This window comes from Ochlerotatus camptorhynchus, unplaced genomic scaffold, assembly GCF_037179485.1.
Source record: "Ochlerotatus camptorhynchus isolate MF236.1 unplaced genomic scaffold, CSIRO-AGI_Acam_v1.1 ptg000043l, whole genome shotgun sequence".
Lineage (NCBI taxonomy): Eukaryota > Metazoa > Arthropoda > Insecta > Diptera > Culicidae > Ochlerotatus > Ochlerotatus camptorhynchus.
The window spans coordinates 1,377,346-1,439,571 of NW_027040534.1; the positions used below are offsets into that span (position 1 = coordinate 1,377,346).

At 39.2% G+C, this 62,226-nt stretch overlaps 3 protein-coding genes across 7 annotated transcripts; 1 reads left to right on the forward strand and 2 right to left on the reverse strand.

Annotated features, from left to right (window-relative positions):
• The first annotated feature begins 5,107 nt into the window (after positions 1-5,107).
• Positions 5,108-39,594, forward strand: Rbcn-3B (WD repeat-containing protein Rbcn-3B). Of its 4 annotated transcripts, none has more exons than XM_065237490.1 (15): positions 5,108-5,610; positions 5,683-6,659; positions 6,723-6,968; positions 7,020-7,240; positions 7,302-7,521; positions 7,584-7,698; positions 9,955-10,115; positions 10,176-10,270; positions 10,324-10,390; positions 10,594-10,662; positions 16,461-16,559; positions 28,979-29,133; positions 29,195-30,586; positions 38,164-38,290; positions 38,347-39,594. In XM_065237490.1, the coding sequence occupies exons 1-15, from the start codon at positions 5,474-5,476 to the stop codon at positions 38,688-38,690; spliced, it is 4,425 nt and encodes a 1,474-aa protein (XP_065093562.1). In that variant the 5' UTR covers positions 5,108-5,473; the 3' UTR covers positions 38,691-39,594. The 4 variants fall into 4 exon arrangements, with proteins under 4 accessions (XP_065093562.1, XP_065093571.1, XP_065093580.1 ...); XM_065237499.1 differs by having other exon boundaries at positions 16,461-16,553; XM_065237508.1 differs by lacking the exon at positions 10,594-10,662.
• Positions 16,568-25,201, reverse strand: LOC135714265 (uncharacterized). 2 transcript variants are annotated; one of them, XM_065237598.1, is made up of 7 exons: positions 24,951-25,201; positions 24,832-24,876; positions 23,749-23,802; positions 23,646-23,687; positions 23,525-23,581; positions 16,936-17,276; positions 16,568-16,875 (listed from the first exon to the last, which is right to left on the reverse strand). In XM_065237598.1, exons 1-7 carry the CDS (start codon positions 25,063-25,065, stop codon positions 16,687-16,689), a joined length of 843 nt encoding a protein of 280 aa, XP_065093670.1. In that variant the 5' UTR covers positions 25,066-25,201; the 3' UTR covers positions 16,568-16,686. The 2 variants fall into 2 exon arrangements, with proteins under 2 accessions (XP_065093670.1, XP_065093677.1); XM_065237605.1 differs by having other exon boundaries at positions 23,749-23,825; positions 24,951-24,975.
• An 11,072-nt stretch (positions 39,595-50,666) lies between the features above and the next one.
• Positions 50,667-52,683, reverse strand: Rad60. The gene is made up of 5 exons (XM_065237342.1): positions 52,491-52,683; positions 51,990-52,280; positions 51,596-51,933; positions 51,260-51,536; positions 50,667-51,194 (listed from the first exon to the last, which is right to left on the reverse strand). Exons 1-5 carry the CDS (start codon positions 52,537-52,539, stop codon positions 50,869-50,871), a joined length of 1,281 nt encoding a protein of 426 aa, XP_065093414.1. The 5' UTR covers positions 52,540-52,683; the 3' UTR covers positions 50,667-50,868.
• Positions 52,684-62,226: the final 9,543 nt, after the last annotated feature.

Sequence of the window (62,226 nt, forward strand, 5' to 3'; positions counted from 1 at the left end):
TGTAGGGGAGGACTGGATGGCAGTTGGGTTTATGGTTCCATCAGTGGATCCTGACTGCCCCGCATATCATCATCAGACGAGACTGTGAAGTACATGGATGCTGATGGGGAGTCAGTGATATCTTCGTGGTTTTCTTCTGAGTCTGAGATGGTCGGAGTAGAGTTATTTCCCTTGATTTGTTTGGTTACGAGGTCGATGCTATGCTATTTTCTGATTGATTTCTTTTTGGCTCCTGTATTCTGAGAGAGTTTTGTGTTTTGTTTTGAGTCCAGTTTTGGCTGATCCGGAGTTGTTTGCGTGGATTCTAGCTGATGCGGTTTTGTTGTTGCTGGGTTTTTCGGTAACTGTTGTTGCTTATCATCTCTGCTTTGTGTTTGTGCGTAAGCCGACTTCCCTGCGTTGCTCATTTACGAAGTTCCAGAAGGATTTTGGGTGTGATTTTAGCCGCCGTTGAATCCTCCTTTGATAGCGTTGAAAACAGAGACGACTTAACCGCTTATACTCGTGGTTGAGTATGACATAGTAGCATTTCAGTGGCAGTGTGCGGAGTTTAGTAAATCTTCTGAGAGCAGCCTTCTTAGTTCTTTTCAACGAGCGAAGATCTTTCGTCATCCACGGGACGCGAGAGTCGATATGGATGATCTTTTTGGAAACGTGTCTGTCAATGACATATGCCAAGACGTGAGAAAAGGTTTGTGCAGCAATGTTGACGTCTACAGGATCTAGAATATGCTCCCAATCTAGATTAGACAGCACATGGACGATACTGCAATGGTCAGCTCTACGGAAGTCATATGACACAGCGTTTGGAGTGCTGGTGAAATCATGGACAATATTATTTTCGATCACGATAACTAAAGCAGGGTGATGATGCACTACCTTGACTAAAGGTTCGGGTGCCGTGGAGAGGAAAGGAGCTGTATCACGAGCACTCACAAAGCAGAGATCCAGGGTGCGGTTGTTTTCATTCAACAGGCCATTGATTTGTGACAGAATTGCGGTACTATAACTGTCCAGGAGCTGGATGGTTCCTACGTGGAAAGATGAACGCTCGTGATCAGGACAAAAGAAACCACTATGGGTTGGAGTCCATGCAATGTCCGGTAGGTTAAAATCGCCAAGAACAATAACTTCGTCGGAAGGGCCTGCTTTGTCTGAAGCGGCCAAGACGGATCGACAATGTGCGTCAATAAGCTCCAAGTCACGGGTTCGATCTGGAGGAATGTACACTGCACAGAGAAGCAATTGACGATCACCAAGTTGAATAGCCACCCACATTTGTTCAACCCTGTTCCAGGAATCGTCCTCGATAACTTCTGCTTTCAGCTTGGAATTAACTGCGATAAGGACGCCTCCCCCAGTAGTTTTCCTACTATTATTCGTGTTTCGATCGCAGCGAAATATTTCGTAGCCAGCACCAAAGACATAGTTTGAAATGGTTCGATAATTAAGCCATGTTTCGGTCAAAACTAAAATGTCGTAGCAGTGATCCATGACGGCCAGATGATAATCTTCCACGAGGCCGTTCATACCGAGGGGCGATTCACTTGTGTATTTTCGATTCAGGCCGACGTATTGATGAACGTATTGAAGTATTTTTTATCGAATAATCGTGTATTTTGTGTAATAATGTATTTTTTTGTATTTTTTGAATATATGTATTTTTTTGTGTATTCGAAAAATAAAAGTGTATTTTTATGCATTAATGTATTGGAAATCAGTTATAAGTGTATTCTGTCATTTCAGTGTTTATGTTTACCACTCGAACCGAGGATCAAACGGATCAAACTCACAATGTTGACGTTTTGTTTGACAAATGCACAACACACGCTAACTTTAAAATACCCACTGATGAGTAGAATTTCACCCATTTTAAAGAAAAGAGGCTTAACTCATTAACTCATTAGGGACTGTTCATTAACTACGTAGACAGTTTTTTTGGTTTCCTCGCCCTCCCCCCTTATAACCCTGCGTAGACAATTGTCCAGACAAAATTTTTAAAATTTGTATAGGCCGCGGATAATTGCCACCCCCCGCCTAAATTGTCTACGTAGTTTATGAACAGCCCCTTACCTCGCTCATTACGCATTAATAAGCATCTGTTACGCATTAATGAATAATCGTTACTTATTTGTGGCTCACAACTACTCAAAATGTTTTTTTTTATTTAATAAATGATTTAAGGCACTTTTCTTAAAAATGGGCGAAATTCTACTCATTAATGCATTGTTTTGTGATTCGAGCTCGGATTAAAATACAAAATAATAAATTTACGCATTTTGTTCGAATTCAGCATTTTGATTGTACATATTTTTGATTTTTTCGTCCAAATGACGAATTATCGTGTATTTTTATTATTCGTCGAATATTTTTGTATTTTTTTCCGAATTTTGTATTTTTTTGCATTTTTTTGAGTAATGACGAGTAATGATGAATTTTTGTGTATTTTTTTCATAAACGTATTTTCGATTCATTCTCGAGAGCAGTGAATTGCCCCTCGGTTCATACCACCAACGTTCTGATAGTAAATCGTTATGTCCGACCTCCGCTGTTCGGGAACAACGGAAGGTTCAGCGTGTAGTTGCATTTGGGAGCTGGTAGATGTCACTTGACGGAGGAAGAATGTTCGAGTAGGGCCGCTGGAAACCAAGATATTTTCAGGCGATAATATATTCGTCGGTTGATCATACTTGCCAATAACAGGAATGTGGAAGACCCCTTCTCCCATCTCAAACGCAGGACCGGGACGACTGCTGGTTGCTGGCAGGAGGGGCTCGACTGCGATGAGTGGAATAGGGGCTTCCTCAGGGCGGACGGCAAGAATGCGTCCCGGAGTGCAGTTGACTGTGGTGGCTCCATGTTGCCGACTGGCAGATGTTTGAGGTGAGTTGAAGGCACTGGAATTATGATCATCATCAGGCAGTGAAAGTTCGCTAGTAAGTGTGTACTTGCCTAATATAGCAAGCTGGGAGACCCTCAATCCACATCTAAACTCAGGGCCAGGACGACTTGGATGAACGCTGGCAGCAATAGGCGCGACTGATTTAGAGGAACTGGGGACTCCCAAAATGCTTTCTACGTTGCGTCCTGGTTGAGAAGTAATTTGCCTCAATAGATTTTCAGAGGGCATCACCGAAAATTCGCTTTGGACCGGGGTCAGAATAACCTGAGTATGGGAGAACTCATCACGCAACGATATGAATTATATGTTATACAGCTATTAGAAAACAGTAAGGCTTCCGAGGTTAGTGGGTTTAGTTTGCTCACCCTTTGCATCAGGCTTGCAATTGCTCATTACAGCGTATATATGATTTAAAAATTATGGTATTAAAAAAAAACATGTCATTTGGCTAACGATGTTCATTTAACGATTTAAAATTTCCAAATAAATAGAGCTGTACATTTATCTACAACAAAAATACGGGATATAGTCCGTTCCGGTATATGATTTCCTGGGAAATGTCATACAACCCCGTAGTTTAAAAAAAAATCAATATTTTCATGCAATAAGAACACAGCGCGCATGGGTTTTTTTTTTTCTGCCTACGTTGGGAACATAATACCTAAGAGCATAATACAAGCATAGAGGTAACTCTAAGACCTCTGGGTAGCCCCGTAACGTGGGTAGATCACCTTTTCGTGGTACGTTACGGGATGTAAGATCTACCACCGAATCTTAGTCTTGACTACTTCAAACTAGGGGTACAGGATTTTTCAGTAATCAAAGGAACACATCTTAGTCCTTGTTACTTTTTATGCCTTGTTGATAGTGATAAGTCCTCGGGTTGCCTGTACCAAGGATGATCTTGAAACAAGGAAAAAATGAGTTAGTTAGTCTTCATCTATGTGATTCCTAATCTTCTATTCATTGTTCTCTAGTTTGAAGTGGTTAAGACTAGGGTTCTGATGCATGGTCATTATCGGTGTCATTGCTTATTTTTATTGCTAAGGAATCCCATTTCGACTGACAAAGGGGCGCGCCTTTGGAGGGTATTCCAACACTCCGAAGGGTATAAATAGCGGGACCTTTCATTTAGAATCGATTCCTTGAAATGAAGGCAAGAATGACAACTGTATCAACACCGAATACTTCATCATTTCTCAATAGTGATGGAGTAATACGACATGCACTAAACTAAGGACACGGGCTATACTACAATAGATCAAATTACTGGTCGCAGTAGTGTTATGTCCCGAACAAAGGTAAAAAAAAAGACCTCTGGGTCCCGAAGAAAATCATTATTATTTTTGGCTCACTCAGTACCAGAACAACGGTCCCAAGCAGTCCCAAGCTATTTCACTCACCCCTGCATGTTCTGCATGAATCCACACACCCCTGATGTTATCTGTCAAACTTTCATAGCTAATCAAAACAAACATAGTGTAGTAATAGAATTTCAACTAGAATGGGGTACGCCATAGAAGCAACAATCAATACGAAACTAACGATTTTAAATTGGCTCACCACTTTAGTAGCCTATTGGTCCCAAGCAAACGATTAACGTACCCTATTCTAGTTGAAATTCTATTACTACACTATGTTTGTTTTGATTCGCTATGAAAGTTTGACAGATAACATCAGGAGTGTGTGGATTCATGCAGAACATGCAGGGGTGAGTGAAATAGCTTGGGACTGCTTGGGACCGTTGTTCTGGTACTGAGTGAGCCAAAAATAATAATGATTTTCTTCGGGACCCAGTGGTCTTAGAGTTACCTCTATGATAGAAGTACTTGGGACCAATAGGCTACTCAAAGCAGTGAATCAATTTAAAATCGTTAGTTTCCACCCCCTGGTATTAGCGTAACTTTCAATCTATTCAGATTTCAATGGGGGTATTCACTATGCGTATCGTAAACATATACACTATCGCAAAAATACCAGGGACCATTGGAGTGTAATGGAAGTTTATGCATTTACGAGGATGTATACGTTTACGATGCGCTCTGTGAATACCCCTAATATCTTTTCAGTGCAGATTGTGCAGATTAATGGAACTGTGTTTTTCTACGATGCTGCATGGGCCCCGCTGGAAGTTGTTTACATTCCTCATCGCCTGTGAATTCAACCCTGGCAAGTTATTTAGCTGTCAAAATTGAAAAATCTTATCAGTGCTCCGATTGAAAATTTTACACTTTCTGATTACTTCGCAAATTTCCGCAGATTCTACGTCTTGTAGATGTAAAAAATAGTTTACTTTTTAAGTGATCTACCGTGCGAGCTAATGGTGATGAATTGCTGGTAATAAATATCCATAGTAGGGCGTAAAATCGTAAAGCAAATAATCGATCGATAACCAGCACAGCAAAGTCGTCATTCCGTCGTCGTCCCATATCTCAAGGAGAAAGAAGAACGAAAACAAAAATGATTCGTTGAGCAAAAGTTACGTGTTTTTGAGAATAATTTTGTAGATTCAACATTATTTGGAACGTTGTTGATTGTTGACTACGCAAGCGATTTGTGAGGGTAATCATCATGCTCAGTACGAATTTGATGGTTCCGGTTGTGCTGTGGGGCCCCAATACGCCAACCCACTGTGTTTCGAGTGTGTTTTTGTCACGAGACCAGAAAATCCTTGCTACTGGTTGTTACGATGGGCAGATTTGTTTGTGGTGAGTATTTATTTTGTGATTCTTTTATGGTATGAGTTGATTGGGGAGTACTTTTTGTATTACTTTTTTCAGGCAAGTTAATCCGGATACGCTACAAATGACTCCTCGCTGTTTACTGGTGGGTCATACGGCACCAGTTTTGTGCTTGACTCGAGCATCCATCATACAAGATAATAACTTTTTGGTAAGCTCGTCGGAAAACGGAGAAATGTGCACCTGGGATCTGGTCGATGGTAAGTGTACCGAGAGTATCAAAATGGCCCAGGTTCATACGAACATCCAGGCTTATCACCAGGCAAACTGCGACGATATTCGATTATTTTGCAATGGATATTACGCGGAAATCATGGTGATGGATCCGTTCAGTCTGGAAGTGCTATTTTCCCTAAGTTCCAAGGTTAATCCGGATTGGATTTCTGCCTTGCATGTTTTGAGACCGTCTAAGCGTAAGGATGATGTTGTGTTGGCAATCACCACTACGGGGACCGTCAAGGTTTGGACGTTGATTGGAAATGAAAATAAGTACTCCGAACCGATCTACGAAAATGAATCGAAGCAGATCCGTTGTCTCAATGCCATCACGATGAACTGCTGTTCGCAAAATCAACGCACAGTACTGATCGTTTGTGCAAAATATTGGCAAATTTACGATGCTGGAGATTTTACTGTTCTGTGCAGTGTGATCTCGCCATCGGGAGAACGTTGGATGGGAGGTGATTTCCTGGCAAATGATCGCGTTATATTGTGGTCAGACGAAGGAAAGGGATACATGTATCGATTGCCAGCGAATAGCATTCCCGATAATAAGGATTTCCATGGACCATCCATTGGGAAGGATTCCCCCTTCCTGTATTGCGTGTTGTCGCAAACAGGCGAGAAACCCCTGTCCTGTCCTCCGACTATGAAATTGGTCACGTCGAATCGGGGCGGAAAAACGCAAAAGTATCTCCTGAGAGGTGATTCCGAAGGGTTCATAAATATTTGGGCCGTACCGGATATTACTATGGAGCAGATTAAAGTAATTCAGATTGAGAAGAGACTGCCTGCAAGTAAGTACCTGTTGCTATGTAAGCAGATTTCATAAAATATATTTTCCTTAATGCGAATCACAGCTCTTGAATCGACCATCTGTACCAGTTTGGAAGAGGCGTGGAACAAAATGAATCCACTACCGGTGGGCATTCTGGATCAGCTTTACCGCAATAGCAGTGAACCGATGATCAAATTAACGGCCAGCATCTATCTACCCTTGCAAAGCCGTCTGGTCGTAGGTCGGGAAGATGGCAGTATTATTATCGTTCCGGCTACGCAAACCGTCATGCTTCATCTGTTATATGGTCACCATCAGGAATTAAGCGGTAGGGTCTTAGTCTAAACATTAACTTTGACTTACATAATTTTTTTTCCAGATTGGCCCCGGCACCAGATCCTGAATGGGCATAGTGGCCGCGTAAATTGCCTCCTGTGTCCATCTTTGGCGCATCCACGTTATGATAAGTCTCATCTGGTTTCCGGGGGTGTCGATTTCGCCGTTTGCTTATGGGACCTTTACAGTGGCCAGTTGCTTCATCGGTTCTGTGTCCATGCCGGGGAAATCACCCAACTTCTGGTGCCACCACCGACCTGCAGTGTAAATATTCCACTTCTAACTTCGACTAGATGGTCATGTATTGGTATCGATTTCATTGCAGCCAAGAATCCTGAAATGCATTTGCTCGGTCGCCTCGGACCATTCGGTAACGTTGCTGAGCCTGCAAGAGAGGAAATGCGTCACACTGGCAAGTCGCCACCTGTTTCCGGTCGTTTCTATCAAATGGCGTCCTTTGGATGATTTCTTGATTGTAGGATGCTCAGATGGGACCGTGTACGTGTGGCAGATGGAAACTGGTCACCTGGACAGAGTCCTACATGGTACTCTTGAGGACTAGTTGTTTCTTGTTGTTTTTTGTTAATAACATAATTTTAAATTTTAGGAATCATCGCCGAAGAAGTCATGAATGCATGTGACGAGAATGTAGGAGAAACTGGAAGCAGTAGCGGCTCTACATCGGAATTGGGCCTCTCAAATCCCGCGGTTCACTTTTTCAGGTGAGTTGATATTTAAAAAAAAAACCTTCATTCGACAAGTCAAGCAATATTCCTGTTTCTGATATCAAAATGAGCTTCTGTGAGAATTCAGACAGGGTGTCTGCTACATACCTACCTGAAAAACCAGGAAAACCAGAAATCCAGAGGGAATTTTATTTTTCCTTGAAAAACCTTGAGTTCTCAGGGCCTCTTACTAAGGACGAAAAATGCATTTTATAAAAATAGATAGTAATTCAACAACTAAAAGAGGTAGCAACTTAATTGCTTCTGCAAATTATGTGCCATTAAAAATTCTAAAAGTGCCTAGAATAATCATTGTTAAAAAAGTTAATTTAACAAGCCTTACTTTTCATAGCTCACCCTAAGCCATATATTGAAACCAGTATAAAACCATAAAATCCGGAGAACTTCAAGATTAGGGCGTAATTGCTTTTGTAGGTTGGTTGGTTGGTTGTCTTTATTAAGGAGATTTTCAGCCAGATTGCTTTTGTAACCAAACCGGTCAATCGCCGATTTCTCGCGAATTAAAGCTCAATCTAAAAAACTGACACAACAAACAGGTACCTAGAGGAATGATTCCTCCATCATTTGGTATAGTTTATTTGCAAGCTTTTATTCGCGAGAAATCGGTGATTTACGTGTTTGTTTACAAAAGCAATTACGCCAAAATCTCAAAGTTCTCCGGAAATGTTAGATATAAAACATAATTGTTTCATAAAAAATGCGGTTAAAAAATAATCCTACTACTTTGTTAAGACTTTCGGATCCGCAAAGTTTTTTTTTTTTTAAACACTGAGGGTTGTCAAATACACGAATTAATTAAATGGAGGAAAGCAGGACAAGATGGCCACCATAACGAAATTTGAATAAAATTCCAATCAAAATCAGAAAAGCTTACATAAGCTCAAGAATTGTCATATAATCCCATGCTTGAAGAACAATTATACAAAATTGTTAACCTTAAAAAAAAATCCCAGCCAAAGCTTTAAATTTTCTGGCAATTATTTCTACTGAAGTGGCATGATGGTCGCCCTATGGGGCAATTGGAATGCCTAACGGAGCTCTGCGAGAAAGCTAGAAAAATTGCTCTGGGCATGTCTACAAAGTCTTGATAACTCCTGGATCTGATGTCTTGGAGAAATTTGACCAGTGTAGGAAGTCCATCGGGACATGTTCTAGAACCTAGAACCAGGTCATAATACAGACCGGCATGAACATATGTCTTGTAACTGTGAAGCTTAGTAAATCAAGAAGCGAATTATGTTACTGAAGAATTTAATAAATATTTCATTTTTGAATAATATTCAAAGAAATGAAAATGTTAAATACGAGAACATTGATAGCGATAATGTCAAATGTTATAAGAGCGAGGTAAATGTTTATGGAATAATTTTAAATCAAATAGCTATGAAATGTGAAAATGTTTTTTACCAGGTCACCAGAAAGTTTATTGATTATCGCATAATTGAGAGCTTTAAATGCCTGTACCATTTTTGCATTAGTTTAATTTGGTGACAATTACAATCATACTCTTATGCCCAGGGAAGTCAAGACATTTTCCATCCCGAAAAATTCCTAGACCGAACCGGGAATCGAACCCAGTCACCTTCCGCATGGTCTTGCTTTGTAGCTGCGCCTTTAACGACTGAGCTAAGGGAACCGGTACATCATCTATTTTTTATTGGTTCTGCCTTGACGTGATTTTTTTTGTTGGGTTCGTCTGATTAGTTTTTCGGTTGTTTTTGTGTGATCGGATTTTATTAGATTCGTGCGTGACAATTTAATCTGATTCAACTCGTTTTTTAAATGTTTTGTTCATGCATAGCTGCTATATTCACAATGGTGGAGGGTTCTGTAGACCATGATTTAGACTTGTAGAATGCTATGAAACCTCTATAAAGCTTGCAATGTTACTTAGCCCTTAGGTAGTACTTTGTGTTCAGCTCTCACATTCCCTTTTGTTATCCGCTATGATCTCAATCGAGCGTGCGGTTGGAGCGATGAGCCAGACTTTTGTTCACGCGAATGGGACACACACGTTAGTTCAGGCAGTGGGCTTGACTCTTGGTAGACTCGAGTGAATGACCGAGATTGGTGATGAAAGTGACAGCCAAGCAAAAATTAAAGTGATATGGAAGAAAATTTAATCATTCCTAATTTTTTATGTTTGTTATTTTTTTTTTCTTAAAAATAAATTCTTCAACTCATTATAAGCGTAAAATTTCAAGTGGTATTTTTCCTTCTCTAACCCAACAGAGGCCTCCGTCATCGCAATTTCAACGCCATTCGTCACGCCACGCAGCGTGGTATTCATCAACTGCAGCAGCTGCATGCACATAACAATCAGCACGGCGACTTCCTGATGAAGAACCGAAGCAGCCCATTAATAATTCAGGGTTTGCGGACCAACCCGAAAGGTATCCAGCACTGGTTAATATGGGGTTGGACATTTCGTAAAACGTTAACCTTCTTTCCAGATGCCGAGAGTCACATTTTATTCTTTGACATTGAAGGACTGATATTTGAGCTACATGCCGAAGAGTACGCTGCTATGAGTCCAAGTACTTTGGAGGTAATCATTGCTGTTTTTACTGTGACCTCATATAATTGAAATTAAATTAACAGGCTGAAGGTTTACTTATTCCGATCGGCACCGAAACACATTCATCAGAGGCTGGGAAAAAGATTTCAGGTGAGTTCAATTTTATTAACTTTCATAACAACAAATCAGCATTTCCCCGGTAAATAACAAATACGACCTAACATTCTTCTGGTAGTAATCAAAGCATTTTTGGACATATTTCCTTTCTTCATTTTTCTATGCTGTCACTAAACCAAATCTACTTTTGACACAAAAAAAAAAACCTTTGATGCCAACCTACACATTGGATTTAGATTTTCTTGGTCGCGTGAAGAATAAAGCTGGTGACATGGAAAAAATTCTGAAAGAGAAAGATAAACACGGTTTGTTATAATACTACCCATATTTGATTAGATATTTGTATACAACGTTGTAGTTTACATCTGCTAGTACCTATAGAATGCCATTAGTAGTTAGAAGTTAGAATGCATGTGATACTACTGCCATGTTATATTGATGACGTTATTCAGCTAGCTGCACCGTTAATCTGCATTTATTTATTAGTACCTATCATATTTTTGTTGTTCAGTGTACACTGAACAAAGCTTCCATGTTGCAAGAATCGTATACGAAAATAACCTTTCCTTACACTCTAATACCTTTTACAGCCCACTCATAACTGTCTCGCGTTCCATAGGGAACTGCGTAAGCGTGGAACACTTATGGATATATCTAAAGATACTAGAATATACAAAGAGATGTCCTGTTCCGAGTAGAATTTAAATTTATCTGTCAGTGTAATTCCATTCGAGCACAGACCTGACAAACCTAAAAAAATTACTGTTATTGGAGAAGTTTTTCGCCGGTACCGACGGTGTAGTGGTAAGCGTGACTGCTTTCTCACCCCAATGGGTCTGGGTTCAATCCCAACCGAGGTCGGTGGGATTTTTCTAAGGCATAAAAAAAATTCCTGGTCACGTCTTCCTTCGGAAGGGAAGGTTAGGCCTTTGGTCACGGCCCCATGTGTGTAATGAGTGCGATATCCTACGCAGGTGTGGAAGCTGCCTTCCTGCACATTCGATTGCCGTCAATGGATGACAATCGATGTCCGTCGGTGATTGGCACCAAGGGGGGGAGGTGGCTGTCAAATACGAACAATCGTCGCCTACCTCGCATAACTGGTTCCAAACGTAAACAAGCCATAAGAAACCTACAGTGCCTTGTCGTAGCTTTGAGAATCGTCGAACGACTCCTCCGAATACATCGGTGTGGGCGCTGGGGGGAAACAACTTCGCCTGAAAACGAACTATACGTAACGAAATCTAATGTCGTTTTCGTTTTTGCGGTGTAGCTACACCGGTGCTACACTGCCGTACACCGAAATAATTTAAGGTGTAGATATAGGATGCACCTTTGTTTACAAACAAATGATGTTGAGCTGTCAAAGGCTCGCACTTATTCCTGCTTACACTACACCGGTGCTACACCGCAAAAACGAAAACGACATAAATATTGCCTGGAATTCGGGGGGTGCTCAACAGCCGGTCTACTTAGTTGCGACGGGATCACTTGAGTCGCTGTCAGATGTTGCAGATACTTCGTCGTTCCAGGAAGTAGAGAAATACTTTCGGACTAGCATCGTCGATGAAAGTCATCACGTTACGACTGCCATCGAGAAAAGCAATCTCGAGCAATTTTCACCGAATCCGATGCTTCGAGTCCCATAATCATGAGTTCATAATGCTCCGAGATTCCCATCATTGACGAGTGCACGGATGGATTTGAGTTCACTCACTCGACAAAAAGTGACACAACAGCGGGGCCCTGTTTACTAAAAATGAACACATGAATAATGCTCGCGTAACATTTGAAAAGGGCCTATCAACTTTTGTAAATAATTTGCTAGGTCCTTTTCACGAGAACCGAAGTCCGCCCACGCAAACCAAGAGCACTATCGGGAAGGGGAGAATTTCCTCTGCTCGATGGTGTTGTTAGTTCGCGTGAGCGTATTCGGTTCGCGCGAAAAAGGCTTAACAAGTTTTGTGTACATAAGTTGATAGACCCGTTTCAAATGTTACGTGAGTATTATTCATGTGTTCATTTTTAGTAAACAGGGCCCCGCTGTTGTGTCACTTTTTGTCGAGTGAGTGAACTCAAATCCATTCGTGCACTCGTCAATGCAGCCAGTCATGAATCGTCGACTTTGAAACCGATTCCCGCAAGTTTATGCCCTGTGGACATCAGTTAGTCGACGTACAACGCTGCCGCAATCGTTCAAACGCATAGACGTAAGCTTCCCCAGCAACACGATTTTCCTTGCCAATCCGTTGTCCTGGAAAGCATTCCGCAGCACCTTTGCGTCCTGGAAGTTCGTGGTCTCCAGACTCAAGCAAATTGTGGCTAATGCTCGCAAACTGACTTTTCCGTCGATTACCTGATCTTGTGGTGGCGATACCGCGTATCAGGTCCCGTCGCGAATCAGCGTCATCTTCATTGCGAGCACCCACGTTGAATGATTTTAACGATTCTTCAGCTTCTCAATGACCGGTAGAGCAACCGCGTTGATCCGTCCATTTCAAGCAGCTGGCACTCCAGCTCCGCCTCCAGCGGCCGACTGCCCATTTCCGATTCCGTTGGCACCGTTCATCTGCTGACCGTTTGGTGTCTTCAAATTTCAACTTTTTCTTTCAACTATAGCCAGAACTGGGCCCATAACCTTTTGCAGAGTGATGAGACATCGTTCGTAGTGGAATGACTGAAGACTGAACATTTATTTGCTCTAAACAAACTACGTTGCTAGGTGTTGCTATGGTTTACAATGTTGCTATGGTATACATTGGTTATCGTTGATTACAATGCGCTACTTCGATTACAAAACGCCTGACACGCTGCCTTCTTTTCGTAGCCAGCATAAAAACGTGATCACCAGCAATCTAAGCTGGTTCGAACAAAAACGAGAATAAGAGCGAACCTCTCCAAAACAGTCTACGTAGTTTATGTACAGGCCCTCATACCCTCATACGGAATTGGACGCAACAATCACAAAATTAAAGGTTAGAACTAGAGTCGGTGTATAATGAGTCACACTAATAGCGAATTCGTTTATTATTCAGTTCCAACCTGGATCGGGTATCAAGATTGGGTCTGCTTGTATTCTGACAAACGTCAGTTTGCTCGTTTGTTTTTAAAACCTAGCTCAGGTTGAGGTTAACAATGACAAAAAGTTCGGTTTCGCACTGGGTTGGAACTGGTGTTAACCCCGATAATAAACGAATTCGCTATAAGAGAAAAACAGTTGAACTCGCATCACGGTTTTCGAAACATTCCCATTCTTTTCACTTGGCAACAGAGGACTTCTACAACAACTTCAAATGACTTCTAGCGAGACAAAAAATATTGCGGCTGTAGTAAATCATTATATCAGTGATTTTGTCAAATTATCTTAACAAAAAATAGTAGAAATTCTCATAACTAATCATTACCGAGCGTATCCCATAACAATTTAACGCTCACTGCGTGTTTATGCTCATTTCTTCGATTATATTTTATATATTATTGCAATACCTTTCGTGGACCTTTCATAGCATCGTAATGTTTATTTACTTTGCACGATAGGTAGCCGGTTTGACAGTTCAATAGGTAGACTTGGCTTCACTCTTGGCGTGACTCATTATACACCGACTCTAGTTAGAACGTTTTAAAATATTTATAGAATCGGTCAACTGGTTCCTGAGACATGGCCGGAACATGTATCGGTGAATATGGGTCGTGAGTTTGGAAATGACCTAAATCATATTAACTCCATTATGTGACATCTCAAATCATATGAAAACGAAAAAATAAAAGAATTTTGGTTTTTATATCAATTGGCCATATCCGGATATGTTCCGGGTACCCCAGGAAAAGTGGACAGTTTCCGACTTGAATCAAATCCCATCATGCGACAGGTCAAATTACATGAGAATGAAAAAAACAAGTGCAATGGTGGTTACTTCAAGTGCCTAGGACACCACTGGACACATCCGGACATGTTCCGGGTATCCCAGGGGAAGTGATCAGTTTCTGACGAGGACTAACTAAAACTCATCAAGCGACACCTTAAATTACATGAGAATTTAAAAACAAGCGCAAGTACCCAGGATCCAATTAGACACATACGGACATGTTCCGGGTGCACCTTCGGTAGTTTCCTGTTCATTTGAAGGGCCAAAACCTAACATACGACACATGAAATCAATACGTAAGAAGGGTCAGGTGGATTATTTAAGGTTTTATGGAGCATTTAAGTATTTTTAGGAAACATTCCATCATTTAGAAGCTTTTTTTGGGTGCATATTCGTCGCTCCGCTTCTCTAAATAACACAAAAAAGAAAAAGATGAAATCTCGATTACTTTTTCTTTTCGAAGGGACGCATCTGCTTGTGTAAATGTCGGCTTGGCGTGACTGGTAGCTCGTCCCTATCACTATCGTAGTTAAAACCACTATCAGGTAGGGGACAATTTCCCCTATCTGATGGTAGTGTTAGCATGCGAGCTACCAATTACGCCAAATTGACGATCAAATGCATTGTTTACAAAAGCAGATAGGTCCCTTCGACAAAGTAATCGAGAAAATGTTCCCTAAAAATTATGAATGTTCCCTACAAAATATGAAATGCGCCATTAAAAAAATATGGAAGGCCAATAAAAAGATGGATCTATAGAAATCGCTTGTAGTTTATGGAACATTTCATCTTTTTTATTGGTGCATTTCGTATTTTTATGGAACATTTCAGTATTTTTTAGAAAACATTTCATAACTTTTTAATGGAACATTTCAGGTTTCGTATTGAGAATTTATCTTGTTTTATTGAAAGTATTTTTAAATTTATTGGTGTAATTTTAATTATTTAAGGTGCATCCACATTTTGTTTTTGAGTGTTTCAACTTAAATATTGGTGCATCTGCCTGTGTTGATTTCCTCGGTTATACAGCTCGATTACTGCATTATTGCGCAGTTAATTCACCGACAAACCGACATGAAACTCAAACTAAATTCTTGATCGAGAGTCCATAAAGGCCAATTCAAATGTGCAGCGATCCCATCTGTCAAAACCATAGAAATGTTTTATCTAGATAAAAATAATTTGTCCGAAATAGATAAGACACGAACCAACTCATAAATTTTGTACGCGTGTTCGTGGCTAGGATAAATATTTTCCGCGAACACGGCGGCAGATGTCAGTTTTGTGCTTTGGTGAGAAATTTCTTTGTAATTTGTATGATCATTCATGTCGGTTTGTCGGTGGTTAATTGGCTTCATTGTAGAACTACACGCGAACGGATTGGAGCCTAACATTGAACTTTTGTTTACAATGAACTACGGTTGGAATTGGCACAGGTGTGCTCAATTTAGCATCTGTCAACGAGCTGTACACTGTGAAAAAGAGTGGGATAATTTTTCCTCACCCACCCATGGTTTCCCTTGAAGATGACTTTTGGCTCGAATGTTTTATCAATATCGCCGTGTATGGTCGAGAGTTTGCAGAACTGGTGAGAGAAACTGATCTTCACATTTCTTGTCGGTTAGAGAATGAATGAAAGAATAATAATAGACCGTTAACGAATCCTAATCTCAACCTGAAACTGCGAATCGAGCTTGCTATCCTAAGCATTACCTAAGATCGTTTCGCTTTGCTGTCAATGGGTGGCCATGTAACTTTCCTTTCTAATACCAACATCATCAGGATTGCCACACGCTGTATTGGTAGCTTATAGTGAGCCAACATTTAACCTGGCCTATGTTTATATATTTCGGCTAAACATGGCTTAAACTCGATAATTATGTTTTATGAAATCTCTCTAGACCTTTATGAGTTTAGCCTTCTTCGTTAAGACATATATGTAATGTGCTGATTTATGTTTGCTTTTCTATGTTTCGCATGACGAAACAGTTCTATATTGTTTGTGAAATGTTATTCGTTGCTATGTTTCTTTCCTTTCCAAACAAGTTCATAGTTCAGCATCCATACTGTTTCATTTTAGTAAACTGCATCAAGGCATCTAGCATGAGTTCTAGGAAATTTCCGTTGCTGTTAGACATACCAATAGAGAGCATATTCAATGTATTAGCTTGCTTTAGCTGTAGAATGGAAAATGGATTGTTTTGATCAAGCTAAGTAACACGCTACTCATTCCCTAGGTATACTTGCAAAAATGAAGGAAGGTGCAGAAAACGTTCAAACCAAGGTTCAAGCCAAGTTAGACAGTGTAGTCAAGAATGTAGGTGATTCGGGTAAGGGTAAGTTTCGTTACTGCACCTAATATCATCGTTTTTGCACAAACCACCAGCCTTTATTATGTTTAAATATCGTTACATTCTTTTATGAACTTAATTTTACATATTTATTCGTATATCAGTATAGTTGTTAGTTGAGACGCTGACGGATGCATTCGGCGATCATGTATTCCAGCTCATGCAAACCATCCTGGTAACTTACCAATACATTGCTGTTACACGTTTGCTCATAATGTGCCTTGCAACTATCATAGTAGTACGTCATGTAGTCCCGAAGTTGTTGGGTCCTAATAACAAACGTTTTAAAGCAGTCCTCTATCTGGAAGAATGATGAACCGAATGTAATTTTATACTTTCGCAATACGATCTATACGAGTACTTTTGAATATTCCTGTATATTGCTTGTCAATACGAGAAGATTCATCTTCAAATGATGCAGATAATATTCAGCATTGGTTTTTATTTTCGAATCGACGCCCGATAAGGTGACCTTATTAAACAGTTTCATTAACTCGTTGTAGGTCTTTCTCGAACTGAAGTACACGTCGTGCTGCCTGTTGACACCGGAAGATTTCTCAGATTCTTTCACGAGGGCCTTTTTGGTACCTTGAGTCTTTTGTTTGGAACTTTTTTGTGTTTTATTCGTGCAGGTCTCTTGTTGCTGTATGAGTTTTTTGTTGAGTTGTGCAATTTCAGCTAGGTATTCCGAGCATTGCGTTTCTAAAATATTTACATGGATAATATGTACGCATGTGTTGAATGTCTAGCTGTGTTGGCCCAAACAGAGCATAAAATCATTTTCAGAATCACAAGAGTAAGAGGACGAATAAATGCAATAAAAAACGTGTAAATTTAATGCTCATTCAAATCATTGTTTTAAGTATAATTAGATTTTCAATATATTTAAAATATTTTACAAAGTTGTTTGTGATACAAAATTACATATTTTTGCTCAACATTGTAACATGCTATCTCTTAAAATAAAATGCCCCTAATTTGGGCCCATACATAAACTCAGCAATCGTCTAAATTTTCAATAGCGACCAAAAATGACGCGTTCATCTAGATAAACTTGATAAATAGCAGATTTTTAACGATGGGCCCAATCTTAGATCCATAGGCCAACATTAGAGCCATTTCCCCTATGTATTCAAAAATTAGACATTTGCAGAAGTTTTTTAGTTATCAAAAAACACATAAAAGATCGCGTGCTGACACATGTTTTTATAACTTTTCGGCAGTAAAATAAGTATAGATTCAAAATCCTACTAATCCTATTTCTGCGTCAATTTGCGCCGGAAATAGTTATTTGAGGAGCAAATACCATTGAAAATATCGATTATTTAAGAATATTTTTTTGTTTCAAGAGATAATGAGTTACAATGTTCATCAAACGCATGTGTTTTAACATGCAAAATATAGTTGTACAAGGAACCAAAATTGTAGGATGTCTAGAAAAACAGTTGTACAAAAAACATGATATAAAGGGGCCTTTCACGAAAAACGATATATATCTCGCAATATATAAGAGCTAGAAATTTTGTTTTTTCAGCAAAGTTGCCTAAAGTAACATTTGATACAACTTTTTTGAAGACATCAAGACAGGCATAACATTTGATAACGGCACAAAAACTTTTGTAAACATAAGTTGTAAGGCCCTTTACACGCGAACCGAAGTACGCCCACGCAAACCAATACAATTTTAGGAAAGGGGAAAATTTCCCCCACCCGATGATGTTGTTGGTTCGTTCTTCGGTTCGCGTGTAAGGGCCTCACAACTTTTGTTTACAAAAGCTTTTGTGCCGTTATCAAATGTTTCGCCTGAAGCTCTATCTGAATCAGATAAAAAAAATCATCATAATCACTGGTACCATTCGAATAGGTTTAAGATGTGCTCCCGGACCCCAAATGTCAATGAAAACCTTTCTTAGAAAATGTTACGTTTTGTTTTGCTTATAAATTATATACGTTTGTAACACTAATATAAGTGCTGTTTCTTTAAAAAACAAAACGCACCAAAACTGTCACGGAAATCGTCGCTGTATGAATTCCTAACGAGTATTTTTGCGACGGTTTAGGCGCGTTTTGTTTCCAAAGAAACAAGAATTTAACAAAGTTCAAGCTCCACATATTGAACTAAAGTAACTAAACTAAACTTCACATGTTAAAGCCAGCAACGTTTTATAAAACTTGTCGAACTTAAAGACGAGCCCGATAATGCACCAGATATTTTCACACAGAACTGTAAACCATACAATCCAGCCTTGATCAGTCTGCTCAGTTTCCCGGGAAAATTGATCTTCACGGTCAATAAGCGGCCTTGAAGTAGATATTCGCGACACTTTTTGGGGATATGCTGCACCAGTCCACAAAACCAACTGGATAACTTTCTTCAAGCTCCTTGTAAAATCTATTCTAGTGGTAGACGGCTGAAGATGATCTGAAAATGTACTTTGTAGGTACGTTGAAAATAGTGATCTAACATTCCCAATTCGCTTCTTTTTCGTATATTGGACATATTACTCCCTCTTTCTACTCATCCAGTGTTAGCTGTTCCAGATCTTGACTATCAGTAGTAGATCAAGTAATAAATGTGTGTGCTACCATGTTGTATCTAAACGTGCATTTCCATATGATATGAAAGCTCGTTTGGTTACGTCAGCTCACATCAGCGGGTCTATTACTACATATCAGCGTACCGATGAAGCCATTGATCCTGCTGTATTCGTTCTCCGCCTCTCTTTCATTCAGGTGTTCGGGGCTACTCCGGCGTAGTGTTTAACATCCATACCTCTCACGCCAAAGTCACGAGTTCAAATCTCACCCCGGACAAGTCACGAATGACCCAAGAGTGTTAAAGTGACTATAATAATAATAATAAAAAAAATCAGCTTCCACATTTCGATTAGAGTGCTCGATTTTCGATCACCGCACGTTTGTCCATCAAGATATACTGGAGTCGCTTTTTACGCGGGTGATACGGACCGCGTAAAAAAAAACGCGTAAATTCCGGAATCCGCGTAAAAAACCGTGTACGTCGGTGATTGGCACTAGATTTTGGAACAGAGACCGACGTTAAATAAACAAAGTTGCTGCAAGATGCGTTGATTTTCGAATGCAATTTACGCGCCTTTTAAGAACGATACAGCTGCTCCATCTCTTCTTAAGCCTAGTATACAGATCGAAGCGAAACGAAATTTGAAGCACGCGAAAAATCATGAAATTTCTCTAGCGAAAAAGGTTGTGAAAAAATATGTGTGGAACATTTTCCAGTTTCCTTTTTTCGCAGTTTACAGTTCATGCGAAACGAAATCGATCAGTTTACACCTCCGGTGAAGTGAAAATCAAACAGATCGCTCTCCCGAAACGTCAACTTTTCGCTTAGCTGCTGCTCTTTTCGCGAGCGCTGCATGCGCGAAAAAAAATAAACGTGAGCGAAAAAGATGCGATCCACAACATTACGACAGTGAGCATGCATAAGGGCGAATACGCGATGATCGATTCTCTTCATCGATTTTCTCTTTGCATTGCTATAGCTAAGCGAAACAATTTTCTAGAATTTGTTCAATGAAGAATAGTTACAGGTTGTATTGGCTATCAAAAGCAACAGCAAATGCACCGAGAAATGTTAAATCTAGCGAGTTATTAACAAAAGAGAAAATCGACGAAGAGAATCGATCATCGCGTATACGCCCTTATGCATGCTCACTGTCGATTAGATTTCGCTGGATCGTATATGTTTACAGTTCAAAGCGAAGTAAAAAATTAGCAAATTGCGTTTTTCACGCTGGTGAAAAATTTAGTATTTTGTATGAGATTTTCGCTTCGCTTCGATATCTATACAGGCCTTTAAAAGGAAGTTCACCGCTCCGAAAAAAAAAATTACGTTTTGATTTTTCTAAAAATATTGGAAAAAGATATTAAAAATCTGAAAAAAATCACAATTTTTTCAAAGAAAATTCACGTGCAAAAAGATTTTTATAAGCCATCATGACATAAAGTTGGACTCAAAAAACAACAAAACATCGACTTTTCGGTTTTGCTAAAGGTCCAATTTTTTTCATGTTGAGTTAAAAAAAAATACATGGAAATTTTCTCAGGAATCGAAGGAAAAGACTGACTTTCTTGGATTTTTGATAATTTTTCCCAATATTTTTAGAAAAATAAAAACGTGCCGTAAAAAAATATTCCCAGGTCTAACTTTTCCAGGCTGTTTGCTGTTTGTTCCGAATCGGGCCCTGATAAGCCTTCCAAGCCTTGACCTCGTTTGGATAGAGACTGCCTGTGCATAAACCATTTGAAGTTTGTATGGGATTTACTGTAGGAAATCCAAACTTTTTGTTCATTGTCTTGTACCTTTTTCTATATTGCACTGAATTCTTGTAGGAAACATTATCAGTTACAATTTGGTTGAATTTTTTTTTTTATGGTGAATTGTTAGAAAGATATGAACAAAAAGTTGGCTTTTTTCATAGTAATTCCCATACGAACATCAAATAGTTTTTACTCAGTCAGTTTTTAACTAAATGAGTTCAAATTTTGGGAGGATGATCAGGACCCAATTTGCAACCGTTTGAGCACTATGGAGTGAAAACTTCACATTTTGCGTCACTCTAATGTGCGCTGACTTTAACTCGGGTTTGGAGAATCCTTGATGGAAATTCGCGGTTGCGGTTAATTTCCATGATTAAATCTAATTTTGACACATGCGCACTGTGCAGGCGCAGAGATCGTACAGTTTGCCAGTAACTTTAAAGATCATCAATATTTCTAACCACGGGTGCCAAACAGTGAAAATGATTGCGCCAAAGTTGAGCAAAATCTATTTTTGGTACTTTGTACGCAATGATCAACCCCTTGGAGATCTTTTGACTAACACACCGAAAACCAAATCGATAACGGGAAATCCTTCTACGACATAATCAATGTTCGCACGTATATACCCGAGCCATTCCGAACCCAAGTAACATTGTGAGCTTTATAGAGGTTTTATAGCATTCTACAAGCTTAAATCATGGTATACAGAACCCTCATAAAACCAAAATTGTTACTTGTGAAGTAACCAACAAGCCTGTTAATTGCCCGCTATTCGCCCTATTGTTAATATAAGGTTATATAGGGTTTCCGAGCTATATATATTCTAGGGTAGGTTTACCAGTTATGGCTACACGTTCCTATTATGGTGTGTTCCAATTATGGCCTATAGTAAATAAACAAAATATATAGACACGTCAAAGTGATTCGATGCCAGCGCAACGGTGAGTAATTCGCGGAAATGATAAAATTCAAATTAATCATTAAATGCGTGAACGATGATCCAGAATGAAGCGTTACGTCTGTTTGTCTGTGCTAGAACGTTCGTTAGAAATCAGAGATGTTTTGAAAATTATCTAAAAGAAAGGATTGGTACAAAACTGTAAAAAATAACTTATGAAGTCGTGTTGCCAAAGCCGTATTTAGGAAGACAACAAATTGTGCGTTTAAACCATCCGTTTTAGATAAATGGTGTCTTGGTGAAAGTTTTTAAATATTTTTTGGACAATCTTTTGATGTAAGTGAAATAAGGGTTATTCCTAATGTAATTGAGTTGAAGATATCAATTTTGTTTGAGATAGACCAGAATAATGTCCGACAAAGTTGTAGAACAATTTATTTGGAGCAACTTTGCTGAAGGTACATATTTTCTATCTTCATTCTCGAAAATTTTAAATAGATAAATAATATCAAGAAAACTTTTTTTTTTCCTCGGAATGACGTTTGAGAAAAAGTTGTAGGAAAATATATTGCGCATTGCGCACGTTATAAGTGCGAAGAAAAGTGCGGACCCGCAAATAAAAATGCGCTTTTACGTTAAATCGTGTTGGTTTCATCGGCGCACTTATTCCTTGGCTCCTAACGCAAAAGTACGCAGAAGACACCAAGACGATACATCGTAAAAGCGCACTTTTGAGGAGTCCAATTAAAAACGGTATAAAATACACTATCAAATAACTAAGGGAAAATTTGGCTTGAGAGCTCAATTTTGGCATGTGGATACATTGTGTTTCAGAGCAGCTATTGGCCAAATTTGAGTGCTCTAGGACTTTGTTTACTCCCCTGACGATAATAGGTTAAGGTATTTCCGAAGCCAACATTTCCCCTATCATATGACAATGTGTTATTTCCTTCTAATAATTTTCCTTCTATCAATTTTTCTTTCTCAATTTTGTGTAAATTAAACCATTTCTGATCAGAAATGTTATTACTAGAACATCACTGCTTGCTATTTTTAGAATTCACACAAGTACAACATTAGCAGCCCTTATTATGAGATAAATTAATTACATAAATACGTGACGGTCATATGGTCTTTTAAATTGGTACTGTACTTAGATAGCTTGTCTTGAAAAAGTCGGAAGCAAAGGCAGTCGATTATCACAGAAAATGCGTCGACTACGGTGGCTGCTTACACCACTGCTCCTGTCCAGAGCTGGTAAATATCACGGCGGTCATGTGACGATGAGAAAACAGGTCCTCTCACTATCACGAGACGAAACTACCTATCATTACCTATCTATCATGAGAATAATTCTTACGCGGTTTTCACATCAACAGTTCTAACTGATTTAGACGAATTTAAGCAAACAACCGTATGTAATCGGTAGAGTGAATATTATTATTAAGATTTCCTCGGTACAAGTAACTTTAAAAGCATTAAATGAGCTAGTAATTACGATGATCACAACACTGTCACGTTCTGTCATGACACAAAATTCGATAACATTTTGAAGAAAATCTCTTTCATCGTTTTCTTATCCAATGATAGTGACAGAAGTATCTCTGTAAATATCGCGTGAGATCTTTCATTGAAAATGACATTTGCCAGCCCTGCTCCTGTCTAATTTTCATCAGTGCATGAACTCAAATCCATCCTTGCACTCATCAATATAAAGGACATTGCCATTCAATCACTCCAAATCCAACCTTACCTTTGCGTAGTGGTGGTGTCCAGGGTTTATTGTAGGTATAATTAATTATTGTATTTGCTGAAAAACGCGAACAACAAGGTCTAAATTATGCTTTCAAGACTGATTTCCATCATATACCTACCTACTTGAGAACTACCCTCTGCTCCAGGCAATTTTGACACTCCTATTAATGATTTAATGATGTTAAACATAAATGCAATCATATCATAAACTTTACTACTTACTTCTTACTACGTATGCAGGCGGATTTGGTACGAAAATACTTGCCATGTTGTTTCCTATAGTACTCAACATGTTTCAACTATAAATAGTACACCTATTCACATTTTTCAAAAATGCCCGGCATTCGGCGAGTCAAGCAAGTGAAACTTTGAAGAACAAAATCTTACATAATGATCATATCTGTGGATACCTTTCAGTACGGTAATCGATCAAATCTCAAATTTATTCAAATCACTTGCACATTCGATTGCCATCAATGGATGGAAATCGATGTCCGTCGGTGATTGGCACTAGATTGCGGAACAGAGACCGACGTTAAATAAAGGAATGAAGAAATCACTACGTGTATTTGCTCGAAGTTCACAGAAAATGCATTAAGCTTTATTTTCAATATAGCACTGTGCTAATCTTTTTTAAACCTGAAATTATCCAAAAATCATGAAATGACTTGAAGGACCTGTGCATTGATAATTTCACAGAAATTTATTTTTATTTCAAAAACAGCAGTTTAAGCATTAAACTGCCGCTGCCCATAGTCGTTTTCGTCAAAACTGAGTTTTTCGATGCAAATGGCAGCTAATAACCCATTTTTTATAATACTGGATGAACTCAAAAACTTGTAGCCTGTAGACTTGGAGACATACTTCAAGTCTCCGCGTACATCGTACGGGTTAGGCAAAAGATATGCGTCTATCTTCAAAAAACTGTCGCATTAATGGCCCTTCGCTCATTTTCAACTTCTATTCAATTTTCATACTGCCGTGCTCTAACAGAACTATCCACCTACCCTCTTCTAAAGATCATTCTCTAGCTAATAAATCATCACACTAAAGCTTCATGTTAGCATTTCCAACCAACTCTCAAAAACTTTGTTTTGAAATAGTTTGGAAAGACAGGTAGGTAGTCCCATCACATAAGAAGCAATGGTACGAAGCAAACTTAAAATGCGATTTTCTCGGTTTGCTGATTTTCGCTATGGGACGGACATGCAAAGAGCGGCAGTACACCAGCCAAATCTCGAACATGTTTGAAAACATGAATAGGTTTAATCGAAGTTTCCGGTAAATAACAGCGTTAATATTCACCTTTATCGTCTTTAGCTTGAAAATTGTATCTTCCTATCAGAACGTCTGTTGATGGGTATTACAAAAAATTCTTATGTGTCATGATATGTATTTATGCATGATTCGATTCTATAACTTACACGGACTTGCTGACTGCTTTTGATCAAATCCTTGCTGTACTGTCTGTACAGTGGTCACGATTATAAGAAAACATAAAGCACTGATAATGAGATATAAACTAGTTAGAACAGACATGATTACAAATTTAATGGATTAAATTGACTGAACCCACAAGAGTTATGACTTTTATATCTACTACATGAGGGTGCACTGCATTCATATTGCCACCTGCGGTAGTTAGTAAAGCAATTTATCATCTCACTGCGAGCAAACATAGGTAGCTGGTACCATTCTGGTTTAAATTCTCAATAGGGCATGTGTGAAATCTCACTGACAATTGCTGTGTATCATTCATTGAAAGATGTTCGTGCAAGCTGAGCGGATCCACGCCAACTAACGAATTGATCAAACCTTACCCTCTCCGAATTCTATGAAACTTTGTATAGTTGTTCACTAGGGGCAATAGATCAAGTTTTTGCTGGAATTCAGCCATTCTGACTCACGCTATTTTTTCATTTGTTTCTGGGCAATGAAAAAATAGGCGGGCTGGTCCTAAGAATTTCGTAACAATTGGTAGTTTTGTTCCTTATCGAAAAATATTAGACCCGTTTTTTTCTAATGACCATTTCCATGCTGTCCAAAAAATCATTTTTTTTTTTTCCAAAAATGAAATTTTTTTTTATTTTTTTTTTTCAAAAATGACATTTTTTTAAACCATAACCACTACCGATTTGAATGAACAAAATATCAAATGAAAGGTTATTAAAAATACTTTTAAGAAAAAAATATAATAAAGACTGAAGTTTTGTATTGAAGAACTTGGATTGTATTTGTTTTTTATGGTTTTAATAGTTTGTAGACAATGGGTGTAACACGTTTTTATATTTTTCTTTGGAAATTTAGGTTTTTTTCTGTAATCAAAGGAACGCATCTTAGTCCTTCTTACTTTTTATGCCTTGTTCATAGGTGAAAATACTCGACTTTGTCCACAGAGGATGAACTTAATACCCCGTTCACATTACAGCCTATATCAAGTAATATAGGCTGTCTTGCAATGAGCACTCATACATATGATTTCCAGTGAAAACTAGATGTATGAGTACTCATTGCAAGACACCGTATATCACGTGATATACGCTGTAATGTGAACGGGGTATAAAACATGGAAAAATTAGTTAGTTAGTCTTCATCTATGTGATTCTTAATCTTCTATTTGTTGTTCTCTAGTTTGAAAGTTTAAAACTAGGGTTCTGATGCATGGTCATTATCGGTGTCATTGCTTATTTTTGTTGCTAAGGAACCGGTTTTGACTGACAAAGGGGCGCTCCTTTGGAGGCTGTTTCAACACTCCAAAGGGTATAAATAGCGGGACTTTTCAGTTAGAATCGGTTCCTTGCGATAAAGGCAAGAGTGACAACTGTTTCAAAACCGATTCTTCATCATTTTTTCAATAGTGATGGAGTAATACGACATGCACTAAACTGAGGACACGGGATATGCTACAATACAATAGATCAAATTACTGGTCGAAGTAGTTTTATGTCCCGAACAGTGGAACAAAAATAAATCGCCGAGGAAACCAAGCATGGAATCAACTCGTACTACGATAAAAGTTAAAGCTCACATGGTGTAATAATAAGCAAATTCAATTTTATTTTTGAAAAAATATTTCAAAAATTGTGTATGTACAAATTGATCTACATTATGTTTAAATTTAAATTGATTGATGAGCGTTTTAGTAGCATAATTGTAATTCTACTACTTTTGTATCCCTTTCACTATCACTATAACAGATACGTATTTCGTTTGCTACTTGCATGACTAGAAGAAATACGTATCTGTTATAGTTCAAAGTGATAGTGAAAGTGAATTAGTGAAAGTGATACAAAACTAGTAGAATTAAAAGGAAAAATCTACATGTTGTGTTTTCTAAAAAAAAAGTCCAAATAGGTGATTAGTCTGGGCATGTGTGTGTGTGTGTATTCAATCTAACTCCAACTGGCCGGCAGTGTTATTATGGAAGAACTCTCTCTACAATGTCGCATTTATGGTCATTGTAGACAGTTTTAGTCCGGGAGTTAGAAGGTGATAGCTCTATTGCAGATCCAGCAACCCATTTCAGAATGTCTGGAGAGTCACGCCCATTCCGATGTTACTTTTACTTACAATAAGCCCCGCATGTATGCATCACCGTTATCAAATGGATATTGGTATTACATACACGCTTCCAGGTTCGAAAATATATTTTTTGAAACCTGGCATGTATTTAGTTTAATTTTGATATTTTTTTTTAATAATTGGAAAGCTCTCACCATATTCTGCTCTTCCGCCGTCATTGATTACTTCTTTTGGAATCCCTTGGACTTTTTCTCTAACGCTTCGTATTTCATCCCGTGCTTCACCGGCAATTTCCTTCCGTAGATCGTCCTTGATTGGTTCTAATATGATTCCGCCTTTTTGGGTCGGTTTCATTGAATTGAAATGAATTGCCATGGTGATCTGGAACGAGGCTCACGTGCAAAGTAGCTGTTCCACCGAGCGCTCCGTGTGCGAAAAGAGAATGAAAGAAATACGAAAGGGATCAGTTTCAAGAAGTGACAGTTTCATCAGATTCCTCAAATAACCATAGTCAAGCAAAGTAAGAATATACAAGCTATATTGCGACTATATGGTTACTTGGGTACTCATATGGCCGTCAGAATGGTTCATCAGTTGCGAAGTGAAATATTTCTGAAAGTGATACGTTATAGTTCTCAATGTTTTGATTTTATCCTAACGTTACCTCAATGTTATATCACAGACAAATAGACACAACACATTGAACATTTATCATTATCTACAGATGGCTGTAGTGTGTAAACGTCAAACGCAAGGGAATTGATTATGTGCACCACAAGTGGCGATACTACCAACTAAGAAACATTTAAATTGACCGTTAAAAACGATTTCGATGAAGGTTTTAAGAGTGTTATGTCTGCTTGTCAGTGATCATACCTTCTTTGAGCTGAGATTTTGTTCATTTGTTTTAAAAGCATAGATCTTATATTTGATTTGAATTTTACTAATATACCATCAGTACGAAAATAGTTACAACAGTTTAATATATTCTGATAAAAAATGTCCGTTTGTCGACACAAATATTGATCACAATTTTCCCAAATTTCAGAATGTACAGGATAATTCGACATAACTGCTCATATTTAAAAGAAGGAGAATATTCCTAGAATTATGTATTGAATTCAGATTTCACCTTCATCATTCCAAGTCAGAAACTATTAGGAAGTTTCCCAAAGTGCACAATTACAGGAAAATTAGAAAGCACCACTCATGTTTCAAAGAAGGAAAATTCTCCTAGATTTTTATTAAGATCCAATGCTTTAAAAATACCATCTTCAGTCATCAAACATTTCGCCAAAAGTGATTCCGCGAAACGGGATATCCCGCTAAATGGAACTCCACGAAATGTACTTCCGCCAAATGGGTCATTCCGCGAATCAGGTTTCGGCCAAATGGATTTCCACGAAATGCCGCATGAATCTGTTTGATTCAAGCCATAATATTGTCCTGGGAATTAGAAACTGCACCACCATCAGGTGTTGTCGAGGGTGTCTGCATTAACTGTTTTTGTTTTCAGAGAGTCAAGATCACTACTTGCTTCGACCATTTGTTTGATCTTTTTAAGGATTAGATACAAATTTCAGATAGAGGAAACGGATGTAATGTCGGCCTAAATACCCCTAATTTGGGCCCATACATAAATTATGCAATCGACTAAATTTTCAATAGCGACCAAAAATATCCATTAGTACCGTCCCAATGACGCATTGATAAATAGCAGATTTTTAGCGATGGGCCCAATGTTAGATCCATAGGCCAACATTAGAGCCATTTCCCCTATATACTAACATCTACTAACAATAATGCAAGAATAAAAACATATATGTCTTAGGAAAGATTACAATTCACTGATGCATCCTAAAAACGTCTCAAATGTTTACAATGAAACCATTGAATTACATTTTGATTGACCGCTCGTATGCCTTTATAGATGCAACCGATATCACGAGAAAGATAGCTCCACGAATGGAAGCCACTCATGTGATGGAAGTAGCTCAACTTCTCCTGTCGCTGTTACACTCTTGGGGACTGGATCCACACCTGGACAAAGTATGTGAAACGCAGCTAGGTTTGCTGAAGCCAATGGTAAGTTTAACCGAGTTCAAGGTGTCGTACTCTGCAACATATTCTGATCATCACATTCCAGATTCCAGTTTCGTTTGGAGTGTTGTCGAAGGGCGGCTACATGTCGCTATTGCTTCCAACTTGGCAGAACAATATCGATATGAAAATAACCCCTGAAGAAATAAGAACAGCTTCGTCAACAGCCGAACAGATGCGTCAGCAACATTTGACCAGTATGTTTACTGCTCGGTTGCATTGGGAATTAAGCACCACTCTAACTTCGAATCATCTACTGGCGCTCATCTCTATGTCGAATACACTGATGTCCATGAACATGGCAACGTTTATTCCGGAGCAAGAGCGCAATCGAAAACTGCATCGTCAGTCTACCCGCGCATCTTGGACCAATGATGAAGAGCAGGAAGAGCTTTACACCCAACAGCAGGCTCAGATCAAGCAAGGTTGGAGCCTTCTCTCTACCCACCACTGTTTTCTGCTACCAGAAAAAATAGATGCTTTGGATGCAAACACCTTCAAACGACCACAGGTTGAAATGATGGCTCGTCGTTGGCAGCACCATTGCTTAGAAATTCGAGAAGCAGCTCAACAGCTTCTGCTCGGTGAACTCGGCCGCATGGGTAAGAAGGGCAGAAAGCAGTTAGTTGAGAGCTGGGCTCAATATCTTCCTATGTATACCCACACGGAACCAATTGTACAGCAATCGCAAACTACCAATCAGTCAAATTCCGGCTCACCGGTGTCTACTCCTGGAGGACAGCCCATGGAAACACAAGAAGAGGAATCCGAAGAAGAGGAAGAAGTTGTACGTAAACCTTCCAGCTTGGCTGAATTGAAACGGAAGCAAACCACTGCGGTTGTACTGCTGGGTGTAATTGGGGCTGAATTTGGTCAGGATATTTCTTCATCTGATGGTAAACGAAACAACGAGAATCGTAGGAAAAGTTCTGTTGTTGAAGGCTTTGGAATTGGGAATAATAACCTCGCTCGGTCAACATCGATGGCATTGACACATTTGCTGTTAGCTCCACCGACGCCTAAACTTCCAGCTTACACGCCATTGCGAAGAGCAGCTATAGATTTGATTGGACGAGGCTTCACTGTATGGGAGCCCTATATCGACGTTAGTAAAGTTCTCCTGGGCTTGCTAGAAATGTGCTGCGATTCGAATCGTCTCATACCCAGCTTGAACTACAAACTTCCTCTAACGCCTCAGGCCGACGCCTGCAGAACAGCTCGACATGCGTTGAGGTTGATCGCTACTGCACGACCAGCTGCATTTATTACGACGATGGCTCGTGAGGTCGCCCGCTACAACACGCTGCAGCAGAATGCGCAGGCCATTAGTGTCCCGATTACACAGTCGGTATTGCATAGGGCCAAGCGTGAAATTTTGCAGTGCGTCGAAATGCTGATCGACAAGATGCAAACAGAGATTGCCAACTTGCTGGTTGAGGTGAGTACTATGGTGTTACAAATACCTTTTAATATTATTACTAGAAAGATTCCAATAGATCCGCACTGTAGAAGATCAATAACTGGTAAAAATTTATAGAATATTACAGTCATCAACATGATTTGTTTTCGAATCCTGTGTACATCGTACAACGTAATATTAGGAACGGAATGACTAATGTGCAGCTGGGTACTGCGGACTCACTCAATGTGCTTGTCACTTGGGAGCCAGTCAGAACTGTCAAATGGGAACCAAACATTCAGAAGCAACAAACTCAGTTACTGTTCTTACCTCTCGTCAAGCATTGCAATCTCATAAAAATAATTCATGCTTTTTCATAACACATTATTAATTGTAAGCTCAAAGACAAAAACCAACAGGCTCAATGATGAAAGTATAAAAACCAGCATAGTTTTTATGACTCAGCTGTGTTTTCAATTACAGTAAAACATACTTTGGCGAAACATGTATGTAAACAAACTTTGATAGAGTCATGGGGGCTCGAGCACTCCTGGCTCAGAGCTTTTGGTGGGAATCAACTGAGAAAGAACAAAACAATTTTAAACTTGAGCTTTCCATTGGCTTGCAAAATGAAATGGATTTACTCCGCAGTACTCAGATGTGCAGTAGTGTTGATGTAATATTCAACAACTTTTTTGTCTGTATTCGTCAGATGTGGTATGTGGATGCCTTGACCACTTATCATTTTCAAGAGCTGACATCTACTAACTAGACGTGAAAAAGAACTGGCATCACTGATAAGTTCGAAATGTGGGGGCTTGCTCAATGCTTCAGTGGCGCCACCATGACAAATGCAAGCACATTCCCAACTAAAAGATTATTTGCGATGAATGTGATTATGAGTGTTATGTCTGTTTGTCTGTGCTATTAGTTTCATCCACAAGATCAACAATAACATGGACTATTGAATTAGAAAGAAAAACTACCCATCTTAGTTCACCAAAGTATTCAAAAAATGGTAGATCTGAGAAGGATTGCTCAAATGTAGAAGGAAGAAATTCTTTAAATTATTAAATTTTGCAACTTTTAAAAATGCAAAAAATAATCTCTTCAAACATTCAAAAGTGTTCAAAGTTCTCAAAAATGTTTACAATTATAATAATTATTATCCATTCCTCGCCGATAGCTTGAAGTAGCCGGACGTAGTTTGTTCGTGTCTCCGTTGCGGGTATTGGTTTCGTAGCCGGTGGAGTTTTTTTTCCCACCATAGTGGTTTTTTATATCGCGCGTTTTACCTACCGTGGACGAAGTTCAGTGCCCAAGGCAACCGCAGTCAGCAGAGGAAGTAGCCACCTTTAGCGACGCTATAGGTGGACTATCATCTCACCGTCATCATCTCATCACCACTCCAAAGCAGCAAGCAACAACAACAAAGCAGCAAACGGAGTGGCTGCACCAGCTCACACAGCCGGCACCGGCCGGTGTTAAGTATACCTACTATACAATAGTCTTCTCTAGCCCATTGCCGCGCTTTTGTTATGCAATTTTGCGCGTGGCTTTGCCCTCTCCCCTGATAGGGTTGTGAGGGCTATAGTGGTGCAACTTCTTGCAACTAGTGAAAAGTTTTTTTTTTTTTTTTTTTTGATAATTTTGTTTTTGTTTTGCTTGGTTGTTTATACACTGGGCAACAAAATATTAACATCTAGTAGTTAAGTAGTTTAATTGGTGAAGGGTTTTTTTTTTTAGTTTTTTTTTCTCTTTCCTTTTTAAGCGGTTGTGCACCGCTTTTGCGCAACACTCATGGCGTCTTCGGATACCTACGTTGCGCGAACTAAATACTACCAACCGTCTTCGAAAGGACCATGGGTTGTCTTTTTTCGGCCTAAAAATAAACCTTTGAAAACTCTCGACATTTCGAGAGACTTGCTGCGGAAGTATCCGGGAATCTTGGTACATAAGGAGAGATTCAATAAACTGCGTGTAGAAGCACCGACTTATGATGTGGCAAATAAAATTGCTGAACATGAGCTGTTTAGTGTTGAGTACAACATCTACATCCCTTCTCGAGATGTGGAGATAGAAGGTGTGGTCTCCGACGCGAGTCTGAGTGTCGAGGATTTAAAACGAGCATCGGGTTGCTTCAAAAACTCGAAAATCGGTCAGCAGGTACAGATACTGGATGTTAGGCAACTGCATTCAGTATCTTTGCAAGATGACAAGAAAGTTTATCAGCATTCAGACTCGTTTCGGGTGACTTTCGCTGGTTCAGCTCTCCCAAACTTTGTCAAAGTTGATGGTGCTTTTTTTCCGGTGCGGTTGTTTGTACAGAGGGTATATAATTGTACCAACTGCAAAAGGCTGGGACACTCGGCCAGCCATTGCGGCAACAAAACTCGTTGTGGCAAATGTGGTGAAAACCACAAAGAGGATTCTTGCCACAAAGAATCAGTAAAATGCGCTTATTGTAGCGAGAATCCTCACCCCTTGCAGGAGTGCCCGATGTACAAGCAGCACTCCGATAAAGTGCAGCGTTCAATCTCTGGACGCTCCAAGCAGACGTATGCTCAAATGTTGAAGGCTGCATCAGCCGTCCAAGATGCAAACCAATTTTCGGTTTTGTCAGTTGAAGAATCGGACTCTGACTCATCCGATGAGGGTGACTCTACGGTGGTACACGCACCTTTGAAAACGAACGGATCCTCAAAACGAAAATGCTCCTCCCCGAAAGTGCGCCGTAAGAAAACTAAAGTCACTCCCAGAGGATTGCAAAATTCCCAGGGTAATGGGGCTGAAAAAATTAAATCGAAGGCTCCTACTGCTCCACTTCCTGGCTGCAGTAAGGATTTTCCGCCATTACCCAACAAAGAAAAGAAAAACAAAAAAGCTGCTCCTCAAACTTCTCAAAAGAAATCCAAGTCCGAACACGGTTTGCTAGCTTTTTCGGACATTGTGGAATTCATAATAAATATGTTCAACATACAAGACCCTCTTAGAAGCTTAGTTTCTGCCTTGCTTCCAACATTAGAATCATATCTTAAGCAATTGACTGTTTCATGGCCCCTCCTTGCATCAATCATATCTTTCGATGGATAATTCGTCGAACGAGGTTGAAGATATGATCACTGTGCTACAGTGGAACTGCCGTAGTCTAGTGCCTAAACTAGACTCGTTCAAATTTTTACTTCACAATTCTGATTGTGATATATTTGCTCTCTGTGAAACATGGCTTTCTTCCGATAAAGAACTCAACTTCCACGATTTTAACATTATTCGCCTGGATAGAGACGATTCTTATGGAGGAGTACTTTTAGGGATCAAAAAGTGCTACCCTTTCTACAAAATTTCCCTTCCTGCTCTATCAGGCGTCGAAATCGTCGCTTGCCAAATAAATGTGAAGAACAAAGATCTTTGCATAGCTTCAGTATACGTTCCACCAAGAACCTCCATTAGCCGTAGTCAACTCTGGAATCTAGTTTCGATTCTTCCATCCCCAGTATTAATTCTGGGTGATATGAACTCCCATGGTACTGGGTGGGGCGATCTATATGACGACAATAGAGCGGCTATTTTTTACGATTTATGTGACGATTTCAATTTGACTATTTTGAACACTGGTGAAGCGACACGTATAGCAAAACCTCCGGCTCGAGAAAGCCGACTCGACCTATCTTTGTGTTCAAGATCGCTATCATTGGATTGTCAGTGGAAGGTTATCAATGATCCCCATGGTAGCGATCATTTGCCAATCATCATTTCAATTAAGTGTGGCCCTCACTCTGCAGAACCATCTCGGGTTCCATTTGATCTTACAAGGAACATCGACTGGCAGAAATATGCAACGGCGGTGACAATCGGTGTCGAATCAATAGATGCGCTTCCACCATTGGAAGAATATCGATTCCTAGCCGATTTGATTTACAAAAGCTCACTGGAAGCACAAAAAAGAAAAGTTCCAAGTGCACCCTTTAAAAGGAGACCAGCCACACCTGGTTGGGACGAAGAATGCACAAAATTGTATGTAGAAAAATCTGATGCTTTCAAAGCTTTTCGTAGACACAAAACCTCCACTTACTTCGAGGAATATTCAAAGCTTGAGACAAAGCTGAAACAATTAATCAAAGCAAAAAAACGCGGTTATTGGCGCAATTTCGTCGAGGGACTCTCACGAGAAACCTCAATGAACACCTTGTGGAGGGTGGCTCGCAACATGCGTAACCGCTCATCTTTCAATGAGAGTGAAGAATACTCCAACCGATGGATATTCGATTTCGCTAAAAAGGTCTGTCCGGACTCAGTTCCAGCACAAAATATTCTTCGAGAAGCGTCTCCTAGCGGCGGCTCTCTGGATAGACCATTCTCAATGCTGGATTTCTCTATGGCTCTTCTTTCATCGAACAACTCCTCACCGGGAAGCGATATGATTAAATTCATTCTTCTGAAAAATCTCCCAGATATTGCTAAAAGACGCTTGCTAGATTTATTCAATTCCTTGCTAGAAAACAACATTGTACCGCCTGAATGGAGACAGGTCAAAGTAATAGCCATTAAAAAACCTGGCAAATCAGCGTCTGACCATAACTCATACCGTCCGATTGCTATGCTTTCGTGTATTAGGAAATTGTTGGAGAAAATGATCCTTCGGAGACTCGATCACTGGGTCGAATCAAATAACTTGCTATCAAATACACAGTTTGGGTTCCGCAAGAGCAAAGGAACAAACGATTGTCTAGCGCTGCTTTCCACAGATATTCAACTGGCCTTTGCGCACAAGGAGCAATTGGCTTCAGTATTCTTGGACATTAAGGGGGCTTTTGATTCAGTTTCCATTGAAATTCTGTCAGACAATCTGCACAGATGTGGACTTTCCGGAATTTTAAATAATTTCTTGTACAATTTGTTGTCAGAAAAGCAAATGAACTTTTCCCTTGGACAACTGACAACTTCCAGAATTAGCTACATGGGCCTGCCCCAAGGCTCATGTCTCAGCCCTCTTCTTTATAACTTTTACGTCAAAGATATCGACAACTGTTTGGCAGAACAATGCACGCTAAGACAACTTGCAAATGACGGTGTGGTTTCCGTAAGAGGTCCACATGCCGTGGACTTGCAAGGACCATTGCAAAATTCCTTAGATAACTTGTCTTCTTGGGCTATGAATCTAGGGATCGAATTCTCGCCGCAGAAAACTGAACTGGTAGTGTTTACTCGAAAGCGGTACCCAGCCCAAATGCATCTTAATCTTTTGGGCAGAAACATTACCCAATCATTGTCTTTCAAGTACCTTGGGGTCTGGTTTGATTCAAAGTGCACTTGGAATGCCCATATTACGTATTTGAAGCAAAAATGTCAGCAGAGGATCAACTTTCTCCGTTCAATTTGCGGCACATGGTGGGGTGCTCATCCGGGAGACCTCATAACGCTTTATAAAACAACTATTCTCTCTGTTCTAGAGTACGGGTCTTTCTGCTTTCTCTCGGCAAGAAAAAGTCACCTAATAAAATTGGAACGAATTCAATATCGTTGTCTGCGTATTGCTCTAGGCTGTATGCACTCAACGCATAACATGAGTCTCGAGGTTCTGGCAGGAGTAACACCCCTCCAGAACCGTTTCTGGGAGCTCTCTCTCAGAATACTAATCAAATGCGGAGTGACAAACACACTTATAATTGCAAATTTTGAAGAAATTCTTGGGCTGAACACACAATCTCGATTTATGAGAATCTACCACCACTACATATCATCAGATATGTGTCTTCCTTGTTATACTCCAGACCGTGTTCACTTCACCAATCGCAGTTCCTCAATTGAATATGATCTGACCATGAAACAAGCAACTCATGGGATTCCCGATCAACTTCGACCTTTTATTATTCCGCGTATTTTTACTGAAAAGTACCAACAAGTCAATTGCATGAAAAGATATTTTACAGACGGGTCTCGTCTCAGTGGATCCACTGGCTTCGGTGTCTTCAATGAAAACTCTAGCGCCTTCCGCAAACTCCAGGAACCTTGTTCCGTTTTTGTTGCTGAGCTGGCAGCAATCAACTTCGCATTGGGGATGATTTCCAACATGCCCGCAGACCATTACTTCATCTTCTCGGATAGTCTCAGTTCGATTGAGGCTATTCGGTCGATGAAACAAGGTAGGCACTCATCTTATTTCCTTTCAAAGGTAAGGGAGCAGATGTGTGTGCTGGTCGAAAGATCATATATGATTACCTTTGTATGGGTCCCCTCACATTGCTCAATCCCAGGCAATGAGAAGGCGGACTCTCTCGCAAAGGTGGGCGCGCAGGAAGGCGAATTGTATGACAGGCAAATTTCACACGATGAATTTTACCATTTAGTGCGTCAGAGTACCTTTTCGAGTTGGCAAACCGATTGGGACACTGGAAATCTTGGACGGTGGTTACATTCAATTATTCCTAATGTTTCTTCGAGAGCGTGGTTTAAAGGCTTGGACTTAAGTCGTGACTTCATTCGCGTGATGAGTAGACTTATGTCCAACCACTACTCGCTAGATGCTCATCTCAATAGAATAAACCTCGTGGACAGCAACATCTGTCGGTGTGGAAACGGTTACGATGACATCGAACACGCAGTTTGGCAATGTACGGATAATGACGCCGCCAGAGAGCGACTTTTGAATACCCTCGAGGCCCAAGGAAGACAACCCTATGTTCCTATCAGAGACGTGTTGGCAACCCGTGATCTCTGCTATATGCAGTCCGTTTATGTTTTTCTTCAAATGTCTAGTATAAGAATTTAATTCCTTTTGTCTTTTGTCTCTCTTTATTAGCTTTTGTTTGTCTTGTCCCCCCGTCTCGATGAGTCTCATCGTCGCCCACTGGTCACCCACCATAGCCGGTCGAACTCCGGACGAAGCTAGAACAGCACTACCGTTCATACTGGCGACAACGCTCTGATGAGACAACGAAACCCTACCCCAAGCTCCTCCCCTGATCCTATCCTTCGAAAATGTACCCTTGTAACCTCGAGTAAGCCGCGAGTAATCGGCCCAACTCCTACTAGACATAGAATTAAGTGAATTTTGTTACACACAGTGAACAATGAATTATCGGCTCCGTAAAGCTAACGCGATTGAGCCTTCCAAATAAACGAACTAGATAAAAAAAAAAAATTATTATTAATATTGTAAATCTCGGAAAAACTGCGCATGTTTGAAAGAAAGCTCTTTGGCAGCGAAACGTCCTTCGGCAAAATGACGAACTTTCTGTTCAAACATTCGCCCTTTCGAAAAAAAATTGTTTTGTGCCAAATTGGCGTCGCTAACAGAGCATTTTATGAAACGATTATGATTCAACTCATGAATGAACTTTGACATGAGGCAGTTACCTAACGGCTGTGAGAAGCAACACCAATAGCATCAATTACTGTCTGGCAAACTGGCTCCTATCATTTCGTAAAATAGTCTATGGGGGTGCCTAGCGGGTCGGGCACCAGAATGTTTTGAAGATTTACCAATTATATAATCTATCTGCATGAGCAAGTTAATTGAAAAAAAGTTTAGTTTTGGACACCCTAATGGACGTGCATAATTTGTATAGTGTATGTTATTTATTTATTTATTTATTTATTTTACTATTCATTTCTAGGTCATGGACATAACTCTTCATTGTGTTGATTCCGGAGATCTTAAAAACAAAGGCCTGGCTGAAGTCAGTCCCTCGATGTGTAAATTCAATCAAGTATCTCACTGCGGTGCTTCAAGACGAATTTCTGGTAATTTTCTTTGGAAATTTATAAGCATTACGTTTAACAAATTGACCGATTTTCAGTTGGAGCTAGTAATGGTCACTTGGCTATCTACGAGCTACGTCAGAACAAGTGTCAAATGATACCGGCCCACACGAAGCCCGTCACGGCCCTCGCATTCAGTCCAGATGGTAAGTTTTTGGTTAGCTATTCATGTTCGGAGAATCGGTTGTCATTCTGGCAAACCAGTACCGGCATGTTTGGTCTGGGTCAGTCGCAGACTAGATGCATCAAAGGATATTCGACGGCACCGATTCCGGATGTTGCTCGGCTAAACCCAATGCGTTTGGCCAAACTCATCTGGATCAATAACCGAACCGTCACTTTAATGCTCGCCGATGGATCCGAAACCAGATTCAACGTCTAAGTATGTACGCTATCAACCAGTATTGTGTATAGATAATCTGTTAGAAAATTACTCGCTGTTAACGTAGTAGATAGAGCACGTGTGTATATGTTGTTACGACCTATTTCCAGAATTACTACAGACATTTTCCAAAATTTCAGTCACCACCGCTACGTTAATAATGCTTGTCATTTGCTTTTTGGTCATTCAAATTAGAAGAAAATCAATTTACCATGTCTATCATTATTGATTACAAATTAGCAAAGCTCGTGTTTTGAAGTCGAAATTTCTTCTTTTCCTCAACCAATGCAACTGACCGATAGTCTATTCGAAAAATCACGCGGAAGACGAATGAAACAAAAAGCGAAAACGAACGACCAAAACCAACCCAAACCAAATCAATGAAGCATAGGTACGCGATTCTTAAGCAACGCCTGAGGCTTATATAATTATGCAAATCTGACATGTTGCTGGTCATGTGTTCTTTCGTGCCGATATGTAGGTAGCTCTATATTTTCTTTCTCACATCGAATAGGGTACTTTCACAAGAAGGTCGCGGTTGAAGAGGAAGCCTGCGTCCGGACTAATGAACTGGAAGGGGGGACGATTTATGAGTTGACCTATTTTTTTCGATTCCGCCAGCCGTGAATACCGACGTTGCTTTGGGGCTTTTAATTTAGTGACTGCGAGCGAAAAGACAGGTGTAGTGACCTAAATTTTGTTGTTGACCGTTGGAAGATGCTTCCGGGAACAGATTTAGGACAGTCGATGAAATGATAATTGCAAAATTTGTGAATAATTATATTAAATGTTTTATATCATATAAATGTTGCAGATTTACAATGTTGAACTGATATGCAAGCTTGTAATACACTATTACTATCTTTTTCAACTGTTTACATTAAAATGTGTATTCAAAAAACTATTATGCCTCGCAAAATCATTTAATATCACATTCCCTCCCCCCTCCATTGATTGCATAGAACCTGGATCCGTATAAAGGCAGTACAATAGGTACTGACGATAATGATGACAGCACAGACAAACAGACGTAGCACATGGAATATTTATCACTAGAAAACACCGTCGCTAAAACACTATCTCCATCTGTTAAGTTCACTATCTTGGGTAGCGCGCTCAACGGATTGCGGTAGTGTTTAAATTTCAAACGTCAAGGTGGTCCTACGAAGAGAACTTTAAATGACCGTTAATTGCTCATTCGATGAAAAGTATTCGAGAGTTATGTCTGTTTGTCTGTGATGACATTAATTAACAATAACATGTGAAAATTGATTCCTTCTTTTAGTTTGATTTTGCCATTATTGTGTGTTCGGAAAACCTGTGGATTTCTTAAAGGTAAATATCATGGTGTCCTTTCCACTGCATTATCAACAAAAAAGTAGAAGAGTGTGTGCCAAGGGGCACGAACGGAAGGTTGACGTAGGATAAACATATAAACGTAAAACTCTTTTTTTACTCTTTGTTTGTTCCAAATTCAAATTAAATTACATTTCATTTTAATCTACAGTACTGGCCATGAAAATAGCACAATAGCCAACTTTGGCATGTTGTAACTATGTTTTGTTATGATCAATTTTGACACAGAACTACAAATATGCTGAATTTTGCGTGCACGGAATATCAAATTATAGGAAGCGCTTGCCGGAAATTAACCGGCTGGTTACAGCACATTTATAATTCGAAATTTCCGAAGTGTTACTGGGTAGTTGGAACTTTTTTTTTGCCTGTTTTTTTTTCAATACAAATTGTGTTCCTTAAGTGAAACTTTGAAAGAATATAAAAAATAAGGTATCAAAAAAGACTACAGTGTGTTTGCTTTAATTTGAACCAAATAAATGAGAGAAATTCAAAAAATTATGAGGTTGGCATATCATAAAAATTAAGGCTGCTAAGTTACTGTAGTAGCGGCGCCGGTGGTGTAGTGGTAAGCGTGATTGCCTCTCACCACAGAAGGCCTGGGTTCAATCCCAGTCGGTGCCGCCGGGATGTTCTGAGGCATAACATCTCTGATCACGCCTTCCTTCGGAAGGGAAGTAAAGCCGTTGGTCCCCGGTTCATGAGTTTATGGGTCTATAGGTAGGGTCCAGGTGTGGGAGCTGCCTTCCTGGCGTCGGTAGCATTGGTGCTCAGCACGGAAAACAAGATCGGCAAATCCAAGGAAAAAAAAAAGTGTCTGTAGTAGCTGGTGCACCTAGGTTAAAATGAAATATAATTTAATTTGAATTTGAAACAAACCTAGCGAAAAAAAGGAAGTCCTGCGCTTTGGTCAGATAGCGTATAGGGTCGTTGTGCCAATTTGGTCGTGGCACATTTCGAGTATGAGTTTGCTCAAAAGTACCTGAGTAAAATGTGTAATATGCAAAGACATGGACGTGATTCAAATAATTAATCACGCTTAAACAGAATCGGGTTTATTATGCAATACTTTTGGTTACAAGTTACTTAAACTCTACATAGTAAAATATCTCTACAATGTTATTTGCTCTAGAGAGAGAGACGCTTGGAGTTGCCTAAAATTATGGCTCAACCAATAGGGGCTCAGTAAGAAGTTTTATCCGTAAAGCGCTTGACGCAAAGTAAGAAAGAGAGTCCGGCGCCAGCACGTGTAACATGATGCGCTTGGTGCTGGTCGAACATATCGGTGCGTATGCAATAAATATTGGTTGGCTATTAGTCGTGTATGGGAACAAATGTGGTTTGGAGAAGGCAGAGTCAAATTGCGTCTTGCTGTGTGGGAATCTGTATTTGGTTTTGTCTTGAGGTGACGAAAACGTGGGTCGTAATTATGTGTTACATGGGAAAATGCTTTAGCAATAATTTTAGTTTGAAGTGGTGTTTTGCACTTGTGCTGCTAAGCAATCAATTGTAAAACTCCACGTAGGCAATGGTCTGGAGTATGTGAACATTTTATTTGGAATGTGGGAATGTCTGGTTTTTGTCAAATGTGTCAATGTAAGGATTTCTGTACTGTGGGAATGTTTACAGCCTGAGAGCATAAGCTAATGAAGGCTTGAGGATAATGTATTATGTTACTATCTGGGATGCTACAAATGCAAGTACTTTCGATGATTACCCGTAGTTGTTACAGTGAAGATATACAGTGTATATCTTTATTTACACCCATATTCTCGTTTATGTCTGGACGTGTTTGCCATACAAAAGCATTTTTATTTGATTTTCTGTGGTGGAAGGGTTTGGGTATGGATTATGGATGATAATATTAAGTTTACGTTAGGATAACGTTGAAAAATTGAAAAAATGTATCGCTTCAGTTTGAGAAGCACTTCACTTCGCAACCGATGAACCATTCTGACGGCCCACATTACCGTGCAGGCGCCGTGTGTTGTCAGGGTCCAATATTGGGCAGTTTGATGTTTATAAAGTACCATCAGTTGAAACTGTATTTTTGAGCTTTATCTTAAGGTGTTTCTTAATAGATTATTATGTTGGTGTAAGTTGATTCAAAGTGTAAATGGTGATAGGTACCTGTTATTTAAACATGCGCATTCAATCACGACGGCATCTAATTCTGCATTTTAAAACTACCCAGCCGTTTTCCTTTCTACAATCCCTGAGCAGCTGGTTAACAATAAGTGTACCTCGCAGAACTTTTTTAACCCCCATGGGTAAAGATGCTGTGTTACTCACTCCTCTCCCCTCCCTAGTGTATTATGGATGGTGTAGTGTAAATATTCACATCGGTGACATGGCCCCTGACCCCCTTGTACATCATAAAATGAAAATGAAATGAAAATGAAACAAAGCGAAAAAAAAGGTAGCCGAACAATATGTACGATTTAATGCGTAAAAGTCGAACCGCAATAGGCTAAAAATCTCCTTAATAAAGAATTAAAAAAAAGTCAAACGCTAACGATTTTTTTGGCTTAGTGATTTAAATCAGTTGGATTGGGTACAGCAGATTTACAGTATGTTGGAATCATCCACACTACTACACTCAGAATCATTAATGTTACGCTCAGCTGTCTTTTTTGCTCAAGCTGCGTTTATCGAATAAAATAGAAGCACTGTTAACACGAACGAAATGTGATGTAGTGGTAAGCGTGATTGCTTCTCACTCCAAAGGGCCTGGGTTCAATTCCAGTAGGCGCATCCGGGATTTTCTGAGGCATAAAATCTCTGATAACTCCTCCCTTCGGAAGTAAAGCCGTCACTGAGGCGAGCCTGAACCCCGAGATACTGGAGAAGCAAGCAGTTGGCCGATTCAAGAACCCCTTGCTTCCTCCGGTAAAGATACTGGCCGTTCATAGAATGAAGTCAGTATCGCTCAGCGAGGGTAAAAAGAGTTTTACCCCCACAGACTCGTTTCGGGTGACCTTTTCTGGATCTGCCCTTCCTCAATACATCGAGCTGGGAAAACTTCGTCTTCCTGTGCGGTTGTTTGTACCTCGGGTCATGAACTGCCGGAATTGTAAGCGGTTGGGACATACGGCCTCCCACTGCGGCAACAAGGCACGCTGCTCCACATGCGGGGAGAAGCATGAGGATGGCGCCTGCGCAGCTACTGCACCAAAATGCGTGTACTGCAATGGAACTCCTCCTCATGCTCTCTCGTCGTGCCCGGCGTACAAACAGCTCGGGGACAAAATGAAACGCTCCCTTAAGGAACGTTCCAGGCGGTCTTTTGCAGAAATGCTTAAGACAGCCAAGCCATCGACCAACGAAACAAATCCCTTCGCTCTTTTGTCAGATGACGAGTCTGGCTCTGACTTGGCTGAGGAGGGAGTTTCTTTCAGTTTTCCGGAAGGTTCTGCCCGGAAACGAAAACGCATCCGTTCGCGGAAAGTTGCAGATCAAGAACCCCAAATCAGCTTGCCCAAATCAAGGAGTGGTGGAAAAAAGGAGACTTCTACTCCTCCAGGATTCCGCAGAACTGATTATACCCAGGATTTTCCACCTCTTCCGGGGACATCCAAAACCCCTGATGCCCCAATTTTAAGAACAGAAACCCCTTCTTCATCTGGGCTGTTCTCATTTGATGACATTGTGGACGGTATTCTCAAATACCTCAACATTTCTGATCCTCTGAAAAGCATTGTCCTCACATTGCTTCCGACTGTGAAATCCTTCTTGAAGCAATTGACTTCAAAATGGCCCCTTCTTGCAGCTATCATCTCCTTCGATGGATAATTTTCCAAACGAGGTCGGGGATTTGATCACTGTTCTACAGTGGAATTGTCGAAGTCTTATTCCGAAATTAGATTCTTTCAAGTATTTAGTCCATAACAATAATTGCGATGCATTTGCCCTCTGTGAAACATGGCTCTCTTCAGAAATTGATCTCCCTTTTTTTGATTTTAACATTATTCGATTGGATCGTGAGGATTCACGTGGAGGAGGGGTACTTTTGGGGATCAAAAAGTGCCATTCCTTCTATAGAGTGAATCTTCCCGAATTCCCCGGTATTGAAGTTGTCGCATGTCAGGCTACCATTAAAGGTAAGAGCCTTTGTATTGCTTCTGTATATATTGCTCCTAGAGTCTCTGTTAATCGCAAACAACTTTTCGACATATGTGCGGTACTTCCCGCTCCATGGTTGATCATGGGAGATTTTAACTCCCACGGTACAGGCTGGGGGGGAGCTGTACGATGATAACCGTTCTACTTTGATTTATGATCTCTGCGACAACTTCAACATGACAATCCTTAACAATGGAGAAGTAACACGTTTGGCTGGTCCATCCTCGAATGGTAGCAGATTAGACCTCACCTTTTGCTCCAATTCACTATCGTTGGATTGCACTTGGCATGTAATCCAGGATCCGCACGGTAGTGATCATCTGCCGATCAAAATTTCGATTGCCAGTGGGTTCAACTCGTCAGAATCCGTTAACGTCGCGTATGATCTAACCCGTAACATCGATTGGACTAAGTTCCAATCCGCGATAGACGATACAGCATCGTCAGTGGAAGAGCTTCCGCCGTTGGAGGAATATAATTTCCTCTCTAATCTCATCGTCGACAGCGCACTTCAAGCTCAAACACGACCGGTGCCGCGATCGTCTATTCGTAAGAAAACACCATCGCTCTGGTGGGATCAACAATGCACGGAGGTTTACCGTAAAAAGTCCGACGCGTTTAAACTTTTTCGGAAACGCGGAACACGCGAGCATTTCAACGCATACACATCTCTTGAACGCGAACTCAAGAGCCTCATCAAGGCCAAAAAACGGGGTTACTGGCGGCAGTTTGTAGACAGATTGTCGCGCGAAACGTCTATGAATACGCTTTGGAGTACGGCGCGAAGAATGCGTAACCGGTCTACTAACAACGAAAGCGAGGAATGCTCGGATCAATGGATTCTTAAATTCGCGCGAAAAGTGTGTCCGGATTCCGTGCCGTCGCAGTTGATTCCTCGCGAAACCGCGAATTCGGTACACGAAATCAGTCAGCCTTTTTCAATGGTCGAACTTTCACTCGTTCTCCTTTCGTGTGGTAATTCTGCCCCGGGATCTGATAGAATCAAGTTCAACTTGCTGAAAAACCTCCCAGACGTCGCTAAGAGGCGCATGTTGAACTTGTACAATCAGTTCTTGGAGCTCAATATTGTTCCCGACGATTGGAGACGAGTAAGGGTGATAGCCATTAAAAAGCCTGATAAACCCGCGTCGGATCACAATTCGTATCGGCCCATCGCGATGCTGTCGTGTATTCGGAAATTGATGGAGAAAATGATCCTTTTTCGCCTCGACAAATGGGTTGAGACGAACCACCTTCTTTCAGATACTCAATTTGGTTTCCGTAGGGGTAAGGGAACGAACGACTGTCTCGCGTTGCTTTCCTCGGAAATTCAGTTGGCTTTTGCTAAGAAAGAGCAAATGGCTTCTGTGTTCTTGGATATCAAGGGGGCTTTTGATTCAGTATCCGTTGAAGTTCTTTCAGAGAAACTCTACGCTTGTGGATTGTCTCCATTAATGAATAATTTTTTGTACAATTTGCTGTCAGAAAAACATATGAGCTTTTCTCATGGAAACTCTACAGCTTTTCGATTTAGCTACATGGGTCTCCCCCAAGGCTCATGTTTAAGCCCCCTTTTGTACAATTTCTACGTTAGAGAAATTGACAATTGTCTTAATGACAATTGCACGTTGAGACAACTTGCAGATGACGGCGTAGTGTCTATCACAGGGCCAAAAGAGGTTGACCTGCAAGGACCCTTACAGGATACCTTGGACAATTTGTCTACTTGGGCTATTCAGCTAGGTATCGAATTCTCCACGGAGAAAACTGAGTTGGTCCTTTTTTCTAGGAAGCATAGCCCAGCACAACCGAAGCTTCAACTTTTGGGTAAACCGATCACTCATTCCATGTCTTTTAAATATCTCGGGGTCTGGTTCGATTCCAAATGCACCTGGAGATCCCACATTGAGTATCTGAGACGAAAATGCCAACTAAGGATCAATTTCCTTCGATCAATTACCGGAACGTGGTGGGGAGCCCATCCACAAGATCTTCTGACGTTGTACCGGACAACGATTTTATCGGTTTTAGAGTACGGTAGTTTTTGCTTCCAGTCGGCAGCTAAAACGCACATCATCAAGCTGGAACGGATCCAGTATCGCTGTCTTCGTATCGCGTTAGGATGCATGCACTCGACTCATACTATGAGTCTCGAAGTGCTGGCGGGCATGTTGCCACTATCCGTCCGTTTTTCAGAGTTATCTCTTAGGCTCCTCACCCGTTGCGAAGTAATGAACCCACTGGTGATCGAAAATTTTGAGAAGCTTCTGGAGCTAAATCCTCAAACATGTTTTATGACTTTGTACTACCTATATTTAACACAGGATGTCAGCCCTTCAAGAAATATTCCCAATCGTGTAATCTTCTCCGATTTCGGCAATTCAGTGAATTTTGATTTATCTATGACGCAGGAAATCCGCGGAATTCCAGAGCATCATCGTCCTATGATTGCTCCGTCATTATACGCTGCAAAGTTTGGCCATGTTGATTCTGCAAGAACGTTTTTCACAGATGGATCTCTAATAGAGGAGTCCGCTGGTTTTGGTGTATTTAATGCATTTCATAGCGCCTCTCGAAAACTTGAAGCTCCTTGTTCTGTGTATGTGGCTGAACTGGCAGCAATTCACTACACCTTGGAAACTATTGCTTCACTTCTTCCAGACCACTACTTTATTTTTACGGATAGTCTCAGTTCTGTCGAGGCTATCCGTTCCATTAGGCCGGTAAAGCACTTCTCGTATTTTCTCTTGAGAATACGAGAACTGCTTAGTACTTTATCCGTGCGCTCTTTCATCATCACCTTCGCGTGGGTCCCTTCGCATTGCTCAATTTTGGGCAATGAGAAGGCGGATTCACTTGCGAAGGTGGGCGCTATGGAAGGCGACATTTATGATCGACAGATCGCCTATAGTGAATTTTTCGTTAGCTGGCAACATCAATGGAGTGAAGGGAGCTTGGGACGATGGCTACATTCAATTATCCCTAAGGTGTCGAAGTTTGCATGGTTCAAAGGGTTGGACTTGAGTCGAGACTTCATACGCGTGATGTCTCGTCTCATGTCCAATCACTATTGTCTAAACGCTCACTTGTTCCGTGTGGGGTTGGGAGACAGCAATCTCTGTGAATGTGGACAAGGTTACCAGGACGCTGATCACATCCTTTGGTCTTGTGCGGAGTATCGTGGAGTCAGATCACATTTTTATGATTCCCTTCGGGCTCGAGGTAGACAACCTAATGTTCCAGTTCGGGATATTTTGGCTAGACGCGATCTGGAGTTTATGAAACTCATATATGTTTACTTTAAGGATATTAACCTTAGATTGTAAGTTTGATTAACCTTGTGCTTAGTTTGTATTTTGTACGTGTGGGTTTTTTTTTTTCAATGTTTGTTTTCAAGATGAATAGAAATAATTTCATGCTTTAGGATTAATTAAATAGTTGTATCGTAAACCACATTTCAAACCTCCTTCTTCCCTTTTCCCATCCAAAAAATTGTAAATCTCCACTAACCTCGAGACAACCGCGAGTACTCGGTCCAGTTCCTTTAACTTTAAATTTAAGACAGTAATAATGTATAACGCAAAGGATAACTCGGCTCTGTAAAGTTTATTCGATTGAGCCTGTACAAATAAAGTAATTATAAAAAAAAAATCAAAAAACTTTTGAAAAATGCTCAAATGATAATTTTGGTCATTGTTTTTATAAACTAAACGTTTTCCCCAAACCCAGTCATCATAAACGAATACCACTTGGTTGCACATCATTCTGTTTGAACCTGAAAAGATATAAATCAGCGCTGCTCTCCTGCCTATGCTCATTACAAAATTGCCAATAATGTTTCGAATCATTTCTGCTCATTGGAAGAAATATACGTTAAAATAAGTTAGCGCATTGTTCAGAATCAATATGTTTCAGTGAAAACTACAGAAATTACCTTCAATGAAATAAGTTAAGCCTATTTTTATAAGAACAATATTTGATGGGACTGTTCTGTTATGTCTAGAAATTTGCACTGAAGTAGGAAATTCTACGCATGTTATAGCGAATCCGTGTGAAATCGAACTTTTTGTCAGTGCGAACCTCAACCTGAGCTAGGTTTTAAAAACAAACGAGCAAACTGACGTTTTTCAGAAAACAAGCAGACCCAATCTTGATACCCGATCCAGGTTGAAACTGAATAATAAACGAATTCGCTATTAGCAACCGGTGGAAACTAATGATTTTAAATTGGCTCACTACTTGACTAGCCTATTGGCACAAACGAAGTGACAGACGACTAACTGGCGAAGAAATCAATTAAAATAAAGTGGTTCGCTGTAATAGAATTTTCTTAAAAGCTTGTGCCATCATCCACCAGATGGGATAGTATTTTTGTTTTGGTTTTGCACAAAGTTGATTTTGTGTACAAAGATCTTTGACAGTGTGCAAAGAGTGTATCATTTTGTCATTTTTTATGCATTTCAGTTTTGAGTAGAGTGAAAGAGATAGAACCAAAACATTCTAGTACATTTGGTGAAAATGCTAGTTCAATCCAGTAGTAGCATGTAGTAGTGTTGCCATGTGGTACAATCCAGTAGTAGTGGTGTTGCCATGTGGTACACTGAAAAATTGCAATAGCAGGTGCGTCACCAAAGTTTTCGAGCCGCTGCGTCTGTCACTTCGTTTGTGCTATTGGTCCCAAGTAAATCGATTAACGTACCCCATTCTAGTCGAAATTCTAGTACTACACTATGTTTGTTTTGATTCGCTATGAAAGTTTGACTGATAAAATGAGGGGTTCGTGGATTTTCCTATGTTTCGTGGGGTGCATCGATTAGCTTGGGACCGAAGATAGTACCAGAGCTGAGCCAAAAAGTTGAGCTCGTTTCTTCGTGACCTTCTGGTCTTAGAGTTACCTCTATGCTATTAGCAAAGAAGACGTAAAAGGTAAAACTGACGGAGGTACAACAGAACAAAGTAGCTTACTCTTTCACACTTGCACCGAATGCTAGAAAGAGTAGTCTGTTGCACTATATTCATCACATTGATGTGAGCTCGGCCGAAATTCGTGATTGTTGCCCCGTGGTTATAGCGCTATCTTGATGGTGGTTTCTGTGTTGAAACTTATTAATAAGTATGACTGACTACGCAAGTTTCAAACAACTTAATTACTGGATTTACACACTAAGATTATTTCATAGATTTCTGTGCAATTTTACCGAAATATCAACAACTGAACGTTCGGTAAACAGTACCATACACAGAATATCAGTGAAAAATTACAGGAAAACTGTGAAAAATCACCGAACTGTTTACCAAACATTTAGCTGTTAGGATTTTGATAAAATTTCACAGAAATCTGTGAAATAATCTTAGTGTGTAGTTCTTTATTTCTTAAATATAGTTGGTAACTTGTGGGTTACTCAATGGTTTATGTTGCAAGATGAACAACACTTATTCAAATAAAAGGGTATTTCGATGATTATGAGCCTACTATAAATTCAGTTCTCACTGGGTGGTTACTTGGGTTAAGAAGAAATTAACTTACAGAATGTTGAAGGTGAAAGCGCTGTTTTGGCAATTTCCCACAGGAAGCAACCGGCCGCAAATTAGCGTTTGGTTATCCGGAATAATTTTCTTGGGAAGGTGGGTCTCAAGAGAAAAAAAAATCAATGCGATTAAAGACAGGTGTTTCATATGTAAGATGTAGAACTGGGTGAATTTCTGCCCCTAGCGTTGATTTCGAAAACAGTCAGAAAAGAACTTCTAAGCGTGAGAAAATAGCCATACCAAGCATCTCTTCTGGTATCATGGAGTAAATCGAGGTAACTTGTTGAAAACATAAAGCGATTAAGCAAGCTTTTTTGTAGATTTATATCGAGATGATTGCAGTTTCCTTCAAACATCGCTATCAATCATAGTAGCATTTCGGTTACTGCTTGAACTGATTACCTGGCGCTTACTTCGTTTGAATGTTGTGAATTATGAAAACTGTGACTTTCCGTTTTCGAAAACACGAGATTTCTGTCTTTATTGCATTCTATAATATGTATCGAACGCTTTATTCATTTTGAGATTGTATTGGACCACTATTCATGGGTTAGAGGTCCATGTGAAATTTCATGAAAAAGTATCCAACAAGTACTCGTACATATCTGAGGAAAGTAATAGCTGATGAGGTAGTGTTGCCAAAAACAGGAAGGCACTGTACTGATTTGTTTTTTTTGGAAATTAAAGGAAAATCAGAGAATAATTCATTGACCCTGTTATAGTCAACTCTTCATAGCTCAATGTCCACTTACTCGATATCGAGTTATAGAACCATACACTCAAATAAATCACATAACCAGTGGAAAATATCCATGTGTAACATAATTTTCATTTGATCCCATAATTGGAAATTGCACCACTAAGTCACATGAACTTTTTGTGTCCAATGAAATCGACTCACATAAAATTTACTGTATTATGTGATATTCAGATAAAAATAATTAATTTGGCTATCGGAAAAACATATTATGTGCGTTCCTCATTCCTCGATTCATTTACCTATTTGAAGGATATTAAAACTTAGAATTTATATTTCTTAATTTGTATTGGAACATCTTATAAATTAAGCCGTTGAAATGTAGTTTTAATTCAACACAATCCACGGCAGAATGCATTGATAGTAACAATAATAATGTGTACAGAACAAATCATAGAACAACGATTAAACTCGTCATCCCTTCAGAAAACGTAGATCCAATACTTCGCCTCCGTCCAGCTCAAGATCAGTCGGAGTTGAATCCATCGGTAACGGGTCCCCATCGAAATCCAGTTTGATATCTGCGGGTTTGCATTTCAGTTCTTCGGCGCACTTAATAACCACTATCATCATTCTTTGATCCTTGCCGATTTGGACTTCAAGTGGCTTCTTCCAGCGGTCCGATTGCACCTTCAGGTTGATAACATTGGCATCCATTGGCTTCTGCTTGGCAGCTCCTGCTACATTAGTTTCCTTTTTCGAAAACATTTCAGCCAACTTTCCCCGAACTACACGACCGGCTACGATGAAACAAAAGTCATGATGAGATTTATAATTACATGCTGGCAGTCATGGGATCACTTACTTATGAACTGCGATATGCGATAACCAATGGAATCTGGCGTATCATCTGGCTCGATAATACGCTCATCTAAGTTCAAAACAACATGGTTCGGATCGGCGCTGCTTTTTTCAGCAAGCACTGCGATTACATCAGCAAATTTTTGAAACTTGCGATGTGCAAACCGTTCGATTTTACCCTCCCATTTGATTTTTAGCGAAACTTCGTAGTTTTCCGAGTCAAACGACACATTGACACTTTTATTGTTGGTTGTTTGTTCTTCATCCGAATCAAGATTGATCTGGAAAAATTAGCAAAGCCATTACTATTGACCCATTCAAACATCTTACTTAGCCTTACCGTTCCGGGAAGAATTAGCGCTGGACTGTCTACTAGATTGATCAAATCAGGTCTTTGTTGCCTTCTACGCCTTCCCGTGGGAGCCAAACTGGTATCAAGAGCGGAATACAAGGTTCTCGGTGCCATAAGGCCACGATTTATGCAAATGTTGTACAATATTTCCTTCAGTGATTCGAAATCGCTCAAGAATGCCTTGTTGCTGCCACGAGCGGTTCTCTTTTGTTTCATCAGTGTTTGGTAGCGTTTCTGCAGATTTGAAAAGTATCTTGCATCTTCTTGTATTAATGGCGAGTTGTAGAAAATCAGATCATACTGTTTTTGGACTTCGTTGATTTGCTCTGTAATAATGTGATAACTGTTATTATATATGTAGCAGTTTAGTATAAAAATTTACCTTCTAAATCGTCACCGGCCAAATCAACGGCCTGTTTCTGCCGAGATTGGCTTTGTTGTGACGAGTGAGAACTAGAGGTCGATGGAGCACTTAGTAGATCGTCTTCACTACCAGATGAATCAATGTTTACCCTAGCTCGCCGTCTCGTTCTCTTTGGTGGAATTGGATCCGGCTCGATTGTTTTTTTTCCACCACGTTTTTGTTTGATTGGAGGAGGAATTTCTTCCGGATCAGGTTCCTGATCGTTGAAATCTTCAAGCTCTTCATCGGGAAAATCGCAATCGTCGTTTTCTGCAATTATTATCGGTATTGTTGAAAACCGAAAAACCCCACATGCGACAATCGAAACATGAAAGTTAAACATAGAGCGCTCTATTCGCACCATGTCCGACGTTATGCTTAACGTATAGAACGAGAGTAAAATCGAATTTGGGGTTTTCCGGTGTTACACTCTTTACGCTTGTTCGTTTTGAAGTGGTTGGGTGAATGTTAGGTACTTACTGTTTAAATAATCGTTCAGATTATCAAACACATCGTATTGAGAGGACATTTCGATGAGCAATTATTAACCTGTCCTGATCCAATCATTCGGAATATTTTTTAACGGCGATCATGCTATAGTAACTGTTTTACAAACTATAAAACTATTTTACAAACAAAATTCTCCAGAATTTAGAAGAAAATAGAAGCCTCTGCAAACTGCAAGAGCGAAATGAAAACAAGAATCTTTTGTAGGATTGGGCGATCTTGGATCAATCTTTGAAAGATCGATTTTTTTCATCCCGATTTTTTAGATTTTTTTGATCGATTCTTTGTCCACGAAAAGATCGAAAAAATCGACCTCTTCTTTCAATTTTTTAGATCTTAAAAAAACATAGGTGTTAATTTTTTTAAGTGTATTTACATAAAAAAATGATTTACTCTCACTACAGACTGGGTAATAAATTTAACGAACATAACGTCAACATCAGCATCGCTCCCTAAAATGACGTCATTATTTGCGTTTCCAATATTTACGAATACAGCAACATTTGGAGGTTTGTACTACCTCCCTCCTGTTCTCATTACTGCTTATTGTCACGACAACATTTAATTGAATATTAAAAATAAAGAATTTCTTGGGGTACACTCAAAAATATTACAAAACGAATATAGATTAAATTTTATGCATTTTATGGTTTTTAAAAATTTATACATTGGTTCGATTAAAATTTTCGTCAAAATTATACTAAGTCCGAATAACGGAGTGGAATTCTATCAGTGTTTACTAAAATGACAGGAATAAGAACATCTGGATTCCCTTCGGAGCTTCGTGCTGGTGAAGGGCTTTGTCCCAGCGGATTTCTACAGCGCCTGTAATCTGCTGGGCAGCATCGAAATTGTAAGTATTTTTTAATATTATTTATAAAAAATAAACTAATGAAAAAAGCTTCCTGAGACAATTTTTATTTTCATTTGAAAACAATAATATTTACCATAAATGAAATAAAGAAGCGAACAATACATTCTCTTGAATAAACCGTATCTATGCATGGTGAGTATATTTCGATTTTATACTATGGCACGCATAAACCATTTTTATACTAAGTTTGCATTCTCTCCCTTTATACCGACCTTTGCGTCGGTACGGAGAGTTGCTATTTAGCGTAACTTTTATACTATTTAGATTTCAATATTTTTTGAGTGTACCTACGTAATTAGGCGTATTAGAATACAAATCAAAAAAAAAGATCGATCTACTAAAGATCGATTCTTTGGTATCGATTTAATCATTGGATCATTATGGATCGATTATGTAGAGCCAAAAATAAGATCGATCCGTCAAGATCGATCTTTCTCCGAAAATCGCCCAACCCTAATCTTTTGACTTGACAGTTGAATTTTCTGAAAAATTCGACCGATGGATATTGGCTTCCTTGGTCGAAAAAAGGAAATACACTGTAAAATGATATGGAAATTTTTTATCTCTGGGAACGTTAAAATATTACGTTATTACGTAAAGCCACAAAGAACAGACATCAAAGTTAAATTCCTAAAGTAGGGTATACGTCCCTAACCTCGGTCTAATATGCAGCCATCGATTACGTTTTTAATCATAACTCATCAATGAATTTACCTGCAAACGATATTCTACTGCTAAATGGTATGCTTAGATATGCTTATCATGTCGTTTGCTATCAGAAACCACGAAAAGTTGAAAAACTTACTTTTTTTAAGACAATAACTCACGAGGGAAATGTATGTAATATGGGTCTATTGTCCCCAAATTGGGTCTATTTATGGATGCAACTTCGTCCTATCTTGTTTGATCCTCAAAAAAACGCTCTTGGTAACGTTTTCTGATGTATTTTTTTTTATCACTATCACTGTTAACTTAGTGCTCTTCATTCCTCAAAACATTTCTTAGAGAAAATTTTACGAAAACTACATTAAATCACTCAATTTAAAAATTAAAAATTAAAAATTTCGCTTATCGTCTTTTGACCGCAGAATATCTAAATCAGAACATTGTGATGTTCATTATACAGGTTTGGCAGAAAAAATCTCCCTTCCTGTTCGTTCCTTATCATCCAAATGCAAAACAACATTGTTGACGTTACTCTTATTGCTATATGCTGTCAAATGAATTTCATGGGCCATAGTTAGGAACATAGAAAAGAAATGTGTCCCTAAAGTTGGGTCCATGTTTTACTTGTGAAAACGTTGTTAAACAATTAAAATAAACATAAAATATTCAAACAGCAACTGTAAGTTTTACGTCTAGTGTGTATTATCAGGTAATTCCAATCAATAAATGCCATAATCAGGCCATTTGATGATCGTCAGTCAACCTTCCCATCTTAACCTTATAAGTCATGGCGGCTAAAAACCGAACATTGTGATATTCTCAACCAGTTTTATTACTTACGAGAGCTGAAAATGTATTGAAATGTTGTGATATAAATTGATTTGTGTGTGGTACACATTTATCAACCATCAGTGATCAATATTTTCCTTATTTTTTGTGTAATATTCCTTAATTAATTATTTATTTGCGTGATAGGCCGAATGAAAGGACTAGACCCACATTACATACCGTAACCCTATGTAAGAAATTTGACTGCTATTTTGAATAGACATTTGAAACTAGAAATATCGTGGTGGCGCTAGTGTCACGACCCATCGTCGATGACCGGCAGACGTCATCTTAGCATAAATGACAAAATTGTTGTAAGCAAAACATTGTTTGCTTAAAACCGAGCAAAACATGGGCCGAAAGTGCGAGTTTTATTGGTGTGCAAATAAACAAGGTGTTACCAAGCGAAAATCCTAGGGGCACGCAATAACCTTTTACTCCAACGCAGACAACGGCTGTAATTAAATTAATTTTACTAACCACTGCTTTAATTTCATTAATTACACAATGTAGAACATTAACTACTTTTTAATTATATTAATTACAGTTGAAATTTCGTAATTAAAGTACATTAATTACATTTTAAATACTTTTAATTACATTAATTACGGATAGATAATTTTAATTACCGTCAGTACTACTTCATAACGCATATTATTTACTATAAGTACTTTTGATTGCATTTTAACTTCAACGCACCGGTTCTTTGTATTGCGTGCCCCTCACGAAAATCTTTTCACAATTTTCCTAAGGATGCTGAATTGCCCGAACTACAGGAGATTTTCATCTCACGTGGAGTCCAAGCGCTTGCAACGAAAAAGTTATGTTCCGACCTCGGTTCCGACCACTTCTCCCCGGAAGCTTTTCGAATTCCTGGAAGAACGGATGTAGGGTAAGCAGTGTTCAAATCTTACCACATTGACCACACAACTCGATTGATTTCCATTGTTTTGTCTTGTTTGTTTTGAACTGATTTGACAGTTCATTTGAATACACGGTCAACAAGGTCAACCCAAATTCAGTTCAGTTTACTGATTAATCGCACAAAGTTACAACTCGAGTCGCAACATTTCGTATGGTGGCGCTAGTGTTTCTAACGTATTTTAATTTGAATTCTTACACATAATTTTTCGAAAAAATTGTTTGAGCTTGCGCACTAAGATTTTTTTACAGTATACTGTAATTTTTTACCGAATATGGAACAGCTGAACGTTCGGTAATCCATTCGGTAATTTTTCAATTTACAATCCGTTCGGTAAAATTTCTTCGCTTGTGGACTGTCAAAATTTACTGACCTGCGGACTGTAAATTTTACTTAACGATCAGTAAAGTTTACCATAGCGTTCAGTATATGTTTTACCGAATCTACTGTACTTTTTTTTCAGAATAAATCATAAAAATTAGAATTTTTATTGATTAATTATTTGTTTCTTTCTTTCATCAACCCAAAAATTCATTCGACTATTCAACCATATATTTTTTAATAGGCATTTCCATATTGAGTTCGTACAAAACTTCATAAAAAAATCAGTAATGAAGCCGGACTCAGCAAACCGCGGACTTTTGAGCCGAACTCAGCACTTTTGAGGAGGATATTGAATTGCCTAACGTCCATGGCGTCTGAAAGAAATTGACCCAAAAATGAAAACTGATTAAATTTTCGTTGTAAATTGAACACAATCTAGCAAAAAAAAGTAAAGTACTTACGTTTCACAACATAAAACCGAATAACACTCAACATCGAAATGGCAGCAAAGGTTGTGTTTGACAGTACAAAGTTTACAAATCTGTTCAGTAAGTTTTACGGAAATACTGTACTTTATTGCTGTTTGTTTTTGTAAAATATGATTTGTACAGTGCATTCGTTACAATTTTTACAGAATTGCGGAATCGCAGCCATTTACAGTTTCAATCAGCAAATTTGATTTACAGTTTTCGGCAAATTTCTGCAAATTACGGAAATTCAGCAGTTATGATTGCGGAAAATTGGTAAAATAATACTCTTTACAAAGCATTCGGTAAAAATGATATTTCACCGAACAAATCCAGCAAAAAAAGTACCGAACAAGATTTAAGAAATTTGGTGTGTGGATGTCTGTTCTCTGTGGTAAAGCCTATTTAGTATTGGAGATCTAACGAAAGCGGTCGTGGCGAACAGGAGAAATAGAAAAATGATGATGGTTAAAAAAATTTGCACGGTGAGGTACACAGCAAAAAAAAAATGTAATATCGATCAACGTAATTCAAGCTGATGTATGAAATAATGATGTAATAGCAAAAAGCAGATACAATATTACATTAATGGATGTAATTTTGTTCGCAAAATCGATGTGCATCGTACAACCACAAACGAAGTGACAGACGACTAACTGGCGAAGAAATCCATTAAAATAATGTGGTTCACTGTAATAGAATTTTCTTGGAAGCTTGTGCCATCATCCACCAGATGGGTTAGTTTTTTTGTTTTGATTTGAACAAAGTTGATTTTGTGTACAATGATTGTTTGACAGTGCGCAAAGAGTGTATCATTTTGTCATTTTTTTTATGCATTTCAGTTTTGAGTAGAGTGAAAGAGATAGAACCAAAACATTCTAATACATTTGGTGAAAATGCTAGTATAATCCAGTAGTAGTGTTGCCATGTGGTACAATCCAGTAGTAGTGGTGTTGCCATGTGGTACACTGAAAAATTGAAATAGCAGGTTAGTCACCAAAGTTTTCGAGCCGCTCCGTCTGTCACTTCGTTTGTGGTACAACGTTATATTACACAACCGATGGATTGCCCTGGTTGCAGCAGTTTGGATGTAATATTCAACAACTTTTTTTTTCTGTGTATGGAAGAGAAATCTTAAAAAGTATTTTTCATCCAAAAAAATATTTGTTAATTTTTTTATTGCTGCTACGAGGGAAGAAACCTTTAAAGCTACCCGATAGACGTATTATTTTGAAATTTTATGTTTTTTCTTAGTTTTCGTATAGATCTACAGATTACAACTTTTCTAATCCCGTATGCATGATGAAATTAATAAAAAAAAACTTTATTTGTAAGATAGAAGCCCTTTAAAATTATTCTCCCATACCTCGCCGTGCAAAACCATGTAACCATCATCATTTTTCGAGTTCTCCTATTTGCCACAAGCGGCGCTTTATGTCATCGTTAGATCGCCAATACAGTTCAAAGCGAATGAAATTTGAAGCAAGTGAACAATCATAAAATTAGCAAGCGAAAAAGGTTGTGAAAACCTCGGTGAAAACATTGTTGTGGATCATTTTCCTATTTCTCGCGTAACTTTTCAAATAGACCAATGTAACATATCCTCAATTTTGAGAAAATCGAAGTTGAAGTTCGACAGGTTATTATTTTAAACAGAAACAATACATTTTGCAATACCATTTTGAATGTAGTCAGTGAATAATAACGTTGAAAATTCAGTAGAAACGGTAAAATCACAATTTTACTTTGAATTTCATGCTATAGCAATATATATATAATAATAATATATATAACAATATAGAAAAAAAAAACCACATAGGACGTTTTGACTAGTCAAGTTGTACATCGGACATGTTACATTAGACGATTTTTCTCAATGACATAATAAATGAGTGTCACATTGGACGTTTTGTCTACATGATACTAGATTCCTTTTCACAGATTTCAGAGTAGAGTACCTAATTTTAGATTGGCCCCGCCTTTAGAAAATGAGCACCAATCATGTTAGGCAGTCCGAATGACCGAAATAACAATCATGTACCAATCATTTCAAAATGTACATTGGACAATTTTTGACCTATGATTATTTTAAATGAATGAAAGTAAATTTGGATGGATGTTTTTGAATCACATACAATGATACGATTTTTTACATTTGTTACTTAGGACCTTTTGAAAAGTGACGAGAGATTTCCTCGTTTCGCAGTTCGCAGCCCGTAAAAAAATCCAATAAAAATACAATGATTTTTATTGTTATTGTAACCATGATATTTACTTTCAAAATATTGGACATTTTTGTCCATTACCATAAAATCACAACGAAATTTATGGTTCACAACAATAAAAATCATGGTATTTGATAAATTTACGGTAAAAAAGGGGGGTTGTCTCGGGGGTTGTTAAGCATCTTAACAAAAAAAATAAGTGATTTTTCTCGAAAAAATTTGATATCATCACAGTAATTTTCGTTATTTGAGCATTTTATCGTTAAAAATTGAAATCTATTTTTTCTCCCGTACAATAATTTAACAATAAATTTTAATGTGCTCGAAATTCAACAGTAAAAATCATTGTAATTTCGTGGTTTTATTATAATTATTTTTTTTTCGGGAGTTCACGTCAAATGAAATCGATCAGTTTCTCCGGTGAAGTGAAAATCTGACAGATACGCAAGAGCCACCAGATGGGCTAGTATTTTTGTTTTGATTTGAACAAAGTTGATTTTGTGTGCAATGATCTTTTACAGTGTGCAAAGAGTGTATCATTTTGTGATTTTTTTTATGCATTTCAGTTCAGAGTAGAGTGAAAGAGATAGAATCAAAACATTCTAGTACATTTGATGAAAATGCTAGTACAATACAGTAGTAGCCACAATCAATAGAAACTATCGATTTTAAATTGGCTCACTACTTGACTAGCCTATTGGTCCCAAGCAAACGATTAACGTACCCCATTCTAGTCGAAATTCTAGTACTACACAATGTTTGTTTTGATTTGCTATGAAATTTTGACAGATAAAATGAGGGGTTAGTGGATTTTCCTATGTTTCGAGGGGTGAATCGATTAGCTTGGGACCGAAGAGAGTACCAGAGCTGAGCAAAAAGTTGAGCACGTTTCTTCGGGACCTCCTAGTCTTAGAGTTATCTCTATGTTAATCAGTGATGTAAATTCTCAAAATCATTTGAACATTTTTGATGAAAATGAGAAAAGTAGCTATTCGCTATCAAAGAGGACCTGAAAATTTACAGCACTGATCAGTGCTGTACATTTTCATATCATTCGATTGAAGATGAACCAATGCAACCATTCAATCAATTCTGTGTAAACGAATTCTCACATGACCATAATTTGAAGAGCCGCTTTTTCATTCGAAGCTCATTGTCACTGTCAATTGAGTCACTCACTATCATTTGATATACGACAGTTGAGTATAAAATAAATCCAGCAAAATGGTCCCAAACAGACAAGTCGACCCGATGTCGGATCAATGTAAGGCTACTTTAAGGTCGATGTCGACCCAATGTCGTGTTGTTGTCGGGTCAATTTTGGGTTTATGTCGGGGCAATGTCGGGTCAACATCGGGTTGGGGTTTGGTAGAAGTCAGGTTGGTGTCGGGTTGGCTTAGCTTTTTCGCCGGAGTGTCGACCAGAGCTCCGTTTATGTGTAGGTTACACTCAATTGAATGATATGTATAGCGTTTCTCAAATGAGAAAGATCCATGCCTTCGTCAAATGACTAAGCAACTGATATCACCCATTTGGAGGAGGTCCCCTTTGATAGAGAATAGCTACTGTTCTCATTTTCATCAAAAATGTTCAAATGATTTTGAGGATTTACAGCACTGGCACTGATGTTAATACACTCTACATTTTTTTTTTTCATTTTCTTGCATTGGACCGCAGCTCGGTATATCGCATCCTCGGATCATGCGGTCTCCACTAACATCCTCTGATTATGAATCCCACATAATTGTAAGCAAATCTTACATCCCCCGGTTGGGTGTGTATTTTTTGTCCATGTGCGATTGGTTTGGAAAGCATTTTTTTCTCTAAATCATTAAAAATAAACTCACGGCGACCCACACCACCATGCCGCCACCACCGCCGAAAGCAAACGCCGCCACGCCACCGCAGCCGGCAGAAAATAACATATAACGCCGCCACCGAAAATATTTTCATCGGCGCGCAGGTCTAATTTGCCATGGGAACTGGCCTTAACACAGATTCTGTACACTTTCCCAAGGGCAGTCGGAATCTTTCCGGGAGTGATTCATCTGGTCCTGGGCACTTAATAGTTAATGATCTTGTTATTAAATTTTGATGTGATTTGATATTTTTTTTTTTTCCTCTGGTTTGTTTTTTCCGTCGATCTTGTTTTCCGTGCTGAGCACCAATGCTACCAACGTGCCAGGAAGGCAGCTCCCACACCTGGACCCTACCTATCGACCCATCAACTCATGAACCGGGGACCAACGGCTTTACTTCCCATCCGAAGGAAGGCGTGATCAGAGATGCTATGCCTCAGAACATCCCGGCGGCGCCGACTGGGATTGAACCCAGGCCTGCTGGGGTGAGAGGTAATGTGATTTGATATGTTGCGCGATAGATTTCGATTCAAGGCCGATTCCCGATCAACCATTTCGTTAAATTTCTTTGATTTTCGATGTATCGATCTTCAAAGATATTCATATGAAAAATCGATAGCGATCGTCACTAGTTCATGAAAAAATGTAAAGATACTAAAAGTCTAATCGTGAATCATTGATAAAGATCTTTTTCAAAATATTGCTTCCAATTGTTAGGTATGGTAAAATATCGATCGCCTGATCAAAATATCGATTTCTGTTGCCTGATCAAAGTATCTGTTTGATTATTTGTATCTGCATAATTGCTAGTTTCGATCCCATGCCATCCGGGGGGGGCGACTCTATCTATGATGAAGGAAAAATTGTTTTTTGCTGTGGTTAGCTGCGCGCACGCTGAGTAAATAGTAAGAAGATTTATGACGATTCTGAAGATTTCTTGCAAAAAGATGATGCACGGTGCAAGTAGATGCGAGAAATGAAAGAAGATTTTTCGAAGATTGATTAGCTAGTGTGAGATTTGTTGAGCACCTAGAATTGAGATTTAGATGTGTCGTCCCTCTCGATGCCATCTGCAGTGTACTGATTTCGTTGTGGTTGCTAATCATCGGGTCCACGGCTGCTGTGATGAGCTTATCAACGACTGGCAAACACAACTCTTTTATATGGTGTATTGAAATTCCTGTAAATATTTTCATGCATGAATGCAATATATATTTTAAACCATCAACCAGTCATCCATCCAGGTGTAATAGAGGACAAAAAGGTATCAAATTTCCTCATTGGGTTCAAAATGCCGAGAATCGTACCATAGAGGTAACTCTAAGACCAGGAGGTCCCGAAGAAACGTGTGCAATTTTTTGCTCAGCTCTGGTACTCTCTTCGGTATCAAGCTAATCGATGCACCCCTCGAAACATAGGAAAATCCACGAACCCCTCATTTTATCTATCAAACTTTCATAGCGAATCAAAACAAACATAGTGTAGTACAGGAATTTTTACTAGAATGGGGTACGTTAATCGATTTGCTTGGGACCAATAGGCTA

Excerpts from the sequence above, each read along its gene's own strand:
- LOC135714265 (XM_065237598.1), bottom strand. The coding sequence starts at position 25,065 with ATGTCTGTTCTAACTAGTTTATATCTCATTATCAGTGCTTTATGTTTT. Across the intron at positions 23,582-23,645 it reads AGAGGGTAGTTCTCAAGTAG|CAAATACAATAATTAATTAT; the intron begins GTAGGTATATGA and ends CGCGTTTTTCAG. Across the intron at positions 16,876-16,935 it reads ATATACAGGAATATTCAAAA|ATAGAGGACTGCTTTAAAAC; the intron begins GTACTCGTATAG and ends TCATTCTTCCAG.
- Rad60 (XM_065237342.1), bottom strand. The coding sequence starts at position 52,539 with ATGTCCTCTCAATACGATGTGTTTGATAATCTGAACGATTATTTAAAC. Across the intron at positions 52,281-52,490 it reads TCTGAACGATTATTTAAACA|AAAACGACGATTGCGATTTT; the intron begins GTAAGTACCTAA and ends TAATAATTGCAG. Across the intron at positions 51,195-51,259 it reads TCGCATATCGCAGTTCATAA|CCGGTCGTGTAGTTCGGGGA; the intron begins GTAAGTGATCCC and ends GTTTCATCGTAG.
- Rbcn-3B (XM_065237490.1), top strand. The coding sequence starts at position 5,474 with ATGCTCAGTACGAATTTGATGGTTCCGGTTGTGCTGTGGGGCCCCAAT. Across the intron at positions 7,522-7,583 it reads CCTGGACAGAGTCCTACATG|GAATCATCGCCGAAGAAGTC; the intron begins GTACTCTTGAGG and ends TTTAAATTTTAG. Across the intron at positions 30,587-38,163 it reads TTGCCAACTTGCTGGTTGAG|GTCATGGACATAACTCTTCA; the intron begins GTGAGTACTATG and ends ATTCATTTCTAG.